This window comes from Aethalodelphis obliquidens, unplaced genomic scaffold (assembly GCF_003676395.1).
Source record: "Aethalodelphis obliquidens isolate GAN/ISIS:26980383/991018 unplaced genomic scaffold, ASM367639v1 scaffold37, whole genome shotgun sequence".
Lineage (NCBI taxonomy): Eukaryota > Metazoa > Chordata > Mammalia > Artiodactyla > Delphinidae > Aethalodelphis > Aethalodelphis obliquidens.
In genome coordinates, this window is record NW_020837981.1 from 13,969,631 (window position 1) to 14,041,201 (window position 71,571).

Below are 71,571 nucleotides of genomic sequence, written 5' to 3' on the forward strand. Positions count from 1 at the left end.
CCTGAGGTTTGCTCACCGGCCTTTCTTCACACACAGCGTGTTTTCGGTCCCTAGAGCACTTGACCGGCTCTAGCTCCTTGGGCCTCACAACAGCCTCGCAACAGTAGGCAGGGCTAGTCTGGGCACGGATGGAGAGGCGGACACTCAGGACACTTTCCCATCGCCTCCAGTTCATGCATAAACAAGTGCACCAACCTGGAAGCCAGGCCTCCCCACTCCTCGGTCAGTGCCACGTTCGTCATGTTGGATCACACTCCCAGGAAGCTCTGGGGTCGGATGGTCTGTGTCAGTCCCAGCTCTGCTTCCCGCTGGCTGAGGGACCGCTCAGCCTCACTTTCCTCATCTGCAAAATGAGAAGCAGGACAAGAAAATGTGGGGGAAGAGGGCGAGAGATTGTTCAGGCAAGGATTGCTCTCCTCCTTGGCACTTTACCCCCACTACCGACGTGCAGGACTGGCTGCTGGCAACATTGCAAAGAAGCCATCTGGTGGTTAAGTGCAGGAGTTCTGGACTGAGCCCACCTGGGTTCAAACCCCAGTTCTGCTGCCTACTACGTGACCTTGCGTAAGGATTAAATGAGATAATGCACATTAAGTGCTTAACACAGTGTCTGCCCCAATAGGTGCTCAAAACAATACTTTTAAATTTGAACTTTAATCCTCCAATATCCACAGCATGCACCCTCCCCTCACTGCCAGCTCCTTTGCTTGCATGATTCTATACCCTCCACATGCCTAGTTCCTACTCGGCTCCCTTCCCAAGTTGGATGTTTATCCCTTAGTTGATAGGGAGGCACGGAAGGTGGTTGGACAGGGAATGAACCTGTTCTACAGCAGAGGATCTGAGCACATGAGGGTCTGTGCAACAGGCCATGAGTGAAATGAGGAGGCCTGACCCTACCGGCTGCAGGTCTAGGAAAGGGTACGCAAACCCAAGAGGCTGGATGAATAGACACAGCTGTTGATGGATTGAGGGAAGGGGCTGGAGGGACGAGGAGCAAATAAAGATGATCCCACTGGTTCTTGTCTTGGTAACTGGGAGCAGGTGGGAATCACCCCCTGAAATGGGGAAGAGAAGTTCAGAAGGGAAAGGGAAGAGTTTCTTGGAACAAAGGTTTGAGGTTTCTGGAACTCAGCCCATGGAACCCACCCCAGATCCCTGGGCTGGGGAGAAATCCGAGTATCATCAGCCTCTGGGGTGGCAATGGAAGCCACAGGAGAGGATAAGTTGACTCCAAGGCCAGTGCATGCAGACAGAATAGAAGCTTGATGGTGGAAATAAAACACTCCTGGTAACTAGAGGTCTTGCCCCTTCAGAATGACCTTCATAAGGTTCTTATGTGTGGCATAAGATAGAGGTATATCAGTGAAATAAAACTGAGGACCCAGAAATAAATGCATGCCTTTTTGGCCACGCTCTGTGGCATGCAGGATCTTAGTTCCCTGATCTGGGATTGAACCCACACCCTCGTCAATGAAAGCCCGGAGTCCTAACCACAGGACTGCCAGGGAATTCCCTAAACACATGCTTTTATAGCCAATTGATTTTCAACAAGTGTGCCAAGACCATTCAGTGGGGAAAAATTAGTCTTTTCAACAAATGGTCTGGGAATACATACTTGCTATACATACAGGGAAAAATAATGAAGGTGGACCTTCACTTCACATCATATATAAAATTAACTCAAAATGGATCAAAGGATGGGAACTAAACTTACTGTGGTAATCATTTCACAACATAGGTAAGTCAAATCATGCAGTACCTACACCTTAAACTTACAAGATATGTCAATTATTTCTCAATAAAGTTGAAAGGAAAAAATAATAGCAAGCAGGAGTTCTATTTATTCCACCATTACAACTTCACTCAGACTGTACTCTGTATGCTTTAGGAGTAGATTTTCCATATCCATACTGATGTCTTCTCATGATAATGTTTATCATTGATAGCAGTTGTGTTTTTCTTTCTAATATTGGAGATTTTCTTAGGATATTTTTAAAAAATTAATTTATCACCTGAAAAAAAAAGTGGATCAAAGACCTAAAGCTAAAATCTAATATTACAAAACTCATAGAAGAAAATTTAGGTATAAATCCTCATGGATTAGGCAATCCTGCCTTGTGTTAGACTATTGTTTCTTAGATTTGACACCAAAAACATAAGCAACAAAAGAAAAAAATAAATAAACTGAAATTTATCAAAATTAAAAACTTTTGTGCTTCAAAGAACAATATCAAGAAAGTGAAAAAGGGCTTCCCTGGTGGCGCAGTGGTTGAGAGTCCGCCTGCCAATGCAGGCAACACAGGTTCGTGCCCCGGTCCGGGAAGATCCCACATGCCGCAGAGCGGCTGGGCCCGTGAGCCATGGCCGCTGGGCCTGTGCGTCCGGAGCCTGTGCTCTGCAACGGGAGAGGCCACAACAGTGAGGGCCCACATGCCACAAAAAAAAAAAAAAAAAAAAAAGAAAGTGAAAAAGACAACCCACAGAGCAGGGGTAAATTTTTGCAAATCATATATCTGAAAAGGGTCTAATATCCAGAATATATAAAAGAAATTTACAACTCAACAGTAAGACAAATAACTCAATTTTTAAATGGGCAAAGTATCTGAATAGACATTACTCCACAGAAGATATACAAAATGACCAATAAACACATGAAAAGATGTTCAACATCATTAGTCCTTACGGAAATGCAAATCAGAACCACAACGAGATGCCACTTCCCACGTGCAGATGGCAATTTCTCAAAAAGTTAAACCTAGAGTCACCACGTGACCCAGCAATTCCACTCCTAGGTATATACCTCAAAGAAATGAAAATGTATGTCCGCGCAAAAACTTGTGTATGAATACTCATAGCCCCGTTGTGCGTGATAGTCAGAAAGTGGAAACAAGCCATCACCTGATAATTGGTAAACAAAATGTGGTATAACTATACAATGGAATATTATTCAGAGATGAAAAGAATAGAGTACTGATAAATGCTACAACATGGATAAATTTTGAAAGCCTTATGCTAAGTGAAGGCATCCAGACACACAAGGTCACATATATATATCATATGATTCCATGTATATGAAATTTCCAGAATAGGCAAACCCACAGAGAGAGAAAGTGGATTAGTTGCTGGATATGGGCTTCTTTTGGGGGTAAGGAAAATGTTCTAGAACTGATAGCGGTAATGGTTGCACTACACTATGCATGTACTTAATGCCACTAAATTTTATACTTTAAAAGGGTGACTTTTATGGTACACAAATCTTAATTTTAAAAAGGAAAAGCATTTATTTTTAGGTATGGGCTTATTCTGATTTTTTATTTCTTTCCATGTTAGTTTCGGTAAACTATGGTTTTAAGAAAATATTGATTTTACCTAAATTGTCAAAATTATTGGCATGAAATTGTCCATAATATCTTATTATCTTTTTAATGTTTGTAGGCTCTGTACTGATATCACCTTTTTCATTCCTGATCTTTTTTTTTTCCCTGGTCTTTTTAATTTGTGCCTTCTCTCTCTTTTTCTATATGTCTTGCTAAAGGTTAATAAATTTTATTTGTCATTTAAAAAAAACAACTATGGCTATTGATTTTTCTTTATGGTATATCTGGTTTCTGTTTCATTAATTTCTTCTCTTTATTATTTCCTTCCTACACTGTTCGGATTTAATCTGTTGCCCTTTTTTGCATCTTGAGATACTTTAATTATTGATAGTAAATCTTTCTCCTTTTCTAATATATGCATTTATGACTATAAATTTCCCTCGAAGCTTGACTTTTGTCACATCCCACATATTTTAGCATTTTATATTTTTATTATCATCCAGTTCAAAGTATTTTCTAATTTACTCTTTGTCTTAGGGTCATATTGAAAGATATTGGCTGATTTCCAAACATCTTGGGATTTTCTTTTGTTCTTGTTATTGATTTCTAGCTAAATCCATTAGATAACAGAGCATTCTCTGTAAACTTTCAATCCATTGAAATTGATTCCACTTTTGAGGCTTATCTTATGGCCCAATAGATAAACAATTTAGAGAAATGTTCAATGTGTCCTTAAAAGAAGATGCTCTCTTACATACAGGCTGGATCTTCTCTTCCATACCTATCATTTTCTCTCATATGTTTTCTCCCCCCATTCTCCAGTTTATTTTTATTTCTTTTTCCTTCTTTTCATCTTCTATTTCCCTTATGATATTATTTGTGTTATTTATTCACTCTGGTATTCACTCTAGTTTTCATTTCTGAGATGGTTTTTCTTTTTAGAAAAGAAAAATAGTTTCTCCTTACTAAATTCTATGTGAACTCTTTTCAATTCTTCCTTTTGTCCAATTATCTCATTTATGAATTTTTTTTTTTTTTTTTTTTTTTTTTTGGTTCGCGGGCCTCTCACTTTTTTGGCCTCTCCCATTGCGGAGCACAGGCTCCGGACGCGCAGGCTCAGTGGCCATGGCTCACGGGCCCAGCCGCTCCGCGGCATGTGGGATCTTCCCAGATCGGGGCACGAACCCGTGTCCCCTGCATCAGCAGGCGGACTCTCAACCACTGCGCCACCAGGGAAGCCCCTCATTTATGAATTTTTATGATCCTGTGTTATGCTTTAATTTCATACCTTCAGTCATTTTTCAAAAAAATTCTTTTAGCTCATTTTGAAATATTAAAGTAAAAATGTCATTTGTTTTGTAGGCATGCCTTTCCAGAGAACCTCATTGTCTGAGGACCTGTTTATGTTCATTAGTCCCTTTTCTTATTAGAACACTGAGTGGGGCTGGCTTCCTTCCCTCAACTCTTTTCTGTTGCCCGTGTTTAAGTGAGGTAGGTTTCCCTGTACTCCTGAATAGGAAGAATGGGCAGATTTCTTGGCCAAGATTCATGGCTCTAGGGCTCCCCCTGCTGTTGTACTGGAAAATGGCTTTAAGATGTGGCTTCGGAGGAGCTTGAGAACTGCTTCCTGTTACACTCCCCTACTTTCATCTGGATCTTCTCTTTACTTGGTTCCTCACTGTCCTGTTTGGTTTGGATTCCACTCCCAGCCATTTCTCCTCAGTGTAGGGCTTTGTCCTAAAACGGATATTTGGCTGGCAACTTTCAACGTTTCATGGGGAGATTTCATGTGCTACTGGGAGGATTAATTTACATCATAATTTTAAAGCACTTCTCAAGGTGCCTGGCAGATAGTGTTAAATATGGGATATTTATAATAATTATAATCATTAATACCTACCCATTTTTCCTACATACTAGTCCTACTCATAAACACAAGCTATTTCCTTGATGTGGGTCTCTCTCTTTCCTGCCTCCATGCCATTGCTCCTGCTATCCCGCCCCCTGAAAACCATGTCTGCCACCTACCAATGCGCCATGTCTGCCACCTACCAATCCGTTAAGAGCGTCTGAGTCCTGTGACATCAGTAGGTTAACTGAACCTAAAACCACTACTCTGGACCACTGAACCTCCTGATTTCTAAGCCACATATCCCAAACCCCCTTTAAAATTTTATGCCAATGACCTACCTTTTATTTAGATCTTTTACTCTGTGCTAAGCCCTGTACATACATTACCTTTTAATCTCCACAGCAATACTCTGAGTTATAGGCATAGTGGGATAGGTACAATTATTGGCCTTATTTTACATATGAGGACACTGAGGCTTAAAGAGGTTAGATACTTATCCAAGGTTGATTGTTAGTTGGGCTACAGCAGTGATTTTGACCAGGCAGTCTGGCTCCCAAGACTATAAACTCAGCCACGGTGCTAAAACTTCTCCGGACTGTAGTCCCCATTAAAGATAGAATCCTATCTTGTGTGGCTCTGTAATCATCAGCACCTAGCATATAGTAGGTGGTCAGTAAAGACTTCATGGGTGAGTTACAATAGATGAATGTGCACAGTACTTTGTGCTGGTCAAATGCATAAGGCTTCAGGGTTTTAAGACAAAACTTTTCTAGCTGAAAGGCACATGGAAAAGTCTCCTACACTGCTCTATTTCTTCCAAAGAGCCATTAGTCAGACTCTTACTCAGAGCTTCTTTTTTTTTTTTTTCCATTCAGCTTTAAGCTCAGTGAGACGTTTAAATTTTCACAAGCCCTTGGCCACTAGTAACCCATTACAAAACTCCCAGACATGGCCAAGCATGGCCCTCAAGACATTCACAAAACCCACATCAATTTTCTAAACTCTATAATCTGAGGCCACCACTCTCACAGAGAAATCCCAGACCTACTGTTCTTTAATAGAAATATCAGAAAATTGGGAGCTCACTGGTCAGTTAGAAATCCAATTTTTCCAGACGTTGGAATTTCACTTGGATGTGGACTTACTAGGCAGCTGTATGTGAACTGGGCTTCTGAGAAAGACCCAGCCTTGAGCCATAAAACCTGGGTTTGGTCCCTGCTCTGTCAGTTGTTGGCTGTGTAATGCTGGGCAAGTACTTCTTGCTGGGTCTCAGTCTTTCATTAAATAAAATAATTAGGAATAACAACATTCTGCTTATGTCACAACATTGTTAGGGGTACATTCAATAACGTATGTGACAGTCTTTGTAAACTGTAAAGTCCATGCTATACAAAATCAAAAGAGTGAGCCATGGGAGCCAACTGGGAAGGCTGGGCTGCCATGTTTAAACAGCCATGAAGGGACCACTGAAGCACATGAGTGACCCAAGAAGGCACCTAGTGAAAAGTGAAGAACGGAGCAGAGAAAGAAGAGGAGATGAAAGACTGCAAAGTCTGAAAGAGAAATACAGAAAGGACAGGAGAGAGGGAGGAGCCTGATGTCTTTGTAGTTCCAGCACTCTGAAAGATTCCCACAGTAATATATCCTTACAGCAACCCTCATTATCTCTATTGATAAAAAAAAAAGCAGGAGATTCTACTTCTACTACTCATTTCTATGATACACACATTAGCATTCTAGATTCCTGTTTTATTAATAGAGACTTCTCAGTAGATATTAATGTGGTGGGGTGCACCTCAAAGCAAGGGTGTTACGAATACCCTCTCAGTGCTGTCCAAGTTGGGTTGATTTCACATGAAAATGTCAGCATCCACCATGCTTAGATCTCTTTGTTAAAACAGGAAAAACTTTCCATTAATTTAATGGTGTATGAATTCGCTGGTGGTTGCTATACTTATCAGAGGCTTTTGAATCTTTTGGGAAAAAATAGAATAAAATAGTCTAGCACATAGTAGGTGCTATTTTATTTGAATAATAGGAATATTTGAATAAATATGAATAAAACATTTATTGAATGAATAATATTTGTGAGATCAAATACTATAGAATAATTATCCTTAAAATCTCCCCTGCTGCAAAACACCTAGAAAGGTCAAATTAAATATAGTGACACGTATCAGAAAACATAGATGAGATTTAAAATAAGTAAGAGAAATCCCAAGGAGCCAAAACCAAAGAAGTAATAACTAGGGAGGAAAGCAGGCAGAGCAGCCATGGATGCCCTGAGGGCATGTGTCTATCCAGGAAAACCAGAGCCCAAGTTATAATGACCAGAGGAGTAAAAGGCAATCATGTCTTAAGGACGGGGGTGGGGTAGCGGAAGTGAAGCTGAGATCATCCCACATAAACCTAAATAAATGCTCAAAGGGTTAATAATGTCAATGAAAGGGGAGACTAGAAAAAGAAAGTATTTACTGGGAAAGGGAGTCAAGAAAGATATTTGTTTGTCTCACTCTCAAATCTGAGTGGAAGGACAAAATCTCTCCTAAAACATCATAACCACAGACCTACCCCCCCCCTTCATTTGAGGTTCAAATTTACACCACATGTATGGGTTAGAATATGCCAAGCCAAAAAATTAATACAAATAGATGGGTTGGTAACACTGGGAGGTGCCTCATAAAACCAAAGCAAACCTACTTTGGAGGAATTTCTCAACCCAGGCTTTGTGGGATTCCCACAAATAAAGGCAATCAAGCATGAGCTCACAATCTAAACTTACAAGCAAAACACTCAAGGATACAAGCCACTAAGAGGGGGGAGTCAGCTGATATAACAACATAAAGGATTTGATACACCAAGGGTTACAGGTATTGGCATGACTAGACATAAAATTTTAAATGAGTATGTTTGAATGTTTCTAAACTTTTTTAAAGGAATAGAAAACATAATCACAAAAGTTGGAACAGAATGAAACAGAGAGTTTATAAGTAAATAATAAATCATTGAAAGTAAAAATGAACTAGACAAAAATCTGGAAGTTTGACCACATACTCCGTAGATAAGGCTAAGGAAAACAGGTCCACTCATGCATTGCTGTAGGAGTGAAAACTGATGCCAGCCCTATGGAGGGTATATATATGTATATATGTACATATGTATGTATACATATATTCTATATGTATATGTGTAACATATGTATATATATATATATATGTATATGTGTATGCATGTGTGCATGTATACATGTAGTTTATAACAAAATTGAACATATATAAGGTTCTGACCCAGCAATTCAACCTCTGGAAATTTATACACAGATACACCTGCACATATCCAAAATAAGATATGTACAAGGTTATTCACTGCAGCATTGTTTGTAAGAGGAAAAGACTGTAAACAACTCAAGTGTCCATCAATAGGAGGCTGGTCAAATAAGTTATTGTTCATCCATATAATAAAATACTATGCAAGTGTTTAAAAATAAAAGAATGAGGAAACTATGTGCTGATATGTAAATATCTCCAAACTATACTATTTAATAACAAAATCAAAGTACAAAGCAAGACATATAACACGCTTCCTTTTGTGTGAGAAAGGGAGAAAATAAGAAAACATTGCTACTAGAATTTGCTTGTATCAGTGTGAAAAAATTCTGAGAAGACACCAAAGAAACTAAAAATAAGAAAAAAGAAAAGGAAAAAAGTGGCACCTGTGGAGGTAAGTTAGAGCGGGGGCAGGTGGGTAAAGAAGCAGGAAGGAGTTTAATCACTATATATCTTTTTATATTGTTTTGATTTTTGAATCTTGGTAAATGTATTACCTAATTTAAAAACTCAATGGATGGATTAAATAGCACATTAGACAAAGCTAAAGCAAGAATCAGTGAACTGAAACAAAGAACTAGAGAAAAATAATGAGAACACAGTACAGAGAGACAAAAAGTAGACAAGAAAGAGTATAACAGACCAGGAAGAGAGAGTGAGAAGGCCTATTATATTGCTAATTGCAAAAGTCAAAAATAGAGAGAATGGGGGCTTCCCTGGTGGCACAGTGGTTGAGAGTCCGCCTGCCGATGCAAGGGACACGGGTTTGTGCCCCGGTCTGGGAAGATCCCACATGCCGCGAAGCGGCTGGGCCCGTGAGCCATGGCCGCTGAGCCTGCGCGTCCGGAGCCTTTGCTCCGCAACGGGAGAGGCCACAACAGTGAGAGACCCACGTACCGCAAAAAAAAAAAAAAGAGAGAGAGAGAGAGAGAATGAGGGAGATGGAATATATGAAGGGATAATGGCCAAGATGTTTTCATCATTTTCCAGAATGATGAAAGATGTGAATCCTCAGGTACAGGAAGAACAAATCCCAAACAAGATAAAAGCAATTCATATCTGGATACATACTTTGTTGTACAATTTCAGAAAATCAAAAATGAAAAGATCTTAAAAACAGTGCTTCCCCAACCCCAAACCACAAATTCTCTATAAAAGTAATGACAATTAAACAACAGCAACAATGGAAGCCAGAAACAGTGAAGTAACTTCAAAGTGTTGAGAGATGTCAACCAGCAATAACTTCAAAGTGTCAGTCAGCTGAAATTATGATTCAAAAACAAGGGCGCAACAAAGACGTTTCAGGCAAACAGAAACTGAGAGTGTGTGCCACCAGAGACACCCACTGACGCCCTTCTAATGTGTGCACTTTAAGAAAAAGGAGAATTATCCCCAAAGGAAGCCCAGAGAATAATGAGAAAAGAAATTGATAAATGTGTAGGTAAATATAAACAAACATTGACTGTATCAAGTAATAGTACCAATGACTAATTTAGTAGAGGAAAAGTAAGCTAGAACTAAAATACCAGAAAAAATAACCCTCAGAAAGAGAAAGGGTGATTTTAGATAACAACATACTAAGTATCCCTGGAAAGGAGAATAACAGTAAAGAATGTTAGATCTTGAGAAGAATGCATGTTAGCATTTTTATGGGTAACCACTAAAGAATCAGAAAGATTCTAAGAGCTAAGCCATGAGAGGGAAAAGAATGTACTTTTTAAAAAGTTTAGTCAATCTATCATAAAAGAAGGCAGGAAAGGAGTGCAGAAAGGGAAGCAAAGAAGAAGCAGGACAATGAAAAAACATAACACATGATGGCAGAAATAAACTCTAACAGAACAATAATCACAATAAATGTAAATGGACTTAATGCGGTTATGTAGTTACTCAGATTGGATGACAAAACAAAATCTAATTATGTTTAACAGAGACCCACTTAAAACATAAGAACACAAGGAGTTTGAAAGTAAGATAGATCCCCACAGTGAGTACTAATCAAAAGAAAGTCGGGGGCTTCCCTGGTGGCGCAGCGGTTGAGAGTCCACCTGCTGAAGCAGGGGACACGGGTTTGTGCCCCGGTCTGGGAAGATCCCACATGCCGCGGAGCGGCTGGGCCCTTGAGCCATGGCCACTAAGCCTGCGCCAAAAAAAAAAAAAAGAAAGAAAGTCGGTACAGTTAAAAATGATTAAGATAGTAAATTTTATGTGTAATCTACCACAGTCTAAAATAGCAATAGTAAAAAAAAGTTGGGATAGCTCTATTAATATGAGACAAAATTGATACTGTGGCTAAAAACATTACTTGGAATTAAAAGGGTCACTACACAAACAGTTCAATTCACCAAGAAGGCAAAATGATACTACACTTGTTTCATAAAACAGCCTCAAAACCCAAAGCAAAAGTTGACAGAACTCTAGCTGCAGGGAGAAATCTACCGATGTTGAATGTCTTCACAGTGGGAGATTTTAATGATTCTCTCAGTAATTAATATATCGACAAACCATAGATTTGAACATAGAACCCTGCAACCAAAAATTAGCAAACAGATATTCTTCTCAAATACATAGGAACGTTCACAAAAACTTAACATTTAGTAGACCACAGAGAAAATTTCAACAACCATCAAAGAATGGCTGTCATATAGGCAACATGTTCTGACTACAATGCAACTATGTTAGAAATCAATAACCGAAAGATAGTATTTAAAACTCCATTTTCGGACTTCCCTGGTGGTGCAGTGGTTAAGAATCCGCGTGCCAATGCAGGGGACACAGGTTCGAGCCCTGGTCTGGGATGATCCCACATGCCGCAGAGCAAATAAGCCCGTGCGCTACAACTACTGAAGCCTGTGTGCCAGGAGCCCATGCTCTGCAACAAGAGAAGCCACCACGATGAGAAGCCCGCGCACTGCAACGAAGAGTAGCCCCTGCTCACTGCAACTAGAAAGCCCGCGTGCAGCAACAAAGACCCAACACAGCCAAAAATTAAATAAATAAATAAAACTCCATTTTCTTCAAAATGTAAAAAGCACACTTAAAAAAATAACTCAAGGGCTTCCCTGGTGGCGCAGTGGTTGAGAGTCCGCCTGCCGATGCAGGGGATGTGGGTTCATGCCCCGGTCCGGGAAGATCCCACGTGCCGCGGAGCGGCTGGGCCCGTGAGCCATGGCCGCTGAGCCTGCGCGTCCGGAGCCTGTGCTCCGCAACGGGAGAGGCCACAACAGTGAGAGGCCCGCGTACCGCAAAAAATAAAAATAAAAAAAAAAATAACTCACAGGTCAAAGAAAAATCATAAGGAAATTTAGAAAATATGAAGAAACTAGGCAATAATGAAAATACTTCATACCAAAACTTTAGAGATGCAGTTAGAAAGATTGTTAGAGAAATGGAGAAGCTTAAATGCTTACATTAAAAAAGAAGAAAGTCTAATCCAGTAATTCCACTTCTGTGTATTTGTCCAAAGAAAACAAAAACACTAACTTAAAAAGGTATCTGCACCCCCATGTTCATTGCAGCATTATTTACAAGAGCCAAGATGCAGAAACAACCTAAGTGTCCATTGATGGATGAATGGATAAAGAAAATTAAGAAAATTATAGATAGATGATAGATATACAAACATATATATATATTTATAATTATTATTCAGCCATAAAGAAGAAGGAAATCTTGCCATTTGCAACAGCATGGATGGACCTTAAGGATGTTATGGTAAGTGAAATAAGTCAGACAGAGAAAGACAAATACCATATGATCTTATTTATATATGGACTCTTCTCATTAAAAGCCAAACTCATAAATACAGAGAACAAATTGGCAGGGGTTGGGGGTCAGTGAGATGGGTGAAGGAGGCCAAAAGGTACAGACTTCCAGCCACAAATAAGTCATGGGGATGTAATCTACAGCATGGTAACTACAGTTAATCATACTGTATTGCATATTTGAAAGCTGTTAAGAGAAGAGATCTTTGAAGTTCTCACAAGTAAAAGAAAAGATTTTGTAACTAAGTAAGGCGATGGATGTTAACTAGACTTTTTGTAGTAATAATTTCACAATATATACAAACATCAAATTGTTATGTTGTACACCAGAAACTAATAATAATGTTATACGTCAGTTATACATCAGTTCAAAAAAGAAGAGTGAAAGTTAATGAACTAAGGATTCATCTCAAGACATTAGAAAAAGAACAATAGAAGAAACCCAAAGAATACAGGAAAAAGGAAGGAAATAAAAATATAAGAATGAAATGAACAAAATGGAAAATAATGATACAATGTAGAGGATGAATAAAGCCAAGAGCAGATTCTTTGAGAAAAGTAACAAAACTACATAAAAATCGTTAACAAGAATGATCTGGAAAAAAGAGAAAAACCATAATAAAAATTATAATCTAAAAAAGGGGTATCACTACTGATTAAGAAAAAAAAACTTTTAAGAGAAAGAGAGAGACTGTTGTAAATAACTTCATGACCACAAGTGTGAAATTTTACAGACAAGAAGGTTTCCTAGAAAAATGTAACTTGCCAAAACCGATACCAGAAAAACAGCTGGAGAACCTGAACAGAGCTATTGAAGGCATGGGCCCTGCAGTTACAAATCTACCCAATTACAAAAACTGAGCCTTCTACAAACTCTGCCACAGCATGGAGAAAGTGGAAAAACTCTTCAACTTATTTCATGTGACTGAAGGTGATAACTTGAGAATAACTATGGATAACTCATTTGAGGGGCGAGGAAGAATCCCAAAGTTTCACAAATCTGTAAAGAAAAGGGAACAAAGAATGATCACAGGACGAAGGGAACAACGCCTGGGACTGCATTTTGGATCTCTAAAATATGCACAGTAAGTACAATCTAAACACAGGATTTGTTAAAGGACCTCCTTCCTTTCATTACAGTTCGTGTTTGCAGGAGGTATAGTTTATATAAGTAGATGTCCTCAGGATCAGTGTCTTTCTCATGCATTCTGTGTAGAGTATCCATGGAGCTTTTCTGTCAAGAGTAAACATTTTGTAACCTCAAAAAAATATATATCAAAACTATATCCACGTGCATAAGAATGAAGGTGGACCCCTTTCCATACACAATATAAACGCCAAGTAGATCACAGGCCTAAATGTAAGAGCTACCTATAAGACTCTTAGAAGAAAATACAGGGTTTTTCATGACCTTGGGTTAAGCAAAGACTTTTAGATAGGACACTAAAAGTATAACCAACAAAAGAAAAAAAATAGATAAATTGGGCTTCATCAAAATTAACATCATTCATGCTTTGAAGGACACCATCAAGTGAGTGAAAAAACAACTCAGAGAATAGGAGAAAACATTTGCAAATCATATACCTGATAAGGGTCTAGAATCTGAAATAAAGAACTATTATAAATCAATAAGAAGAAGACAAATAACCCAATTCAAAAATGGGCAAGGGATTCAAATAGACATTGCTCCAAAAAAGATATACAAGTGACCAATAAGCAAATGAAAAGATGCTCAACATCATTAGCCACTGGGGAATCACATCAAAACCACAATGAGACAACACTTCACACACATAAGAATGGCTATAATCAAAAAGTCAGATAATAACAAGGATGCGGAGAACTTGGAACTCTCATACACTGCTGGTGGCAATGTAAAACGATGCAGCCACGTAGGAAAACAGTTCCTAAAGAGTTACTGTAGACCCGCCAATTCCACTCCTACATATAGATCCAAGAGAAATGAAAACATATGTACACACAAAGAATCTGTACACAAATGTTCATAGCAGCATTATTCACAATAGCCAGAAAGTGAAAACAACCAAAATGTCCATCAACTGATAAATGGATAAACAAATGTGGTATGTCCATACAATGGAATATTATTCAGCCATAGAAGGAATACGGCATTGATACATACTACAGCTTGGATGAACCTTGACAAGATTATGTTACGTGGAATAAGCCAGATACAAAAAGTCACATCTTGTATGATTCAATTAACAGGAAAATCCATAGAGACAGAAAGTAGATTGGCGTCGGGGGAAGGAGCAGTGACTGCTAACGGGTACACGGTTTCTTTGCGGGAGTGATGAAAACGTTCTGAAATTGATTGTGGCGACGGTTGCACAACTCTGCGAATATACTAAAACCCACTGAACTGTACACTTTAAATGGGTGAATTGTATGGTATGTGAATTATATTTCAACAAAGTTGTTAATAATAAACCCTACAGATGGTGTCTGAAAATTGCATCTTACGTCTCTGTGGAAAAACTGTGATTAAAACACATTTCAAGTGCTAAGTTTCAGTCGGAGAGGACAGCTGTCATCAGCTACACAGGCCAAAATCAGTAGTTGTAAACTTCAACGTCATCACTGCTCTTTCATGGACCACCCCCCACCAGCATCTCTTGGGCATTCGCCACTTCATACGCCGAGTGAAAACTACTAAATGCACATTTCAGCATTAGGATCCTTAGAAATCCCAAAGTCCTCCCTTTGGTTTTAGAGATGAGGAAACGAACCTAGAAAGGGGTTAAAACTCTACTGCCAAGAGTCACAAAGCAAGTTTGCATCGAAGCTGGGATTACAACCTGTCTCCCCTACCTCACCTTTCTCTTCCTACAGATTTTCTGCAGGGTTCCACGCCTCTCAAACTGGTCTTCTGAGCACGGTCAAAACCAAACTCCTCACAGCCTGGATATCTGACTTAGGCCGCGGGCGGGAACTAGAAGGGGGTCAGGAGGCCGCAAATTCTAGGACGGGGGGGGGGACATTGTGGGGAGGAGATGGGGCTGGGTTTCGAGAAGACAGTTTAAACCCCAGTTCCCGTAAGAGCAGGGGACACAGTGGGGGACATAAACTCAAGGGATGAGCCATCCCATGGTGTCACATGTGGTCTGAGGCCTGTGGCTACTTTTTCCGGTCGCTAACGCAGTTAGAGGGTGAACTCACAAGAACGGTTCCCCACTTACCCAGCTATCTCCACCTCAGACCAGTATGACTTTGCCCCCCCAGAAGTTGTCCTGTGAGTCACTCAACCCATGGAAACCTCATGTAAGACAAAGGTTGGAGAAGGCCCCAGGCCTCTGGCCTCACCCAAGTCTCTCTTCCTCGCAGTGTCGCACAGCTGCCCGCCCACCTGCACTATGGGGTCAATCACAGACCAGGGCTAGGGAGGAGGCTGGAGACCAGCACGGCCACTGGTTCCCCTCACAAAGTGAGGAACAGGAGACCCTGTCCTGAGGTCTGCGTTTGGGGCCCAGAACCTGGCCTGGGCTGGGGTGCAGGTGTGGGCAGGAAGTGGGCAAGCAGATGTGAACAACATTTATTTTCTCCCCACTGCCCCGGGAGGAGGGAATGGTCACGTGCTTTAACACTCACAGAGGGCCAGGCACTGTTCTGAGCACTTCACACGTAGAAACTCCCCAGTTCTTCACAACCCATGGGGTTGAGATGAGGAAACTGAGGCACAGAGCGGCTAAAGAAGCTGATCAGGCCACACGGTTAGCGCGCACCCGAGCTGGCCCAAGTCCAGGCGGACTGGCTCCCGAGCTCCTACTCTGTGCTGCCTCTGACGGCCCACACATGCGATGCTGCGGGGAGAAGCAGGGAAGCTGTCCCTGCTGGCCCGTCAGCAGCACCAGAGCTGAATCTCGAAGCTCTCAGCCCGCTGTGTTCTCGCTCCACCCACTACACCTCACCTGTTGGCCCCGGGGTTCCCATGCCCCAGGCGGCTCTGCTTGACAGAGGAGCCTCTGGCCCTCTCGGCTTGCTTCCTGAGGGCTGTCAGCAGGCCGGATGAGAAGGTGAGGGCAGGGTGGGTGCTGGTGGGCGGGGCAGAGCAAAGGGGACCCATGACTAGAGCTGGGGGGCGGGGCAGGAAGCAGAAGTGATGTGAACTGTGGCCTGCGTGATGAGCTGTGATGAGCTGTGAACTGTGGCCTGGGGGGCTGCACCACCATTTCAGGAGCCTCCCGTGGGGAGAGAGGGTGTCTCTCTCGTAGGAGCATCTCAACACAGGACTCCAGGTAGGGAGGAAGCAGGGCGTCAGGGAGGCTGGGAGCCGCTGAGTGGGGACAGAGGGGCACAAGAGTAGGGCTGCTCTGTCTGGGGAAGAGGCTGATGGAGGAGGAAATGCTGTAGCCCATGAGGCAAAAGACTTGGGTCCAGACTGTGCCGTGTCACTAACTTGCTGGGCAGCCTCATGCCCACCCTGGGCTTCAGTTTTCTCTTATACAAAATGAAGAGGTTGGAGTACACAGTCTTTAAGGCCCCTTCAAAGGCTGACAGTTAAAACTAAGAAAGCTGGAAACGGGCTCCCCGGGAAACAACATGATGAGGGTCAGGATGGAGACTGAGTTCTTTAGACTAAGGTTATGAACTATGCTGGCTGCCTAAGCAAGATGATCGGAGGGCCTTCAGCAGACTCCCCTTCTCCTAGTTACCTCCCTGGGGCCTGCCATTTTGCCTAGAATTCCACCGTTCAAGCCACTCCTTTAGGTAAGGCACGGAAGGTTCCAGCTGGGATACAGGGGAAGTTCCTGCTCTCCGTAATCCCCCGGGCCTCAGACAAGCCGCTGTCCGTCCCTGGCAGGTGCCAGAGTGGAGAGGCCTCTGAGGAGCTCAGTCTGGACGGGGTAGAGAGAGGAGATTCCAGATCATAAGCAGGCCCAGCGAAGCTTCAGAGCCGCCTCAAAGTGAGGAAGAACCTTTCAGCTAAGCACTGTCCGAGAGTCGGCAGCAGGCAGCTTGCAGACGCGGCCAGAATCCCGAGGAGCGTGGCAGGGAATGCCAAAGAGGAGACGAGCGAACTGAACGGCCCCTCCCCACACAGGATCTAGGGGCACAGGCGCATAGGCCGCTTTTATTCTAGAATTCAGGCTGATGTTCCTCCGTGAGCTCAGAGAGAGGGCCCCAAAGGGGAAATGGGGAGAATGAGGGTGATGCACGACCTCATTTCTTTTCCAATTCTGTTAAGGGCTTAATGGGGGTGGGGGGAGATAATGAGAGAGGTGAGGTGGGAAAAGAAAGCATGGCTTGTTCTTGGGTCCACAATGATGCCTCTCCAGAATCCAGGCTTCCCTAGCGTTCCCAGATCCCCCAGATCCCTCCCCAAATCTTCTATGGCTACTCTCCGTCCCCTCCTCTGCACGCAGAGCCCCCTCTCCACCAGCAGGAGCTGTGGTCCTGGGGACAAAACCATCCATCTGGATTCCCATTTGGCCTAAATAGTGAAATCCTAGCAAGGGTCTCCTCCTGGCTGTGTGACCTTGGGCAAGTCCACTCCCCTCTTTGGGTCCATCTGTACAATGTAGGGGGTGGACCAGGTTTGTAAAGGCCATGCCAGCTCTGACATCCAATGACTTAGGAGATATCTCATTCCCTCCCCATCCCATAAGGCCTGATAAGCTCCAGTTGGAGGGGTCGGCCCTCCTCCATGCCCCTGCCCACAGCTTCTGCCCTCTGTCTCCACAGCTCCATGGCCTCCCGAGCGCTCCTCCCCAGCGTCCTCCTCCTGCTTCTGCCCGCACCCACCCCTGCCCCCTGCTACACGGCCGCACGCTCTGAGTGCCGGCGCAACCTCAAGTTCGTGCCCGGCTCCTGGCTGGCAGGGGAGGGCGTGGATGTGACCAGCCTCCGGCGCTCAGGCTCCTTCCCGGTGGACACACAGCGCTTCCTGCGGTCCGACGGCACCTGCACCCTCTGCCGCAACGCCCTGCAGCAGGGCGCCGTCCAGCGACTGCCCCTGGCGCTCACCGACTGGCGCGCCCAGGGCTCGGGCTGCAACCGCAAAGTGGTCAAGGGTGAGGGTCGCTCCACCGAGGAGGTGGCTGGGGCGGCGGCCAACACCATCCGTAACGACTGGCGGGTGGGGCTGGACGTGACTCCCAAGCCCAGCATCAACACGCGCGTGACCATGGCGGGCTCGCACTCCCAGGAAGCCAACTTCGCGGCCCAGAAGACTCACCAGGACCAGTACCGCTTCAGCCTGGACTCAGTAGAGTGTCGCTTCTACAGGTGAGCGCCGGGGTTGGGGGAGTGGAGGGTGGACGGGACTTGGAAAAGGCGTGGGAAACTCGGGGTGGTCTGGGAGCCCTGGAATGGCAGCGTGGGGAGCTGGAGGCCGCTTCCGCCAGGAGGAGATGGCAGTCTTGGTTCCCACGTACCCCCTTCCCTGAGGCCCTGATCTGGAAGAACCCAGGGAGAGAACAGGTGGAGGGCAAGCCAGCAAGGCTATGCTCAGAGCCCCAGGTGGTGCCGGTCTGGTCTACTGAGCACCCAAGCGCCACTTCCCCGGGCAGTGCTAGCTTCCTGCGGGCAGGAGGCCTGGCTGGGGCCCTCCTATCCCTGGGCCTCTTTCATCCGTTCAAGCGCTCTTCACTTCTGCCTTGCCAAGCTCCGTGCTAAGAACTCGGGCTACAGGTTGAACAAGAGCAGCCATGCCCTGAGCCCTCAGGGACCTACTCACCCGAAGAAACGCATGGGACCCAGAGTCACCCACCCTGACTTCTCTCACGGGAGGCCGTGTTTCCCACACAGTGAGACAGGGCGCTCCTGCCTGCGCGGCCAGAGTTGTCAGGAGCCCAGGTATACAAGGCCCAACCCAGGGGACAGACAGACAAAGGCCACAGGACTAGGTTCCAAAGCCAGAGAGAAACCATCGGTGTCTCACCATCGCTTGTAAAATTAGAAAAGAAAAAGAAAAAGAAGAGAAAAAACTTTTTTTGAAAAAGAGAGACAAAAATACCTACACGAAGTCCCTAGGTCACCAAGGGGCAACAGGCGGGGGGGCGGGGGGGGGTTTCCCTGCTGGCTTGGCGGTTCAGAGCTTGAGCTTTGGAGCCAGGCCGCCTGGGTCCAAGTCCTAGTTCCGCCATTTAATGGGAGCTTGGGCAATCTCACAGGAGTTATCCAGGGGAAAACACTACCCACCACTGGGTCCACCTGATGTTTTTCTCTCCCCTCAGTTTCCACCTGGTGCACGCTCCCCCACTGCACCCTGAGTTCAAGAGGGCCCTCAAGACCCTGCCCCCCCACTTCAACATCTCCACCGAGCCTGACTACTGGAGGCTCATCTCCAGCTATGGTACCCACTTCATCCGGTCCATGGAGCTGGGCGGCCGCATCTCGGCCCTCACCGCCCTGCGCACCTGCGAGCTGGCCCTGGAAGGGCTCACGGCCCAGGAGGTTGAGGACTGCCTGGCCGTCGAGGCCGAGGTCAGCATAAAAAGCCACACCAGTGCCTCGTTGGCATTCAAGAAGTGTGAGGAGAAGAAGAAACAGCACAAGATGGGGACCTCCTTCCACCAGACCTACCGGGAACGCTGCTCTGAGGTCGTTGGCGGCCACCACACGTCCATGCATGACCTGCTGTTCGGGAACCAGGCCGGGCCCGAGCAGTTCTCAGCCTGGGTGGCCTCGTTGCAGGACAGCCCCGGCCTGGTGGACTACACGCTAGAGCCGCTCCACATGCTCCTGGACAGCCAGGACCCGCAGCGGGAGGCGCTCAGGCAGGCTGTGAGCAAGTACGTGACGGACAGGGCACGCTGGAGGGACTGCAGCCGCCCGTGCCCCCCGGGGCAGCGCAAGAACCCTAAGGACCCGTGCCAGTGCCTGTGCCATGGCTCGGCGGCCATCAACCAGGACTGCTGTCCCAGGAAGAGGGGCCTAGCCCACCTGGAGGTCATGAACTTCGTGGCGACAGGTCTGTGGGGAGACTTGACCACTGCCACGGACGCCTACCTGAAGGTCTTCTTCGGCGGCCAGGAGCTGAGGACCGACACGGTGCAGAACAATAACCACCCCAGGTGGATGACACGGCTGGACTTCGGGGATGTGGTTCTGACCACAGGGGGCCCCCTGAGGGTGCAGGTCTGGGATGCAGACTATGGCTGGGACGACGACCTTCTCGGTACCTGTGACCAGACTCCAAAGTCTGGCTCACACGAGGTGAAGTGCTGTCTGAAGCATGGTCACCTGAGATTCTCCTACCACGCTAAGTGCTTGCCCCACCTGGCAGGGGGGACATGCCTGGAGTATGCGCCCCAAGGGCTTCTGGGGGAGCCTCCAGGAAACCGGAGTGGGCCAGTGTGGTGAGAGCAGTGGGCCCTGAGAGGACCAGTGTGCCCAACTGGAGGGGTCTCACGAAGGGACCCAGAGGACCTATCTCCATATCCCCATTAGATAGTTGGAAAACTGAGGCTTTTTTTTTTTTCAGTGCGGTGGCTGAATTTACAGGCCAGCCCTGAGTCGCCCTGTCCAAACTACCTTAGCTCTTCGATATTCTCAAGCCCCAGAAATGAGCTGGAGTTGGGCCACTGCTACACAGGTCCCAGCTCAGGTCAGGAGCCGGGCAGAAGGCCAGGAGGCTGTTCCCACCAGGCTGCCTGGTGTCATTTGTACCATTCCCTTACAGCCCCTCTTCTAGCGTGGTGAATTCTTCATCATATTAGATCTAACCCCTTTGGCCCCCGCTGCTCTGTTTGCTCTGTTTCCTTTGCCCACCAAGCTTTGCCTCTCAGACAAATCCAGAGCTCTTTTGACCTGTCTCATTGTGTACACAGCCTGACAGAGGACCAATAAATGTGATGTGACGGTGAGCGTGATGGTGTTGCTTGTGGCAGAGGAGAGGATGGAGACCAAACACAGCCTTGGAGATAAACTTCTACATTAGCAACCCTACCCAACAGAACGGGTGGTTGACCCCAGGGGTAGGCAAATAATGTAAATAAACTATTTTTCCACTTTGGCTGGAAATGGGGGGACCCAAAATATTTTACTTTCCTCATAACTCTCTGATTTGAGTAACAGCAGCATAAACAGTGATCAATGCCAATGGGCATTCAGCTCTGAGCCGAGAAACAAGAGGGAATGGTGAGGATTCTGGTGAACCAAAGGGCACGTCTTATCCAGGGAGGGGGTGGGGGGATGGACAGCTCTGCACCAGCCAAACATTCCCAGGCAGGAATGTGAGCCCAGTGCTGCCAGGTTTTCTAATTTCTTAAAGTAACCAGAAATCCCAGCGTGACTTACAAGTGTTAGCAATTCCTTTCACTTTGTAAAAATAAACCTATATGGGCAAGCACAGTACAAACCAAAGAGGACATGTATGCAGGCCATGACTGATCCGGAGCAACCAGTTTGGAAACTCTAATTTCAGCAGAACCCATCTGGCAGACTAACAGCTCTCCCCGTCCCACGGTTCGAGGAGAGAAGGCAGTGGTTTCAACCAGGTAGCGTCTGAGGGCCTCCTGGGCTTGGCATGCAGGAATCCCCAGAGCCTCAGGCTGTGATATAAAATGAACTGGTCCTTGTTTCATGTGCCTGGGACACAGGCCTCAGAACACAGGCCCATGGGGTGGGTGGCAAGATTCAGGGTAGCCTCCTAGACCTGGTAGGATTCGGCTGTGAAGGGCCGTTGTCAGTGGGGTTCAGAGTTGCTGACACAGCCCTCCTGACTCTCTTTGAAGCTCCCTACAAATTAAGCCCTTTGAGGTCCGCGTGGACCCATAGGCTCAAAAGCCCAGCGGTGACATTGCACTGACCCTGAATCCCCAAGTTGGGCGGGGGGATTGCCAAGCTCTGGAAGCCTGGTTGAAACCACCATTCTTACACCTCTCCCTTCACAGCCACATGCACAAACAAGAGCACAAGAGAAACCACGCAGCTTCATGCTGCCTGCTGCACTCATTGAAAATAAACACGGGTACGGGCCGTACCCTCAAGGAAAGCAGGGCCAGGGCAGGCCTGGCTCCGGAAACAACTCTGACAAGAGATGGCAGCTTGTTCTAGTCCCCACGTGGTCAGTGACCTCCAGCAAGTCTCCCTGAGCCTTGGTTTCCCCAAAAGGACAATCCGTGTTTTACTCCCTTCCCAGGACTGTTTGGAAGGGGGCCATGAGCCTTTCTAGAAGGTCAGTGCTACAGAAGCAGTCCTGGAAGTTCATCTGGTAACCCTCCTGGTTTTGCATTTAAGGAAACTGAGGCTCAGAAGAAGGGATTTGACCGTGGTTGCCGAGGTTAGTGGCCGAGCCAGGTCTCCGTGAGTCGTGGGCACTCCACTCTGAGCACAGCTCTGGAGAGACCAGTGGGACCCCGACAGGAGGGCCCTTGGGGGAAATGGGTGGTATTACCGAGGAAAAGGAATGGCTGATGTTGAGGGGCAGCTATGGAGCTCTCAGCCCTAATGAGGTATTTTCATTGACATTTCGCTGACATTTCGCCACACTTGGGGCCCCTTGTTCGTTCGGGATGTTCCCTGCTGTGCCTGGTGTCTTCCATCTGCCCTCAGGTCTCATCCGTACCCTGCCCCACCCAGCTCTGGCCCGGAGGCTGGCCGATCTGAGCCCGCCTGTCAGTGAGCAGGATATGGGAGGAAGGGAGAAGGGGAGAGCACAGTGACAGGCCAGGGACTCCCCTCAGTGCCTCTCAGTGAGGTGGCCTTGGGTTGACTGTGTCCCTGTATCACTGCTCCTCTCTGGGAAGTCTCTGCATGTCTCCCTCTTTCTGGGTTCCAGCCATTGCTCCCTCCTCTCATCCCTTCAGACCTAGGGATGGTAACCGCTTCACCACTGCTAATCCCGAGCTATTGTGCTCCCCCTTCTGCTTCCCTACAGCCCCCACACCTTTGTAAACAGGCTCTTTATAAAAATAAATAAATAAAAACCCTCCTCAAATTACCATAATTTGAATATGCCGTTTAGGCTGTGGTCTAAGTGTTCGTGTCTCCCCACAATTCATGTATTGAAGTAGTAATCCTCAGGGTGATTGTGTTAGGAGGTGATTAGGTCATGAGGGGGGTGCCCTCATCATGTAGGTTACTGCCCTTAGAAAAGAGGCCCCAGAGAGATCCCTGGTCCCTTCCCCTATGTGAGGACACAGTGAGAAAATGCCTTCTATGAACCAGAAAGCAGGCCCACTGAATCTGCCAGCACCTTGGTCTTGGACTTCCAGCCTCTAGAACTATAAGAAATAAATTTCTGTTGTTTAAAAACCATGCAGTTTGGGGCTTCCCTGGTGGCGCAGCGGTTGAGAGTCCGCCTGCCGATGCAGGGGACACGGGTTCGTGCCCCGGTCCGGGAAGATCCCACATGCCGCGGAGCGGCTGGGCGTGTGAGCCATGGCCACTGAGCCTGCGCGTCCAGAGCCTGTGCTCCGCGATGGGAGAGGCCACAGCAGTGAGAGGCCCGCGTACCGCAAAAAAAAAACAAGACAAAAAAGAACCACCCAGTTTGGAGTATTTTGTTATAGCAGCCTGAACAGATTAGGACAGCTTCCTATAGGGGTGCTGATGACACGGCACCAGTGAGTCTGCTGAGAAGCAGAGCCACCTCCCCTCAGAAGCTGAAAATGCCCTATTCTTGCTTCTCCAACCTCCTCTGCAACTAGGAAATGACATGTGACTGGACCTGCCAGTCAGATGCAGCTGCCTAGGCATGGGGTCCCTTCAGAAGCTGAGGCTGAGACCAGATTAGAGTACTGGTAATTATGTTGGAAGCGACCCCAGGAAGCTCACTAGGGGAGAGGGGAAGTAGGCCAGGGGAGGGAGGGTGACCCATAAAAGGGGCTTTATCCAGCAAGTCACCATATGGGCAACCAGAGCCAATGAAGAGTTATCCCAGCTGGGATGGAGGGAGCTGGGCGTCCATACAGCACTTCCCATGCGTCACTGGTTAGGGCTGAATTATTTTTCTACTTATTTCATCCAGACTTGGCTTCTATTTCTGGCAACTAATAACGCTGGTGATGACACCATTCCATCTTTCCCCTTGCTGCTTCAACACCCCCATCCCCTTTCCCAACCATCCTCCCACCCCACCCTGGCGGGCCCTGTCCTTAGAGCCACCATTCAATTGCCCCCAGCACTTCCCTGGGGGCATTTGAGCACAGAATGGAGCATGGAGGGTATGGAGCACAGAAGGGCAGGGACCTTTCGTGGGTTCCATCATTCACCGATGGTTACTGATCACCTTCTGTCAACCAGGTCCTGGCGCCAGTGAACAAGCCATGCAGAGCATCTGTCTTCTTGTGGCCTGTGTCTGATGGGAAGATGATGTGGGCCCGGAGGAGATTCAGGGAGCAGGGCGGCACTCAGGCTGCGGGCTGGGCTGGATTGCTTGTTTTTTCCTCTCTCTCTCTCCCCGCCCAAGTGATCTCTTCCAAGACTTCGGGCTGGGGTTGACAACAGCCCGGTTTTTGTTTTTTAAGCAGTTGCCACAGCTCCTTCATCTCCCTTCAAACACACTTCGTGGTCTCCGAGGTGTGGCCCCCAGCTGCTGTGGTGGCGGCCTCAGTGTCTCTGACATGTGTGAGCGTTGGAGGATCTGCTGGAGGACAGCAGTCTGGGGGGGTAGAGAGCCTGGGGGGAGGTGCAGGGGGCCCCTTGCAGCTTTGATAGGCTGTGAGTCCTCTCTGCAGTGATCTTCATTCCCCCACATCTGTCACCAAGGCCAGCCAGTTCAGCCTCTTCTGCTCATAACCACAGCCTCTCTGGCCCAGGCCATCAACATCTCTTGGTTGGACGAGTCTTCCTGTGGCCTCCTCACTGATCACTAGGCTCCTGTCTCCCCCTCACTGTCCCTCCAACTCACAGCCACAGTGGTGCTGGCACCCTCCCCATACCCCCTCAGCCCCGCTCCATGCTGGCCCTCCATCTCTGCCTGAGGGTCCCACGGGGAGGCCAGAAGTACTGGGGAACAGTGTCCATGCCCGACCCAGCCCAGAAGAGCCCTCAACCGGTGGCTAATGGGAAGTGGTGTATAAGTAGCCCAGCTCCCTCTGCCTGGGCGCTGGGGGGTCACTCTGAGGGGCATATTCTGCAATGGCTCCCAGAGTTTCCCAACAGGGTTAAGCCCCAGTACCCACAATGGTGACCTGCTTGACCCCAAGTGCTCTCTTGGCTGTCTCCCTTCCCTGTCTCAATTCCCCACTTCCCTACTGGTATTATCTGGAATCACCTCCCACACAAACTACCTGTTTGCAAATGCCAGTCTTAAGGTCTGTCTCTGGGGAAACCAGCTACGATGCACATCTGACCACATCACTGCCTCGCTTGAAACTCTTCACTGGTTCCTTGTGGCTCTTGGGATACAGTCCAAAGCCCCTAGTGTGATTCACACGCTGACCTCACTCTCAACTCTGCCTTTTCCGCCCCCTACCCCGTCCACCGCCCAAGCCCTGCCTCACTGAGCATGTTCATTCCTCTGTTGGCCACGCTCTCTCTAGCTCTTCACACGTGCTGTCTCCTCTTTCTGCAAGTTTTCTCCTCTACTCGGACTAAGTCCTCCTCAGCTTTCAGGCTTCAGCTTCAAAGGTGGCTTCCTCTGGGAAGTCTTCCCTGGCTTGCAGGTCTAGGTCATGGCCCCCCTGCTCCCATAGTCCTCATTATTTCCCCTGCTCCCCTGCTCCCATAGTCCTCATTATTTCCCCATCACAGTGCTGTGAGGCCAAGGGCCATTTCTATCTTATTCACAGTTGAATCAACTAGTCCAGCACCTAACATAAGTTTGATCCTTGAAAAATATTGGATGGGTGATTAGATGGATAAATGAATGAATGAATAAAACCTACCAAAGAATCTTCCAGCCTCTGCTTGAACTATCCCAGAGACAGAGAACTCATTACCTCCAAAGGTAGCTGTTCTACACAGAAGGAAGAAGGTTCTAACCATGAACCATCATGTGACACAGAAACCGACCTCTTTATAACGTCCAGCCCTGGTCGTGGATCGGGGATTCTGTGTCTAGATCTCTGGTCCCGTCTCTGACTTGGTTGGACTGAAGCACCACCAAGCTGATTCCAGCCCCGGCAACGGCTATCCCTCACTCCTCTTTGTGTGAAGGAGCCACAGAAGGGCCACACACTGCCTGGGTCAAGGTGGACATGGGACTGGGTCAGCCACCCTCCTCTCTGTTACCGACAGCAGAAGCAAGAATCTCTCATGGGACGGAGACCTTCAAGATGGTGGAGGAGTGAGACATGGAGATCGCCTTCCTCCCCACAAGTACATCAGAAATACATGTACATTTGGAACAACTACAGAACACCTACCGAACGCTGGCAGAAGACCTCAGACCTCCCAAAAGGCAAGAAACTCCCCACGTACCTGGGTAGGGCAAAAGAAAGAAGAGAACAAAGAATAGGGACAGGACATGCACCTCTGGAAGGGAGCCGTGAAGGAGGAAAGGTTTCTACACACCAGGAAGCCCCTTCGCGGGTGGAGACGGCGGGTGGCGGGTTAAGTTTCGGAGCCACAGAGGAGAGCGCAGCCACAGGGGTGCAGAGGGCAAAGCGGAGAGATTCCCTCACAGAGGATCGGTGCCGACCGGCACTCACCAGCCCGAGAGACTTGTCTGCTCACCCGCTGGGGCGGGCGGGGCTGAGAGCTGAGGCTCGGGCTTCGGAGGTCGGATCCCAGGGCGAGGACTGGGGTTGGCTGCGTGAACACAGCCTGAAGGGGGCTCGTGTGCCCCAGCTAGCCAGGAGGGAGTCCGGGAAAAAGTCTGCACCTGCGTAAGAGGAAAGAGACCATTGTTCCGGGTTGCGCGAGGAGAAGGGATTCAAAGCACCACCTAATGGAGCTTCAGAGACGGGCGCGAGCCGCGGCTATCAGCGCGGACCCCAGAGACGGGCAGGAGACGCTAAGGCTGCTGCTGCTGCCACCAAGAAGCCTGTGTGCAATTACAGGTCACGATCCACACCTCTCCTCCCAGGAGCCTGTGCACCCCGACACTGCCAGGGTCCAGTGATCCAGGGACAACTTCCACGGGAGAACACACGGCACACCTCAGGCTGGTGCAACGTCACGCTGGCCTCTGCCACCGCAGGCTCGGCCCGCACTCCGCACCCCTCCCTCCCCCCCCGCCTGAGTGAGCCAGAGCCCCCGAATCACCTGCTCCTTTAACCCCGCCCTGTCTGGGCGGGAACAGACGCCCTCAGGCGACTTACACGCAGAGGCAGGGTCACATCCAAAGCTGAACCCCAGGAGCTGTGAGAACAAAGAAGAGAAAGGGGAATTGCTCCCAGCAGCCTTGGGAGCAGCGGATTGAATCTCCACAATCAACTTTATGAACCCTGCATCTGTGGAATACCTGAATAGACAACAAATCTTCCCAAAATTGAGGAGGTGGACTTTGGGAGCAACGATATATAAATATTTTTTCCTTTTTCTCTTTTTTTATTTTTTTATTTTATTTTTTTTTTTTTGCGGTACGCGGAACTCTCACTGTTGTGGCCTCTCCGTTGTGCAGCACAGGCTCCGGACGCACAGGCTCAGCGGCCATGGCCCACGGGCCCAGCCGCTCCGCGGCATGTGGGATCCTCCCGGACAGGGGCACGAACCCGCGTCCCCTGCATCGGCAGGCGGACTCTCAACCACTGTGCCACCAGGGAAGCCCCTTTTTCTCTTTTTGTGAGTGTGTATGTGTATGCTTCTTTATGTGATTTTATCTGTATAGCCTTCCTTTGGCCATTTGTCCTAGGGTTCTGTCCGTCCATTTTCTTTTTGTTGATGTTTTGCTTTTTGGGGTTTTTTAGTATAGTTTTTAGTGCTTGTTATCATTGGTGGATTTGGTTTTTGGTTTGGATGCTCCATTCATTTTTCTTTTTTTTTTATTACTTTTTCATTTTTTTAATAATTGTTTTTTATTTTAATAAATTTATTTTATTTTATTTGTTTATTTATTGTATTTCTCCCTTTTCTTCTGAACCGTGTGGCTGACACAGTCTTGGTGCTCCGGCTGGGTGTCAGGCCTGTGCCTCTGAGGTGGGAGAGCCGAGTTCAGAACACTGGTCCATCAGAGACCTCCCGGCACCATGTAATATTAAACAGAGAGAGCTCTGTCAGAGATCTCCATCTCAACGCAAACACCCAGCTCCACTCAACAACCAGCATATTCCAGTGCTGGACATCCTATGCCAAACAACTAGCAAGACAGGAACACAACCTCACCCATTAGCAGAGAGGCTGCCTAAAATCATAATAAGGTCACAGACACCCCAAAACACACCACCAGACATGAACCTGCCACCAGAAAGACAAGATCCAGCCTCATCCACCACAACACAAGCACCAGTCCCCTCCACCAGGAAGCCTACACAACCCACTGAACCAACCTTAGCCACTGGGGACAGACACCAAAAACAATGGGAACTACGAACCTGCAGCCTGCGAAAAGGAGACCCCAAACACAGTAAGTTAAGCAAAATCAGAAGACAGAGAAACACACAGCAGATGAAGCAGCAAGGCAAAAACCCAACAGACCAAACAAATGAAGAGGAAATAGGCAGTCTACTCGAAAAAGAATTTAGAGTAATGATAGAAAAGATGATCCAAATCTTGGAAATAGAATGGAGAAAATACAAGAAGCATTAAACAAGGACCTAGAAGAACTAAAGAGCAAATAAACAATGACAAAAAACACAATAAATGAAATTAAAAATTCTCTAGAAAGAATCAATAGCAGAATAACTGAGGCAGAAGAACGGATAAGTGACCTGGAAGATAAAATAGTGGAAATAACTACTGCAGAGCAGAATAAAGAAAAAAGAATGAAAAGAATTGAGGACAGTCTCAGAGACCTCGGGGACAACATTAAACACACCAACATTCAATTATAGGGGCTCCAGAAGAAGAAGAGAAAAAGAAAGGGACTGAGAAAATATTTGAAGAGATTATAGCTGAAAACTTCCCTAATATGGAAAAGGAAATAGTTAATCAAGTCCAGGAAGCACAGAGAGTCCCATACGGATAAATCCAAGGAGAAACACGCCAAGACACATAGTAATCAAACTAACAAAAATTAAATACAAAGAAAAAGTATTAAAAGCAGCAAGGGAAAACAAACAAATAACATAGAAGGGAAACCCCATAAGGTTAACAGCTGATCTTTCAGCAGATACTCTGCAAGCCAGAAGGGAGAGGCAGGACATATTTAAAGTGATGAAAGGGAAAAACCTACAAACAAGATTATGCTACTCAGCAAGGATCTCATTCAGATTCGATGGAGAAATTAAAACCTTTACAGACAAGCAAAAGCTAAGAGAATTCAGCACCACCAAACCAGCTTTACAATAAATGCTAAAGGAACTTCTCTAGGCAGGAAACACAAGAGAAGGAAGAGACCCACAAAAACAAACCCAAAACAATTAAGAAAATGGTAATAGGAGCATACATATCAATAATTACCTTAAATGTAAATGGATTAAATACTCCAACCAAATGACACAGACTGGCCGAATGGATACAAAAACAAGATCCATATATATGCTGTCTACAAGAGACCCACTTCAGACCTAGGGACACACACAGATTAAAAGTGAGGTGATGGAAAAAGATATTCCATGCAAATGGAAATCAAAAGAAAGCTGGAGTAGCAATTCTCATATCAGACAAATTAGACTTTAAAATGAAGACTATTACAAGAGGCAAAGAAGGAAACTACATACGGATCAAGGGATGAATCCAAGAATATATAACAATTGTAAATATTTACGCACCCAACATAGGAGCACCTCAATACATAAGGCAAACGGTAACAGCCACAAAAGGGGAAATCGACAGTAACACAAGCATAGTAGGGGACTTTAACACCCCACTTTCACCAATGCACAGATCATCAAGATGAAAATAAATAAGGAAACACAAGCGTTAACTGACACATTAAACAAGATGGACTTAATTGATAATTATAGGACATTCCATCCGAAAACAACAGAATACACTTTCTTCTCAAGTGCTCATGGAACATTCTCCAGGATAGATCACATGTTGGGTCACAAATCAAGCCTTGGTAAATTTAAGAAAATGAAATCGTATCAAGTATCTTTTCCGACCACAATGCTATGAGACTAAATATCAATTACAGGAAAAAAATCTGTAAAAAATACAAATACATGGAGGTTAAACAATACAATACTTAATAACCAAGAGATCACTGAAGAAATCAAAGAGGAAATCAAAAAATACCTAGAAACAAATGACAACGAAAACATGACGAACCAAAACCTATGGGATGCAGCAAAAGCAGTTCTAAGAAGGAAGTTTATAGCAATACAATCCTACCTCAAGAAACAAGAAAAATCTCAAATAAACAACCTAACCTTACACCTAAACCAATTAGAGAAAGAAGAACAAAAAAGCTCCAAAGTTAGCAGAAGGAAAGAAATCATAAAGATCAGATCAGAAATAAATGAAAAAGAAATGAAGGAAACAGTAGCAAAGATCAATAAAACTAAAAGCTGGTTCTATGAGAAGATATAAAAATTGATAAGCCATTAGCGAGACTCAGCAAGAAAAAAATGGAGAAGACTCAAATCAACAGAGTTAGAAATACAAAAGAGAAGTAACAACTCACACTGCAGAAATACAAACGATCATGAGAGATTACTACAAGCAACTATATGCCAATAAAATGGACAACCTGGAAGAAATGGACACATTCTCAGAGAAGCACAACCTTCTGAGGCTGAAGCAGGAAGAAACAGAAAATATAAACAGACCAGTTACAAGCACTGAAATTGAGACTGTGATTAAAAATATCCCAACAGACAAAACCCCAGGACCAGATGGCTTCAAAAGCAAATTCTATCAAACATTTAGAGAAGACCTAACACCTATCATTCTCAAACTCTTCCAAAATATAGCAGAGGGAGGACCACTCCCAAACTCATTCTACAAGGCCACCATCACCCTGATACCAAAACCAGACAAAGATGTCACAAAAAAAGAAAACTACAGGCCAATATCACTGATGAAAATACATGCAAAAATCCTCAACAAAATACTAGCAAACAGAATCCAACAGCACATTAAAAGGATCATACACCATGATCAAGTAGGATTTATCCCAGGAATGCAAAGATTCTTCAATAAATACAAGTCAGGCAATGTGATACACCGTATTAATAAATTGAAGGGTAAAAACCATATGATCATCTCAATAGATGCAGAAAAAGCTTTTGACAAGATTCAACACCCACTTTTGACAAAAACCCTCCAGAAAGTAGGCATAGAGGGAACTTCCCTCAACATAATAAAGGGTATATATGACAATCCCACAGCCAACATTGTTCTCAGTGGTGAAAAACTGAAACCACTTCCACTAAGATCAGGCACAAGACAAGGTTACCCACTCTCACCACTCTTATTCAACATAGTTTTGGAAGTTTTAGCCACAGCAATCAGAGAAGAAAAAGAAATAAAAGGAATCCAAATCGGAAAAGAAGAAGCAAAGCTGTCACTGTTTGCAGATGACATGATACTATACATAGAGAATCCTAAAGATGCTACCAGAAAACTACTAGAGCTAATCAATGAATCTGGTAAAGTAGCAGGATACAAAATTAATGCACAGAAATCTCTTGCATTCCTATACACTAATGATGAAAAATCTGAAAGAGAAATTAAGGAACCACTCCCATATACCACTGCAAGAAAAAGAATAAAATACCTAGGAATAAACCTACCTAAGGAGACAAAAGGCCTATATGCAGAAAAGTATAAGACACTGATGAAAGAAATTAAAGATGATACAAACAGATGGAGAGATATACCACGTTCTTGGATTGGAAGAATCAATATTGTGAAAAGGACTATACTACCCAAAGCAATCTACAGATTCATGAAGTCCCTATCAAAGTACCAATGGCATTTTTCACAGAACTAGAACAAAAAATTTCACAATTTGTATGGAAACAGAAAAGACCCCGAATAGCCAAAGCAATCTTGAGAAAGAAAGATGGAGCTGGAGAAATCAGGCTCCCGGACTTCAGACTATACTAAAAATCTACAGTAATTAAGACAGTATGGTACTGGCACAAAAACAGAAATATAGATCAATGGAGCAGGATAGATGGCCCAGAGATAAACCCATGCACATATGGTCACCTTATCTTTGATAAAGGAGGCAAGAATATACAATGGAGAAAAGACAGCCTCTTCAATAAGTGGTACTGGGAAAACTGGACAGCTACATGTAAAAGAATGAAATTAGAACACTCCCTAACACCATACACAAAAATAAACTCAAAATGGATTAAAGACCTAAATGTAAGGCCAGACATTATAAAACCCTTAGAGGAAAACATAGGAAGAACACTCTATGACATAAATCACAGCAAGATTCTTTTGACCCACCTCTTAGAGAAATGGAAATAAAAACAAAAATAAACAAGTGGGACCTAATGAAACTTAAAAGCTTTTGCACAGCAAAGGAAACCATAAACGAGATGAAAAGACAACCCTCATAATGGGAGAAAGTATTTTCAAATGGAGCAACTGACAAAGGATTAATCTCCAAAATATACAAGTAGCTCATGCAGCTCAATATCAAAAAAACAAACAACCCAATCCAAAAATGGGCAGAAGACCTAAATAGACATTTCTCCAAAGAAGATATACAGATTGCCAACAAACACATGAAAGGATGCTCAACATCACTGATCTTTAGAGAAATTCAAACCAAAACTACAATGAGGTATCTCCTCACACCGGTCAGAATGGCCATCATCAAAAAATCTACAAACAATAAATGCTGGAGAGGGTGTGGAGAAAAGGGAACCCTCTTGCACTGTTGGTGGGAATGTAAATTGATACAGCCACTATGGAGAACAGTATGGAGGTTCCTTAAAAAACTAAAAATAGAACTACCATACGACCCAGCAATCCCACTACTGGGCATATACCCTAAGAAAACCATAATTCAAAAAGAGTCATGTACCCCAATGTTCACTGCAGCTCTATTTACAATAGCCAGGACATGGAAGCAACCTAGGTGTCCACAGACAGATGAATGGATAAAGAAGATGTGGCACATATATACAATGGAATATTACTCAGCCATAAAGAGAAACGAAATTGAGTTATTTGTAGTGAGGTGGATAGACCTAGAGTGTGTCATACAGAGTGAAGTAAATCAGAAAGAGAAAAACAAATACCGCATGCTAACACCTATATATGGAATCTAAAAAAAATTTTTAAATGGTTATGAAGAACCTAGGGGCAGGACAGGAATAAAGACGCAGATGTAGAGAATGGACTTGAGGACACGGGGAGGGGGAAGGGTAAGCTGGGACGAAGTGTGAGAGTGCCATGGACATACATACACTACCAAATGTAAAATAGATAGTGGGAAGCAGCCGCATAGCACAGGGAGATCAGCTCGGTGCTTTGTGACCACCTAGAGGGGTGGGATAGGGAGGGTGGGAGGGAGACGCAGGAGGGAGGAGATGTGGGGATGTATGTATACGTATAGCTGATTCACTTTGTTATACAGCAGAAACTAACACACCATTGTAAAGCAATTATACTCTAATAAAGATGTTTTTAAAAAAAATACTGGGCTTCCCTGGTGGCGCAGTGGTTGAGAGTCCGCCTGCCGATGCAGGGGACGCAGGTTCGTGCCCTGGTCTGGGAGGATCCCACATGCCGCGGAGCAGCTGGGCCCATGGGCCATGGCTGCTGGGCCTTCACTTCCGGAGCCTGTGCTCCGCAACGGGAGAGGCCACAGCAGTGAGAGGCACGCGTACCGCAAAAAAAAAAAAAAAAATACAATGGGAAAGTAGAATGAACATATGATGTATCTAAAGCTGTATATTCAAACTCAGATAACAACAAACTACTGAGCTTTATATGGGGATTCAATTTGCAAAATACCAGTAGAACACTTTGAATTGAGGGTCAAACAGTTTCAGTATAATTGAAATCTTCTCAATATGCATTTATGCATAATAATGGATTTCTAAATCCCAAGTATTTCTTACTGTGAAGACTTTAAGTATGTAAATTATAGTCTAATATAATTTAGCAGTTCAATCAAATGAATAAATAATTGATAAATTAACATGTTCAGTTTTCAGGGTTCCAGTGGAATGTCTGTAACTCTTAGTTTTCAAACTGCCTGATTCTTTCTCCCTGACAGTTCCAAATTATTCTGCTGTTGTTCTTTAGTTTGAAGATCTATTTGACCAATTTAAGTAGTATAATTTCAGTTTAAGTGTATACATCTAAAATTATAAACCAGAAACCAAAGATAATTTCTTATAAGAGTTGTTGAAATGTGTTTGTAGCCTGTGCTATGACCACAGCAGAAACTCAATCAAAATCTGTTTGCTATGGGCTTCCCTGGTGGCGCAGTGGTTGAGAATCTGCCTGCCAATGCAGGGGACACGGGTTCAAGCCCTGGTCTGGGAAGATCCCACATGCCGCGGAGCAACCCGTGAGCCACAACTACTAAGCCTGCGCACCTGGAGTTTGTGCTCCGCAACAATAGAGGCCGTGACGGTAAGAGGCCCGCGCCACGATGAAGAGTGGCCCCCGCTCGCCACAACTAGAGAAAGCCCACACACAGAAACGAAGACCCAACACATTCAAAATTAAATAAATAAATAATTTTTTTAAAAAAATCTGTTTGCTAGGGCTTCCCTGGTGGCACAGTGGTTAAGAATCCGCCTGCCAATGCAGGGGACACGGGTTTGAGCCCTGGTCCGGGAAGATTCCCACATGCCGTGGAGCAACTAAGCCTGTGTGCCACAACTACTGAGCCCATTGCCACAACTACTGAAGCCTGAGAGCCTAGAGCCCATGCTCCGCAACAAGAGAAGCCACGTCAATGAGAAGCCCGTGCACCACAATGAAGAGTAGCCCCCACTCGCTGCAACTAGAGAAAGCCCGCGCACAGCAACGAAGACCCAACACAGCCATAAATTAATTAATTAATAAAAATCTGTTTGCTAAATAAATGAATAAATAAATGAGTAAATCTGAAAGCCCTCTTGTTTCACAATGGGCTCAGTCACCAACTGAATCAGTTCCAGCTGGGGCAGCTCTTTCTCTGGGCACAGCTGGTATCCACTTGACCTAGGCAAGTTGTGACCCCAAAAGGGCCAGGCCTACCACCCTAACCTGCTCATGGGGCTCCCCTCCCCCACCCACCACCTGCCAGACAAGGTCCTTTCCAGCCAAGACTTCCACAGCCCAGGCGGCCAAACACCAGGCAGGGGCAGACTGGGCATCTGCCTGGCTTTTATCTTTTAGGGAGGGGGTGATGGGGTGGCAGGTTGGTCTGGTACAGCTAAGACCAGGGTCACTGGTGAGATTCTCATGGGGTGGTTAGGGTTACTGCCACACGGAAAGAGACCAACCTCCGTCACAGACAGGACCCTCAAGAGCAGCTAAGGACTGACAGCCGACCCAGGCAGCAGATGAAATGACCATGGCCACACGCTCACCCCAGACTAGCCACAGAGACTTACCACATGAACCTTGACTTTGATCCAAGACTGAGCTCAAACCCCAACCAGTTCTCTTTCGTACATCCCAATCACATAAAACTCCCTGCAGACCCCGGGCTGTAAAAGGAGGAGCTAGAACAATGACGTCTGCATGCTCTTTCAGCTGAGAGGGACTGGGCCCTGATTCCTCAAGCCGGCTGGTCCCTGACACTCAGTGGATGGACACAGCCAAAGGCTTCGACAGCCCTGTCACCCCGAATCTGCTGGGTGGGCAAACCGCAGAAGCACCACCCTCCCAATGCTTGGAAGACGTCCTGCTCCATGAGCCCTTCTCTTCCCAAAAGCCAGATACGCAACGCCGGCTGGCCAGAACTAGAACAGCTGCTATTGCTTTACAGGCTATAACGGCAATTTGTTTACTCTGGGGCTCAACTGCACATCTGGGCTCACAGTTAGTCTCCACAACAGCTGGTTCCCTGCTTCTTCTGAAAAGGGCCATGACGTCAACCTGCTGGCAGGACACTGACTTTTCCCCTGGGAAACCCAAACACCCCATGAGATCAACCAGCATGAAAGGAAAACATCTTTGTCTCCATCTCCTTTTTTTTAAACATCTTTATTGGAGTATAATTGCTTTATAATGTGTTAGTTTCTTCTGTATAACAAAGTGAATCAGCTATATGTATATATATATCCCCTCCCTCTTGCGTCTCCCTCCCACCCTCCCTATCCCCCCCCCCTAGGTGGTCACAAAGCACCCAGCTGATCTCCCTGTGCTATGCGGCTGCTTCCACTAGCTAGCTATTTTACATCTGGTAGTGTATGTATGTCCATGCCACTCTCTCACTTCGTCCCAGCTTTCCCTTGCCCCTCCACATGTCCTCAAGTCCATTCTCTACATCTGCATCTTTATTGCTCTCCTGCCCCTAGGTTCTTCAGAACCATTATTATTTTGTTTTAGATTCCATATATATATGTGTTAGCGTACAGTATTTGTTTTTCTTTCTGACATACTTCACTCTGTATGACAGACTCTAGGTCCACCAACCTCACTACAAATAACTCAATTTCATTTCTTTTTATGGCTGAGTAATACTCCATTGCATACATGCATACCTTTTTTTTGAAGTTTTGAATTTTATTTTACTTATTTTTTTATACAGCAGGTTCTTATTAGTTATCCCTTTTATACATATTAGTGTGTATATGTCAATCCCAATCTCCCAGTTCATCATACCACCACCCGCCCCCCACCACTTTCCCCTCTTGGTGTCCATGGCATTGTTCTCTACATCTGTGTCTCAATTTCTACTCTGCAAACAGGTCCATCTGTACCATTTTTCTAGGTTCCACATATATGCGTTAATATACAATATTTGTTTTTCTCTTTCTGACTTACTTCACTCTGTATGACAGTCTCTAGATTCATCCATGTCTCTACAAATGACCCAATTTCGTTCCTTTTTATGGCTGAGTAATATTCCATTGGTATATATGTACCACATCTTCTTCATCCATTTGTCTGTCTATGGGCATTTAGGTTGCTTCCATGACCTGGCTATTGTAAATAGAGGCACAATGAACATTGTGGTACATGACTCTTTTTGAATTATGGTTTTCTCTGGGTATCTGCCCAGTACTGGGATTGCTGGGTCATATGGTAGTTCTATTTTTAGTTTTTTAAGGAACCTCCAAACTGTTCTCCATAGTGGCTGTATCAATTTACATTCCCACCAACAGTGCAAGAGGGTTCCCTTTTCTCCACACCCTCTCCAGCATTTATTGTTTGTAGATTTTTTGATGATGGCCATTCTGACCGGTGTGAGGTGATACCTCATTGTAGTTTTGGTTTGAATTTCTCTAAAGATCAGTGATGTTGAGCATCCTTTCACGTGTTTGTTGGCAATCTGTATATCTTCTTTGGAGAAATGTCTATTTAGGTCTTCTGCCCATTTTTGGAGTGGGTTGTTTGTTTTTTTCATAGTGAGCTGCATGAGCTACTAGTATATTTTATACGTGAAGCCTTTGTCAGTTGCTTCGTTTGCAAATATTTCCTCCCATTCTGAGGGCTGTGTTTTTGTCTCATTTACGGTTTCCTTTGCTGTGCAAAAGCTTTTAAGTTTCATTAAGTTCCCTTTGTTTACTTTTGTTTCTATTTCCATTTCTCTAGGAGGTGGGTCAAAAAAGCTCTTGCTGTGATTTATGTCATAGAGTGTTCTGCCTATGTTTTCCTCTAAGAGTTTTATAGTGTCTGGCCTTACATTTAGGTCTTTAATCCATTTTGAGCTTATTTTTGGGTATGGTGTTAGGGAGTGTTCTAACTTCATTCTTTTCCATGTAGCTGTCCAGTTTTCCCAGCACTACTTATGGAAGAGGCTGTCTTTTCTCCATTGTATATTCTTGCCTCCTTTATCAGGTGACCTCCTTTATAAGGTGACCATATGTGCATGGGCTTATCTCTGGGCTTTCTATCCTGTTCTGTTTCTATCCTGTTCCACTGATCTATATTTCTGTTTTTGTGCCAGTACCATATTGCCTTGATTACTGTAGCTTTTTAGCACAGTACAGATTACTTTAGTCTGAAGTCAGGGACCCTGATTCCTCCAGTTCTGTTTTTCTTTCTCTAGATTGCTTTGGCTATTCGGGGTCTTTTCTGTTTCCATACAGATTGTGAAATTTCTTGTTCTAGTTCTGTGAAAAATGCCATTGGTAGTTTGATAGGGATTGCATGAATCTGTAGACTGCTTTGGGTAGTATACTCCTTTTCACAATGTTGATTCTTCCAATCCAAAAACGTGGTATATCTCTCCATCTGTTTGTATCATCTTTAATTTCTTTCATCAGTGTCTTATACTTTTCTGCAAATAGGCCTTTTGTCTCCTTAGGTAGGTTTATTCCTAGGTATTTTATTCTTTTTCTTGCAGTGGTATATGGGAGTGGTTCCTTAATTTCTCTTTCAGATTTTTCATCATTAGTGTATAGGAATGCAAGAGATTTCTGTGCATTAATTTCGTATCCTGCTACTTTACCAGATTCATTGATTAGCTCTAGTAGTTTTCTGGTAGCCTCTTTAGGATTCTCTATGTATAGTATCATGACATCTGCAAACAGTGACAGCTTTACTTCTTCTTTTCCAATTTGGATTCCTTTTATTTCTTTTTCTTCTCTGATTGCTGTGGCTAAAACTTCCAAAACTATGTTGAATAACAGCGGTGAGAGTGGGTAACCTTGTCTTGTGCCTGATCTTAGTGGAAATGGTTTCAGTTTTTCACCATTGAGAACGATGTTGGTTGTGGGTTTGTCATATACGGCCTTTATTATGTTGAGGGAAGTTCCCTCTATGCCTACTTTCTGGAGGGTTTTTGTCAAAAGTGGGTGTTGAATCTTGTCAAAAGCTTTTTCTGCATCTATTGAGATGATCATATGGTTTTTACCCTTCAATTTATTAATACGGTGTATCACATTGACTGACTTGTATATATTGAAGAATCTTTGCATTCCTGGGATAATCCCCACTTGATCATGGTGTATGATCCTTTTAATGTGCTGTTGGATTCTGTTTGCTAGTATTTTGTTGAGGATTTTTGCATGTATTTTCATCAGTGATATTGGCCTGTAGTTTTCTTTTTTTGTGACATCTTTGTCTGGTTTTGGTATCAGGGTGATGGTGGCCTCGTAGAATGAGTTTGGGAGTGGTCCTCCCTCTGCTATATTTTGGAAGAGTTTGAGAATGATAGGTGTTAGGTCTTCTCTAAATGTTTGATAGAATTTGCCTGTGAAGCCATCTGGTCCTGGGCTTTTGTTTTTTGGAAGATTTTTAAAACAGTCTCAATTTCAATGCTTGTGATTGGTCTGCTTATATTTTCTATTTCTTCCTGCTTAAGTCTCGGAAGGTTACGCTTCTCTGAGAATGTGTCCATTTCTTCCAGGTTGTCCATTTTATTGGTACATATTTGCTTGTAGTAATCTCTCATGATCCTCTGTATTTCTGCAGTGTCAGTTGTTACATCTCCTTTTTCATTTCTAATTCTGTTGATTTGAGTCTTCTCCATTTTTTTCTTGATGAGTCTCGCTAAATGTTTATCAATTTTGTTTATCTTCTCAAAGAACCAGCTTTTAGTTTTATTGATCTTTGCTATTGTTTCCTTCATTTCTTTTTATTTATTTCTGATCTGATCTTTATGATTTCTTTCCTTCTGCTAACTTTGGGGCTTTTTTGTCCTTCTTTCTCTAATTGGTTTAGGTGTAAGGTTAGGTTGTTTATTTTTTTCTTGTTTCTTGAGGTAGGATTGTATTGCTATAAACTTCCTTCTTAGAACTGCTTTTGCTGCATCCCGTAGGTTTTGGTTTGTCGTATTTTCGTTGTCATTTGTTTCTAGGGATTTTTTGATTTCCTCTTTGATTTCTTCAGTGATCTCTTGGTTATTAAGTATTGTATTGTTTAACCTCCATGTATTTGTATTTTTTACAGATTTTTTCCTGTAATTGATATCTAGTCTCATAGCATTGTGGTTGGAAAAGATACTTGATACGATTTCATTTCCTTAAATTTACCAAGGCTTGATTTGTGACCCAACATGTGATCTATCCTGGAGAATGTTCCATCAGCACTTGAGAAGAAATTGTATTCTGTTGTTTTCAGATGGAATGTCCTATAAATATCAATTAAGTGCATCTTGTTTAATGTGTCATTTAATGCTTGTGTTTCCCTGTTTATTTTCATCTTGATGATCTGTGCATTGGTGAAAGAGGGGTGTTAAAGTCCCCTACTATGCTTGTGTTACTGTCGATTTCCCCTTTTGTGGCTGTTACCGTTTGCCTTATGTATTGAGGTGCTCCTATGTTGGGTGCGTAAATATTTACAATTGTTATATGTTCTTCTTGGATTGATCCCTTGATCCTTATGTAGTATCCTTCTTTGCCTCTTGTAATAGTCTTCATTTTAAAGTCTATTTTGTCTGATATGAGAATTGCTACTCCAGCTTTCTTTTGATTTCCATTTGCATGGAATATCTTTTTCCATCCCCTCACTTTTAGTCTGTGTGTGTCCCTAGGTCTGAAGTGGGTCTCTTGTAGACAGCATATATATGGATCTTGTTTTTGTATCCATTCGGCCAGTCTGTGTCATTTGGTTGGAGTATTTAATCCATTTACATTTAAGGTAATTATTGATATGTATGCTCCTATTACCATTTTCTTAATTGTTTTGGGTTTGTTTTTGTAGGTCTCTTCCTTCTCTTGTGTTTCCTGCCTAGAGAAGTTCCTTTAGCATTTATTGTAAAGCTGGTTTGGTGGTGCTGAATTCTCTTAGCTTTTGCTTGTCTGTAAAGGTTTTAATTTCTCCATCGAATCTGAATGAGATCCGTGCTGGATAGCATAATCTTCATTGTAGGTTTTTCCCTTTCATCACTTTAAATGACTCTCCCTTCTGGCTTGCAGAGTATCTGCTGAAAGATCAGCTGTTAACCTTATGGGGTTTCCCTTCTATGTTATTTGTTTGTTTTCCCTTGCTGCTTTTAATACTTTTTCTTTGTATTTAATTTTTGTTAGTTTGATTACTATGTGTCTTGGCGTGTTTCTCCTTGGATTTATCCTGTATGGGACTCTCTGTGCTTCCTGGACTTGATTAACTATTTCCTTTCCCATATTAGGGAAGTTTTCAGCTATAATCTCTTCAAATATTTTCTCAGTCCCTTTCTTTTTCTCTTCTTCTTCTGGAGCCCCTATAATTGAATGTTGGTGTGTTTAATGTTGTCCCCGAGGTCTCTGAGACTGTCCTCAATTCTTTTCATTCTTTTTTCTTTATTCTGCTCTGCAGTAGTTATTTCCACTATTTTATCTTCCAGGTCACTTATCCGTTCTTCTGCCTCAGTTATTCTGCTATTGATTCTTTCTAGAGAATTTTTAATTTCATTTATTGTGTTGTTTGTCATTGTTTATTTGCTCTTTAGTTCTTCTAGGTCCTTGTTTAATGCTGCTTGTATTTTCTCCATTCTATTTCCAAGATTTGGATCATCTTTTCTATCATTACTCTGAATTCTTTTTCAGGTAGACTGCCTATTTCCTCTTCATTTGTTTGCCTTGCTCCTTCATCTGCTGCGTATTTCTCTGTCTTCTCATTTGGCTTAATTTACTGTGTCTGGGGTCTCCTTTTTGCAGGCTGCAGGTTCATAATTCCCATAGTTTATGGTGTCTGTCACCAGTGGGTAACATTGGTTCAGTGGCTTGTGTAGGCTTCCTGGTGGAGGGGACTGGTGCTTGTGTTGTGGTGGATGAGGCTGGATCTTGTCTTTCTGGTAGGCAGGAATGCGTCCAGTGGTGTGTTTCGGGGTGTCTGTGAACTTAGTATGATTTTAGGCAGCCTGTCTGCTAATGGGTGGGGTTGTGTTCCTGTCTTGCTAGTTGTTTGGCACGGGGTGTCCAGCTCTGGAGCTTTCTGGCTGTTGAGTGGAGCTGGGCCTTAGCGTTGAGACAGAGATCTCTGGGACAGCTCTTGTTGATTGATATTACGTGGGGCCGGGAGGTCACTGGTGGACCAGTGTCCTGAACTGGGCTCTCCCACCTCTGAGGCTCAGGCCTGACACCTGGCTGGAGTACCAAGACCCTGTCAGCCACACAGTTCAGAAGAAAAGGAAGAAAAAATAAAATAAAATGAAATAAAGTTAGTAAAATAAAAATTTAAAATATATTATTAAAATAAAAAAATTTAAAAATAAAAAAAAGAGCAACCAAACCAATAAACAAATCCACCAGTGATAACAAGCACTAAAAACTATACTACGATAAACATAAAAATCAGAAACTAGGGTTTCCCTGGTGGTGCAGTGGTTGAGAGTCTGCCTGCCGATGCAGGGGATACGGGTTCATGCCCTGGTCCGGGAAGATCCCACATGCCGCGGAGCGGCTGGTCCCGTGAGCCATGGCCGCTGAGCCTGCGCGGCCAGAGCCTGTGCTCTGCAACGGGAGAGGCTGCAACAGTGAGAGGCCTGCATACCACACACACACACACAAAAATCAGAAACTAGTCCGTCGCAGACAGCGAACTCCAAGTCTACAGTTGCTTCCAAAGTCTACCACCTCAGTTTTGGGATGATTTGTTGTCTATTCAGGTATTCCACAGATGCAGGGTACATCAAGTTGATTGTGGAGATTTAATCCACTGCTCCTGAGGCTGCTGGAAGAAGTTTCCCTTTCTCTTCTTTGTTTGCACAGCTCCCAGGTCCCAGCTTTGGATTTGGCCCCGCTTCTGCATGCAGGTTGCCCTCCGGTGTCTGTTCTTCGCTCAGACAGGAGGGGTTGAAGGAGCAGCTGATTAGGGGGCTCTGGCTCACTCAGGCCAGGGGGCGGGAGGGGTTCGGAATGCGGGGCCAGCCTGTGGTGCGAGAGGCCAGTGTGACATTGCAACAGCCTGAGGCACGCCGTGTGTTCTCCCGGGGAAGTTGTCCCTGGATCACAGGACCCTGTCAGTGGCGGGCTGCACAGGCTCCCAGGAGGGAAGGTGTGGATAGTGACCTGTGCTTACACACAGGCTTCTTGGCTGAAGCAGCAGCCTTAGCGTTTCATGCCCATCTCTTGTGTCTGCACTGATAGCTGCGGCTCGCGCCTGTCTCTGAAGCTCTTTTAGGCGGTGCTCTGCCTTCTGTGGGCAGACAGGGAAGGAATCACCTCTCCTCGTGCACCCTAAAACCTCTCCTCGTGCACCTCTTAGGCAGGTGCAGACTTTTTCCCAGACTCCCTCCCGGCTAGCTGGGGCGCACTAGCCCCCTTCAGGCTGTGTTCACGTGGCCAACCCCAGGCCCCTCCCTCCTGGGATCTGACCTCCGAAGCCCGAGCCTCAGCTCCCAGCCCCGCCCCCCCCCCCCCCCCCCCCCCCGGCGGGTGAGCAGACAAGCCTCTCGGGCTGGTGAGTGCTGGTCGGCACCGATCCTCTGTGCAGGAAGCTCTCCACTCTGCCCTCTGCACCACTGTTGCTGTGCTCTCCTCCGCGGCTCCGAAGCTTCCCCTCTCACCACCCCGTCTCCGTCAGTGAAGGGCCTTCCTAGTGTGTGGAAACTTTTCCTCCTTCACAGCTCCCTCCCACTGGTGCAGGTCCCATCCCTATTCTTTTGTCTCTGTTTTTTCTTTTTTCTTTTGCCCTACCCAGGTACGTGGGGAGTTTCTTGCCTTTTGGGAGGTCTGAGGTCTTCTGCCAGCGTTCACTAGGTGTTCTGTAGTTGTTGTTCCACATGTAGACGTATTTCTGATATATCTGTGGGGAGGAAGGCGATCTCCATGCCTCACTCCTCCGCCATCTTGAAGGTCCCCCCATCTCCCTGTCCTTTTTATTCACAGGAGTCATCGCCTGGAGGGCTGGGACCTTCACCCAAGGTCCTGCCTCCACTGGGAGGCAGTCAGTGAGGACGTCATTCCCACCTCCACCAGATCCCTGTCTCTCGGGAACGTGGGGCTTCATGAGACTTCATTTCATAAGGCATTTTTCCAAGTTGCAGTAATTCAGAGACCTCACTGCCTCTCCTTTGTCTCTTCACTCCCCTTACTTTTCTCTCACTAACATCACAAGTGAAATACTAAGAAATAACATTTCTTGAGTGCTTACTGCAGTGTTTGGAAGGCTTTACATGCGTCGTCCCAGCAGCCCTATGTGGGGGATGTACTCATCCCTGCTTTAGAAATGAGGTCTCCCAAAAAGCCGAGGAGCTTGTTTCTCCAGCCGTCCCACGGGGTGACCCCTGAGGTGTCGAGAGTGTATTTTGCACCTTCTCCCCTAGTGTCTTGTCTGCATAGTCTCCCTAGCCATCTCAACACAAAGCCCTCAAGTGGCTGAAGAGGACCCGCTTTAGGGGGGTGTTCTCAGGAAGAGCAATCTCCTCATGTCATCTGCCACTCGCCTTTTTTTTAATTTGATAAAAACATACAGAGCATAATATTTATCATTTTAACCATTTGAAAGCATACAGCTCAGTAATATTAAATACATTCACAGTGTTGTGTAAGCATCACCCCTAACTACACCTGAATCTTTTTCATCTTCTCCAACAAAAACTCTGTACCCATTAACAATAAACACCCCCCACCCAGCCTCTGGTAACCTCTATTCTATTTTCTGTCTCTGAATTTGCCTACTCTAGGTAGGAGAGTGGAATCGTAACGGTATTTGTCCTATGTGTCTCGCTTCTTTCACTCCACGTAATGTTTTCACGGTCCATTCATGTTGTCGGATGTGTCAGGACTTTATTCATTCTATGGCTGAATAATATTCCACTGTATGGATATATCACTTTGTTTATCCATTCGTCCATAGATGGACACTTGCATTGTTTCTACCTTTTGACTATGGTAAATGCTGCTGCTATGAACATTGGGGCACACGTTTCTGCTTGAGTCCCTGCTTGCACTTCTTTTAGATAAACACCGAGGAGTGGAATTTCTGGGTCATACGGTAGTTCTATGTATAACCTCTTGAGAAACCACTAAATTGTTTCCTGCAGCCTGCCACTGGCTTCTAGGCTAGCCTCTGCCTTGAACTTCCTGTGCCTATCTTCCTACCTGTCAAATCAGGACTTAAACAAGATGCAGCCCAGCTCTCCAGAACTGGAGAGACCAACCTCACACTTATGACAGGGCCATGGCGACTCCAAGCCCTCTAGGCCCCAAGGAACTAGCCCTGCCCACCACTCCGCCCTCCCCCTAGAGCTCCCCGCTACAGCAGTGGCCCTGGGGTGGGGTGGGGGGCAGTGAAGAAAGCCAAATAGGTGGGCACCGTCACTAGGCCTCAGGATTCTCTTGCCTGGAACTGTCCCATTCTGTCTTGATCATCACGGCCTCCATGCCCCTAGCAAGACCTGGCACGTAGCAGGTGCTCCAGAAACACTGTTGAATGAATGAATGTTGGCATGCATTTCTCCCTGCCTCACAGGACGATGAGCTTGTTGGGTGAGGGGGAGACAAGGAGACTGGGGACGGTGGGAGAGCAAGCACTGGAGCTGGGAAGAAGAGCCGAGGCTAGGCTGCAGGGAAGGCCTCAGCTCCTGCCTCTCCACTGCCCCCCACGGCCCTGCCCCCACCCAGAAAGGCCAACTCTTCCCCCTTTCACCTTGAAACAGTTTGAGACCCAGTGTGGGGAGCCACTATTTGGGAGGAAGGGACTTCCAACCAGAGCCAACCAAGGTGGCCCTGCCCTCAGGCACAGGTGCACAAACTCATGATAGATGCCAAAAGGAGGATGAGATCTCAAGGTTTCTAGTTTGTTTTTACCTTTATCACCCATTTCTTAAGTGCCTACTGTGAGACATGCCCTGTGTAAATATGCATGATTTCATTTACTTTTCCTAAGAGCCCTACTTTGTAAGTGAGGGAACTGAGGCTAAGAAAGGTTTGATGACTAGTCCAAAGTCTCCCAGTTACTCAGTGCTGGGAAAGGTAAGATTCGAACCAGGGGTTCTGCTGCCAATGGCCCCGGGTATGTCCTGCTCCTGCCTCCAGTCCACACCCCACCCCACCTGTCTTCCCTGGGCATCCACCCCTCAGCTACTGCAGAACTGGGGCGGTGCCCAGGCGCCCTCAGTCACTCTTCCTGTCCTGGCCAGGCCACAGGGCTCTCACTAGGGCTCCCTCCCCTCTGGTTCCTCGCTCCTCCACTCTGGTCCACCTTGCACTGGAGGCTCCTAGCCCACCCTGGCTGTCCCGCTCTGTCCTCCTCAACATTGGGGAATGACTCCTGCAGGTTGTACATCGTTCTCCAGGGGCTAGAACGAGGGGTGCACTTGGGACACTCACTGAGCCCAGCTCCCATGCCCACCCTCTGGACCAGAAGAGGGTGGGGAAGGCTGGCTGGGAATTCCAGGGAGCCTGAAGGGAAAGTAGAGGGCACACATTTACTGGGCATCCCTGACACATTTACTGGTGTCAGGCAGCACGCTTCTCTGTCACTCTAACCCCCTCAGCTGCCAGGCAAGGACCCCACAGGCAGGACAGGAGGGGCACTGGCTCAAGGCCATGCAGACTGGCCCCGAAGGACCCACTCCTTAGCAGCCGCTCCCTTCCATCCCCAAGGGCCCTCTCCTCTCTCAGGAGGCCGGCTGCTAAGGGAACAGCCCGTTGCTGGAGGCAGCTCAGGGGAGGGGCCCGGGGACAGGACTCCAGCCTGGCCAGAACCCCTCCCTGCCCCTTAAAGAGCAAACTGGGAAGAGGAGAGACAGAAAGCCTGTGTTTAAGCTGGAGCCGGCAGCCTAAACATAAACATCTGTTTCTCATTTCAAAAACAAAACAGAAGTATGGTTTGCTGAACCAGTTCACAGGGCAAATGACATGGCAGGGGATTCTATAACTTTGTGAAGAACCCAAACTGCTTTCAAGTCCTTTGGAAACCATTAAGACCACACAAATGTGCTTATTAAGCAAACCGTGCAAATTAGCTTATAAACCATGAGCAATCCCTCATGCTTCTGATCTGGTATGTAAGCAGGTGCTGCAGGCGCCGCCACTGGGCCCAGAAGGTGCCTTACTCCTGGTTTTCATCTATAGTGTATCTGAAAATAATACTAGGGCTTTCCTTGAAAAGGTTCAGTGATGTAGACGTTCTGGTCAATTCTTCCATAATTATGTCCCCCAACCGTTTCCAAAAAGCAGTTGTTTGTTTATTGTTTTGTTGTATCAACAAACTGAGCAAAAGGGCCTTTATTGGTACCATCTGGTGTGAAGAGCGTTCCCACAGCCCTCCCAGACCAGATGTGTGCAGTGGGCTATGCCCTTGTTTGCTACGTGACCTAGAGCAAATGGGTTCCCCTCCGAGTCCTCTGTTCCTCACATCGCCTGGACACACTAACACCTCAGAGTTTAAGATCACACGTGGGCTCCTCTGTGGTAAAGGACCGGATGCGGAAGCACCTACAAACACGCCAGGTGTAACGGCATCGGGAAGGGGCCCCACTTAATGGGTTGATGCCTGTCCTGCCCCAGATCCCGTAGACAGCTGGGGAATCCTGCCTGCACTGCAGGATGGGGTCTGGGGCGGGAGAGCATTGTCAGCTCCTTTTAGAGATGTAGAAACTGGGCCTGGGAGAGTTGCAGCAATTTGTCAGGTACATGTTAGATGCTCAGAAGTACTTGTCACTCAAGAAACACTCGAGGAGATGTTACTGTGTGCAGAACCACAAAGACACGCCAGCCACAGCCTGCTGTGCTGGTCTGCTGCTCTCACCTCCCCACCCAGAGACCCACTCCCTGCTGGGGCCAACGCCCCTCCTCAGCAAACCTTCCCTGGCAAACCTCTTTACAGAGCTGCGATCCTCCTGTCCTCAGGCAAGGAGAGGGTGGGTCTAGCCAGAGAGGATGCCAGCCAGTGCCCTGACGGGGGAAGCCAAGGCAGGAAGGACAAGGGCCTGTCTCCTGCATTGGCAGGAGAGAGGGACGCAGGGATCCGGGCAACCCAAAGGGAGTGGGGTCATCTCACACGGCCACAGCTCCCCTCCACCCAGTGCCTTCATGGTCCCCACAGCCCTGCACCCCCAGGGCTCCCACAGACGCCCACCACGCAGTGCTTCCTTTCCATGGGAGTTGGGGACGGCAGGCTGCTTTGGCCACTCAGAGCCTGGATTCTTCAGATTCTCGCCCAAAACCCTCGTGAGGAAACTTAAGCCAATGGACAATGGTATAACCTCCCCATGTGACCAAAGTTCATGCCCAGTTACTGGCAGCCACCCTGGTGGAAATGGCACCCAGGGATCCAACAGAACCCACGCGCAGCCACCTCCACAGGGGGCACCTTTCAAGAGCGCTCTCCACAGAGAGTTCTCACACAGGACACAGCTCTAAGCAGAAGCTTCTCCGTGGAGAGCAAGGCTCCCAAGGGCTGGTCCACACTAACATTTTCAGTCGAGAGCAAAGTGAGCAAAATAAGGACCGTGTAGCATGTTAAAGCTATTTCACCTAACTGGAAAGCCTGTCACTTTTATCCCCCAGAGAATTTGTCCTTCTTGTTTGGAGGGGTTAAAAATATCCTTTTATGATACGATAGCATTGTAAGGGGGGTTCATTTCTTTTTAATGGGCCAACTTCGCAAAAATCTGCATCCTAATATTCTTTTAAAAATTCTGCTTGTGGGCTTCCCTGGTGGTGCAGTGGTTGAGAGTCCACCTGCCGATGCAGGGGACACGGATTCGTGCCCCGGTCCGGGAGGATCCCACATGCCGCGGAGCGGCTGGGCCCGTGAGCCACGGCCGCTGAGCCTACGCGTCCGGAGCCTGTGCTCCGCAGTGGGAGAGGCCACAGCAGTGAGAGGCCCGCGTACCACCAAAAAAAAAAAAAAAAAAAAAAAGAAAGAAATTCTGTCTGTCTGCACAATCAAGAATTTGGGGAACCACTGGAGAGAACACGTAAAGGAGCCCTCACCCGCTTTGGGGGGCGGGTCACAGATTTTCTATTTGTTTTGAGAGCCTGATGCAAACACTGGATGCTCTCCTGAGCAGAGTATATAAACACAATTTCACACACAACTTCAAGCGTCTGAAGCCCATGGCACCCTCAGTGAAGAAGAAGGAAGACGGGCACCACGAGCTAGTGCCTGGGCAGGCACCCACCCACACAGCCTTAGGAAACGCGGTTTGTGTGGGTCTCCAGGCTCTGGGTTAGTGACCGGTACCAATCCGGATGCTCGGATGGATCTGAAGAGGAAGGGAAAAGAAAGAGCGCTGGGCAGGAAGTCAGCACACGGAGTCTGCCCTTGGCTCCCTGCACGACCTTGGATGTCACTGCCCTTCCAGCCTCAGATCCCTCCTTTGCTTAGTGCAGAGGTGTACGAGCTCCCTTCGGGTATCATATGCCCGTAGTGAATGAATTTCCAGCAGTGAATGCCATATTCCAGTAGTATGGAAATACTCACTAAAGGCTCATTCATTCATTCTTGCCAAAAATATTTACTGTACCTGCTAGTTGCGAGATCCTGGGACATTCAGAAATGCATAAAGCACAGTCCCCAGCACCCAGTAGCCTCCAGTCTACAGAGAAGGCACTGGGTCACCAGCATGGGTTTGAGGGCAGCTTGACGATCTGAATCCCAGATCCCTTAGGGATACAATGTGAGCCTTGAGTAAATTGTGAAACTTCTCTTGGTCTTGTAAAAGAGAGATCATAATCCCAGCCTCATCTGACTTGCAAGGCTTTGGTGAAATAATGAACGCAACGCCCCACACAATGTACGAAAACCACCCACAGGCACTCAAGAAATCAAACTCTCCTTCCCCTCTCCTGGGAAACACCAAATGCCTTGTGAATTATCAAGTCATCAAACATTTACTGACTGCATTCTGTGTGCCAGGCCACCACAGACCCTGAGATGCAAAGACTGATCACTGGTAGCCCTTCCTTTAAGGAATTACAAGTTAGTGGAGGTCTAGAGAAGTCGATGGACAACAGTGTGAAAGTGTTTTTGAGAAGTGGACCCCGGAGTATGGGGCTGTTCTTCATACAATACTTCCAACCTTCCTGTAGTTTTGAAATTTTCATAATGAAATGCTGGAGGACATGTGGGCACAGCATCTTGAGAAGTCAGAACCCTTTCTCTAAGTATCTTCAGGACACTTAGATCGCAGTGGTGAGGAGACCTGAATCAAGCTGAACTTGAAGCACAGGAGCAGTGGGCTAGGAAGGGAGGGAAGGCACGCCAGGCAGAGGGAGGAACAGAGGGAAATTCTGGAGGTGTCACTGGATCAAGGTACCTGGGCTTCCTCCTTTGTAAAATAAGAACAGGCCTACCTCGTCGGGCTGTCGTGGAACTACTGGAGGTGATGGCATCCGTGCAGCGCCTGGGAGAAGGCTGTGCTGGTTATCCCGTCTGTCCCTCTCTCCGTTCCCCATCTCCAGAGGCGGACCCACCCCGTGGACCATGTTGCTGGCACCTCCTGCAATCAAAGGGAGGCACTGACGGGAGATCAGAGGACAAGACGAGGGAGGAGTCAAGGCATTTGCTCCTCCTCCCTCAGCCCCAGGCTCAGTGATGCTGCTCTGGCCACAGTTACCCCCTTCTCAACTCAGTTTCTGCTGGATGGTCCCCAGAGTCCCCTGAAGATACCTGTGGCAGGCTCAGGTAACACTGTGCTGTCCCCTTGCCCCCTCAAATCTAGGGGAGGTTACTGCTTCCCCCTGTAACTAGTTCCTGAGTGCCTCTCACCATTCCAAGCTGGTTCCCTTAACCCTGCCCACACCTCTGCAAATGGTCCTTTCATTAGATTGTCTTTGAACTTGGAGCTAAGGCTGCCATCCATTCTTTGCCAGGATCCTAACTGCTACAGGGCCTAGTGCATAGTATGAGCTATTTTCATATACAAATTATGATTAAGCATATGCTCTAGTTTCCCCTTCCCAACCCACAGCCCTCAAAATGTCATTAAAAGTATTTATTTTTTAAATTCTATGCCAGAGCTAGAAAAACAAGAGGTCAGAAATTGTGAGGAATCCCTGAAAGACAGAGACTGATGGAACTGGATGGACAGGGGAAATGACAGCCCACAAGCCACGCAGCTGAAAGCCTCTGAGAGAGGAGGGACCAGCTTTAAGGAAGCTTTCAGCTCACAGATGCCAAGCCAGGAGGCAGGAGGAAGCCTGGACCCCTATCAGGACAAGGCTGGAGAATTCCAGCAGAAGCAGCTGGAGAATTTGGCTCTCCCCGTGCCCCCCTCAGCAGCACAGGTCAAGTCTGGGTAGCAGTGGAGTCTGCCAGGTAGTAGCAGCGAGTGGGGCACTCGGGGCAGCATCCTAGGGCTGCTATCCACCTAGCGGCGAGGGGGCACCCTCATCCAGAAGGGCAGCCACCGGCACACGCTGTCGCCAGCAGGTCCCATCCCTTCCCAGGAGTCACCAGTCCAGGCTATGTGCAATAGTCACAAGCCTTACCAACAGGATAACCTGAAATCTCAAGACAAAGTTGAGCGCACAACCAAATTCACCAACCACTGAGGAGAACCAACAACATGAAAAACAAACACCAAATTCAGTAAAGAGAAGAACTAAACTAACATCCACGGAAACAGAACTAACTGAATAAGCCCTCAAATAATTAATATCTTCAAAGAGATGAGCCTTCTAACACTTTTAGGCTTGCCCTGAAAAATATTGAATTGGAAATCTTATCAATTAAAAATGTGACCTGGGAGGGTTGGTGGTAGGAAATACATCCACTACACACCAATTAGAATGGCTAAAGTCAAAAAAGATCGACAATTCCAAGGCTGGTAAGAATGTGGAGGGACTAGAACTCCCGTAAGCTGCTGGTGGGGATGAAACCATCTGGAAAATAGTTGGGCAGTTTCTTAAAATTTTAAACACACACATACCACACCGTGCAGCCATTCTCCTCCTAGGTATTTATCCGAAAGAAATGAAAACATATGTCCATACGAAGACTTGTACATGTTCATAACAGTTTTGTTTGGAATAGCCAAAACTTGGAAACAACCCAAATATCCAGTAACAATTTGGATTAACCAACGGAGGGTACAGCCGTACGATGGAATACCACTCAGCAATACAAAGGAATGACCAACTGCTGTACGTTAAACATGGATGACCTGGAAATAAATATGCTGAGTGAAAGAAGCCAGAAAATAAAGAGTACACACTGATGGTTCCATTTATATAAAACCCTAGAAAATGCAAACGAATCTAGGATGACAAAAAGCAGATCAAAGTGTCCCTGCGGAGAGGGATGGGGGAGGGAAGGTCAGGAAGGAGCAATTATAAAGCGATATAAGCAAACTTTCAGAGATGATGGATATGGTCATTATCTTGATTACGATAATTTCACAGGTGTATACCTATGTCAAAACTTAACAAATTATACACTTCAAATATGTACAGTTTATTGTATATCAATTATACCTCAATAAAGTTGTTTTTAAAAAACTTTTTGGAACTGTAAAAAAAAAGAAAAGTTTGTATTGGAAAAGGAGAGTTAAAATGAACAATATTTTCCTCATCTATTTTTGTGCATGTTAGTTTTTACAGGGTACCTCTGAGTGAAAGAGTAAGAGATATAATTAGTAGTCACTTGACAAATCTTAACAAACATTTGGGGGCATATTTTCCAGAAAGTGAGAGAGTTAATGACTCCAATATCCAGGTAATACATCCTTTTGCAATTCCAGTGTTTTCCAATTCTCAAAGCTTATAACAAAATTACACGAGTACCCATTTGACTGACAGCTAATAGAAAAAAAATTTTTTAATGCTTTGATGAGAGATCATGATGTGATTTTTGGCATATTACTCAGAAGAGGTTCATAGAATCAAACAGCAGTACTATAGCAAAAAGTCACCTCTACTAGTTTATGTGATCACAGATTCTCAATGTTTACATTTATAAGAACAAAAAAAGGTTATCTGAAGATAACAAACAGAAAAACTTGCAAATGTGACCAAGGAAAACATGTAAGATATTCATTAAGATTGAGAAAGAAGACAGGCACAGATGCACAGGAACCTTCTACATACTTAAGAGAATATTACAAGGTTTTCCCTGGAGTCCCAGTGGTTAGGACTCCGCCTTTCCAATGCAGTGGGTGTGTGGGTTTGATCCCTGGTCGGGGAACTAAGATCCTGCATGCCGCTGGGTGCGGCCAAAAGAAAAGAGAGAATATTACATATGATTTTACATTAATAAATTTGAAAATCTTGACAGATGCCCATGTGTTATCCTGGGAAAATGTTGGTATTTTACCAAAATTGACCCAAGGAAAACTAAAAGTCCAGAAAAGAGTAATAAAGATTTAAAAAATTAAAAATCCACTCGAGAGTTTTTAAACTTAGGATGGAAAGTCAGAGATGGTTGTTGGAAGATGAATGGATGCTAGAGGCAATGGCAATCACATGTCTACTGTACGGACCCATGTACACACAGGGGCCTAACATATGACAAGGGTTGCAGTTCAAGAAGTAGAGAAACTTGGCTACTCGATAAATAACACAGGCCAACTGGATCCGCATTTGGAAAAAAATAAATTATATTCTCTACCACATGTCATTCACAAACATTTATTCCAGGTGAATTAAAGAAAGAAACATAAAGGACAATACTGTACAAGCAATCAAAAAAAACCAGGAAGTAGATAAGTAACCTTGGGTAGAGAAGGTCTGCTGACACAAGACACAAAATATAAAAGGCAAAAATCTGACAAAATAAACTCCAAAACAATTACGGATAAACTGGAAGAAAGAACTGGCTGTATATCTATCTACCTACAAATGAAACAGACTGTATTAAAATTTTTACACCTATTAGTTTAAAAGAGACAACCCAGTAGAAAAATAAGCAAACATATAAGAGAGCAAATCCAAATGGCCAATAAACCTATAAAAAGATGTTTCATCTCATTAGTAATTGGGAAAATCATATTAAAATAAAAACAAAAGACTCTTTCCTAATCAGATGGGCAAAAATTAAAAGACTGGTGACTTCAAATGTTGGAGTGGGAATGGGGAAATGTGTGTTTTCATAAACTATTGATGTTTTAATTCAGGGTGAGGTGGGCAGATGGTAGGAAAAGAAAGAATATACTAAGGGGAGGCGCAAAATGAAACTCAAAAGCCCCCATCATAGATAATCTACCAGAGTGATGCATAGGAAACACGTACTTCTTGTGGGTGTTGAGGGGAACCTCTTGAAAGAACACAGGGGTTTGAAAAGCATTGAGTGTAAGAACCACAAGACCTTGTAGGAGGGTTTTCAAAGTAATCATGCTTTCCCCTCACCCCGCTCCCAACCCACCCCAGCAAAGGCACACTTCCAGAAGGACTGACATCTCTCTCCCCATCACTGAAAATGTCAGAGGATTCCAGTACCCAGAGCTGGCACCGACATCCACCTTTGAAATGAGCACGGGCTTGGAGTCAGACACTCTCCTGGCACATAGATCAATGGAACAGAATAGAGAGCCCAGAAATAAACCCATGCACTTATGGTCAATTAATCTTTGACAACGGAGGCAAGAATATACAACGGAGAAAAGACAGTCTCTTCAGTAACAGTATGGAGGGTCCTCAAAAAACTAGAAAGAGAACTGTCATATGATCCAGCAATTCCACTCCGGTATATCCAGAAAAAACAAAAACACTAATTCAAAAAATGCACCCCAATGTTCACAGCAGCACTATTTACAATAGCCAAGACATGGAAGCAACCCATTGCCCATCAGCAGACACACAGATAAAGAAGATGTGGTATTATATGTGTGTGTGTGTGTGTGTGTGTGTGTGTATACACACACACACACACAAACATTACTCAGCCTTAAAAAAAGAATGAAATTCTGCCACTTGCAGAAACAAGAATGGACCTAGAGAATATCATGCTTTGTGAAATAAGTCAGAGAAAGACAAATACTACAGGATATCACTTATATGTGGACTCTAAAAACTACAACAAACCAGTGAATACAACCAAAAAGAAGCGGACTCACAGATACAGAGAACAAGTTATTGGTTACCAGTGGGGAGAGGGAAGGGGGGATGGGTAATACAGGGGTAGGGAAGTGAAAGGTACAAACTATTAGGTATAAAATAAGCTACGAGGATATACTGTACAACATGGAGAATACAGCCAATATTTTATAAGAACTATAAATGGAGTATTACCTTTAAAAATTATGAATCACTATATTACATACCTGTTACATACACTGTACAGCAACTATACTTCAATAAAAAATAAGTAAATAAATAAAATATAAAATTAAACACATATGAGATTCTATTGTGAGCCACAAAACTAGCGAGAAGTTTTTAAAAAGTGGAATAGGCGGCGCTGGCCAGGCATGATAAACAGTGAGCTCATTAATTGCTATTTGAGACTATCCAATAGGACATTTCTGGAGGACAAATTGAAAACCTTTATAATGGTTTACTTAGGAAATATTCCCTTTATTTAGGAAATAATCAGAGGTTGGCACTGCCATTCGCAGATTTAAGGGTATCCACCCAGATAACTCTAAGCGCCTCAGTCCTGCCTTCCCCACCCCACCCCATCCACAGAGAAGGTGAGCAACGATTTCCTTCCACACGGGCCCCAGTCCACAGGCCCCGCAGCCCCACACTCAAGATGGAAGGGCAGGGCGGTGCGAGAGAGAGAAAGACAACTGAGTCTGGCTGGAACTGTAACATATGAAGCTGGAAACCGGGCTGATGGTGTCCCTACGCAGTGCCAGAGAAGGCTGCCTTAACCAGCAAGAGGGACAAGGAAGCTGCCCAGAGAGGCCAAGGAGAGGGTGAGGGTGTGTCATTCAGGTCCTCAGAGTGGCAGACACCACGATGGGATCAGATGTGCAAGAGATTTATTTGTGGAAACCCGTGAAGGATAAAGGAGGAGGTGGCAGAAGGCAGGAAGACCACGATGCGGGTCTGACGCCCGTGAAAGGAGAGAGGGAGCGAGAGCCCCACGCTGCAGGGTGGGTCTGGGGAACCCCCAGCCAGACCAATGGGGAGGCCCCGGGCAAGGCTGCCACAGGTAGAAACAGCGTGGCTAGTGGCTCGAGAGCCCTGCCGGCCTCGGTCATCGTCTGGGAGAGCCCGAGCGGGGAAAGGGCTGGAGACAGAGCGCGGCCTTGGTGCGTGTTGGATCGAAGCTGCAGTGGCTGGAGTTGTGCCATCTGCTCTTGCAGCGGGTTCTCCTGAGGGGGGATTGGAGCGGCGCACCCCCGGTGATGCTGCAGAGGACATCCAGGGCTCGCTGGACAGTATTCCAGTTTCCAGGCTGGTCGTCCCAAGACCCTGCCGCACCTCCATCAGGGTCCCAGGAGATCCTTCTACTGATCATAGTTTTACAATCCCCTCATCCCTGGCAGAGAAGTGCTGAACCACCGCACATACGGACACACGTACACACTGGTGTATACACCACTGCACTCACATTCAGAAGCCACACAGAGCATGCCTGGACTCTGCTGTGCTGGGAAATAACCCCAGGAGGCCTCCCCTCCAAGGCTGGGGAGGTCACCAACCCTATGCGGTCGGAGCTCTGGATTCCATTCTCACCACCCCCAGCTGACCTTGGAACTACAACCCAGAGGGTCTGATTCCCCTAATCCTGGAAGAGCTTAGAGAGAAGGCTCAGGTCAGCACTCTCTCTGCCTCACTCTCCCTACTGCCTCTTTACACGCCAATTTCTCAACACAAGTGTGTTCAAGCCTTCAGGGGCCTAAAGGGACCAAGGGGAGCCTGCAGGGATAAGAAAAGGAAATAGAGGTTGAGGACCACCCTCCTTCATAGCCCTTGAAATTCCATTTTGTTCCATTTCCCTGGATATAACAGTCCTTCACACTTTAGCGTGAATTAGTCTGTTATGTTGCCTTCTTCAAGAAGGGGCTCAGCATGTCAGCCGTGGGCATCCAGAGTGAAATGGTCAAACATGGTTGGGGATGTGAAGGAAGGAGAGAGACATCCAGGAAAATCCACCTTCTCTGAGAATCAGGTGCTCTTCGCTCTCCCTGCCCTCCCACCCTTACTCTGAAGTAGCAGGGACCCCAGCTTGCATCAGTTCTGTAACACCTGACCCACACTGAAGACATAGGCAGCCAAGCGCACTTCACATTTAGCCACTTTTAATGCTCAAAAGCTCTGTACAAAAAAAAAAAAAAAATCACGAATGAATCCTCACAACACCCCTGTGAGGTAGGTAGGCAAGTATTATTCTCCCATTTTACAGATAGGGAAACTGAGGCAGAGAGGTGATGTGACCAGCCAGTAGTCCCAGCACAGCTGAAAGTCAGGGCCAACCGTGAGAATGCAAAGGATCCCTCCCAGTTCAGCCCTGATCTCTGACCCCTCATCTAGACCTTGTCTGCAACAAAATGAACACTTTTTACTACATGCAAAAATAAAACCAAAAACAACAACAAATCTGAAAAGGTAGTGAACAGACATACAGTAGATTTGCAAAAGAATTCAGCCAAAATGGTCATAAATTTTCCAACACTAGGTAGATGTGAACAACTCTGGCCTCCTCCCCCTTTTCAAAACACCATGACCGGTGACACATCACCTGTTTCTCTGCACAAGTGCCGGTGTCCAACCAAGAGAGACCTCCCTGGCCCCAACGAGCCAGGCCAGGAGGACAGCGTCCACACCACTCAGCCCCTGTGCTTCGGGGGACACCAGCCCCAAGAGGGAGAGCCGCAGACTCAGCTCAACACCGCCTGCCTCTCCGAGCAACCCTCCCACTGTCTGCACAGAGCTGGTCCCGGCAGCTGCTAACTCAGCAGCACTTGGCCCCTTCTGCCCCCACTGGAAGGCAGCTCAAGGATGCTCAGCAATGACGGCCTGGAATCCAAGTGCCCCCTCACGCCATCCTTGGCCCACTCTCACACGCCCCACTGCTCACTCAGGGTCACCCGGCAGTCTCCGGGGCTCCTGCCACAGCAGGTCGGGGCACAGGCCACTCTGGATGGCGGGGCAGGGAGGCAGTGCTTCCCTAGACCTCCCACCCATGGTTCCAGAGAAATGGAGCTGGCCTCTTCCACAGGGCTGCATGCACCTTCTGGAAGCTCCTTCTTCCCCCGAGAGGGACTCCATTTCATTTTCAGCTCCCTGGAAACCTCTAAAGTCCTGCCAGCCCAGAGGAGGGGAGAGGGCAAAGGAAGGAGAGGCAGAGGCCCCTGCGGGACACACCGGGCATGTGGTTGTCCTTCAAGTCTCCAGGTTGAGACAAGGCATGAGAGGCAAGAAAACTGGGTAAAGCTGCCTTTAAGCTAACAAATCAGCCCGCACACAGTCCACTCCCCAGGGAGCCCGGGGCCCCCAGGGCGGTGCTCGGGCAGCGAAACGGGAGAAGCTGCGTGGGAGAGCCACGAGAGAGGGCAAGAGGGAAGCCAACACTGGCCAGGGCCGCTCCGCCAGGGCCCGTCAGAGCCGCTCGGGGGAGAGGGGAGGGCGAAGCGGCGAGGGGCTTCGCTTGGCAACTTGGGGAGTGAGCTCCTTGCAGACGTGATGCCGCACCGGCCTTCCTGCAGACCCTCCCCGCGCCTGCCATTCACAAAGTATCACTGTGCACCAACTGTCCTATAAAAACTCTTTCAGAAAAGGGGTTCCCACCCATGCCAGTCTCTGCTAAGCTGAGGCATCATTTCTCAGGGCCGCTGTCAGTGAGCAGCACTGGCACCCCCAGCCTGCGAGGGTAGGAGGTGGCCCCGTGGGAGGCGACGGTAGCAGGGGCAGGGGGAGCGCGTCCTACAGGAAGTCCCATTCCTACAGGACGTCCCCTGCAGAGGAGGGCTCGGGGCTGTGGCTCTGCTCCTGCCACCGGCAGCGCAGCCTCGAGAAGGGCTGGTCCTCCACGCTCTCAAGCTCGGGGAAGCCCAGCTGGTTGAGGATCTCGTAGATGCCGGCCTTTGCTGCCACCTGGGGAGGACAGCAGAGATGGGGGCAGAGTTCCAGGGAAGGGGGGTAATCATTCAGGTCCCCCATCCCGCTGTCACACCGTCCTCCCCTCGCTGGGCTCCGCAGATACAGGTGAGTCTGGGGCCCAGCGCTGCCTCCCCCCAGCTCAGTGACCTGCACAAGTTTGCGTCTCGATTACTATTAACTGCTCTGTGCTTCCACTTCCTTATAATGGGACTGCACAGTGTGGAGGACGACACTGCACAGAAAGCGCCCGGCAGGTAGGGAACACGCAGAGAGCAGCACAGGAGGCCAAGCACGCCCCACGCCTGCGTAGCCCCGACGCTCCCATGGGGACCTCGGGAGCAGAGGCCAGCTGCTCCCGGTATTACAGCTGGGCCCTCAGGGCGCGCTGGGGAAGGCAGTGTGGGTGCAGCAGCCAGTAGGGGCCCTTTGGCCGTGAGTTCCAGCTGTGGAGCAGGCAGGCCCACCAAGGGCCTCAGCTCAGGCGGGTTAACTGGGGCCTCCCTGGACACTCTCCACACAGCCCTATGACCCAGACCCCGGCACTAGACTCAAACCACTCAACGACCAGCCTCCTTCTCTCCGCACCGCCCCGGGGGATGGAAAGGATGCAGGCTCCACTCCAAACAGAGGCCCCTGCCCTCTGTTCATCCCGAGGCTGGAACCCACGCTAGGGGCTGGACCAGCAGTTCTCGCCCTCCTTGACGTCCCCAAACACCCACTACCCAGGTTCAGCCAGCGAGCTCCCCAGCCCCTGGTCCCCCTGATTTCAGCTCTCTGAGCAGAACCCAAGCAGAAGTGTCCTAGGTCCCCCACCACCTTCACCTCCACCTCCAAGAGGAAGCTGAGCCCAAGGCCTGCTCAAGAGGGTAGCCCCAAGGTGGCCTTGGTGTGACCCATGCCCTATCAGGACCACCCAGAAGGCTCACCTTCAGCAGAAACGCCCGGCAGCCACCGCTCCCGCCACCAGGCCCTGTGCTGGCCTCCCTGCCTCTGTTCCCTCACAGCTCTGACCCCACGTGCACACAGACCTAAGCCCCCCTACCCTTCCTATACCCATCACAGCCTCCCATCCTCCTGCACACCTGCCCCACGGGAGCTAATTCCAGCCCTGAGTCCAGATTAGAACTGCCAGGACAGTCTGGTGAGGTCAGTAGGGGCCAGCGTCCCGGCGGAGGGGTAATTACAGGCCCCTCTGCCAAGGAGGGAAGGAGGCCTTTCTCCTGCCCTAGAGGTGCCGAGGCAGCGGCTCTTCCTCTAAAAGCAGCCGAGCTGGGGGAAGAAACAGGAAGAGGCAAGCAGAGAGGGAGGGTGGAGGCGGCGAGAGAGGGCAGCGTCTTAGGCCAGACATGGTGGGCTTTGGCGCCAAACAACCTGCTCTAACGCTGACCGTGAACACGGCACCTAACCTCTCTGCGCTCAGTCTCCACCTCTGTAGAATGGGAGCATACAGTCGCCACGTAAGGCAGACCCGCTCACACGAGCTCTGGCAGATGGCACTGTATGCATCTCATGGAATCCCCACCACAGCCTCCTGAGGTGGTGCTGACGTTGTAACGCCGAGGACAGCAGCTCAGAGGGGCTAACTAACTTGTCCGAGGTCACGGTTGCAAGGCAGCAGGGGCCGAGCCACAGCGGGAAGCCAGAAGGGCACAACAGTGGGCAGGCGTGTAGCACCCAGGTGACGCTGGCCTGGGGGACGCAGGCAGGGAGCAGGGGCCCAGCCCAGCACCCGCCCTGCTGTGTCCCCAGGTGCCTCGTCTCCTCCCTCCCCCGCCTCACCCATCCACTCACTGCCTGCTGAGCGCAGAGGCCGTGCTGGGGACCCAGAGCTGAACGAGACACGATCTCAGCCACAGGGAAGCGTCCTGTACAGTGAGATTAGAACTCTGCCCGCTCAACTCCGCCCGCCTGTCCCTGGGCCCGGGGAAGACGCACAGGGCGGTCCCGGCCCCCGCCCCCACCCTCACCTCCCGCATCCAGGTGCTGAAGGGCCTCTGCCAGGAGCCGGCCTTCTCCAGGTGGAGGTACGCGTTGAAGAGCACCAGGCAGACGTAGCGTTCCAGGTACTGCAGGCTCCGCAGCTGCAGCCTCCGGGCCTCCCGCTCTGACTTGGCCGCTTTCGCCTAGAGGACGGACGGCACGGGGCGGGAGTCAGAGTTGGTGCTCACCCCCAGCCGGGGACACTCCACACACGCTCTACACACATACACCCGACTCACACACTCACAGACTCTCACAATCGTACACACCACACACACACACATATACACACACACACCTCACACACCACATGCCCTCGGTCACACACACCCCACACACAACACAGTCACATACACACACTCCACACTCACACACAAACCATACACACACACCCCGACATACTCACACACACAGAGACACACTCCCACACAACACACACACTCTCCAAGGCTGGGGACAGACACAGAAAGACCACAGAAGCAGGGTCAGCAACAGGGGCGGGAGCTCAGGGAGGGACAGGCTGGGATGGAGGGTGGGGCATCCGTCTTTTGAACGGCAATCCTGAGCACCTTCTAGGAGAACAGGCCATGCTAGGGAGGGAAGGAACAGCCAAGTGACTAAAGGTAGCTTCCCAGAGAGCACAGGATGCAGCTGGGCCTTGAGGGCCTGCGTGGACTCGGATAAAGACAGCGAACACCACACGGGGCGGCCAGAGGTGAGGATGGTGCCCAGCAGGTAGGGGGACCGGGAAGGGGCTGGCCTGGCTGGAACAAGGGTGTGAAGGGACAAGACGGGAACTGGGTTGGCCTCCAACTGTGGAAGCCACCCTGGCGCCAAGAAGTCTACCCTCTAAGCCAGCTTCCCAACCCTGGCGTGCAGATGCCTGGGCCCCACCCCGGACCAATCAGACGGGAACTTCCGGGGGGTGGGCCTGGGCACAGGGACAGTGAAAAGTCCCCGGGGCCATTCTAGGGAGCCAGGGCTGAGCTCTGTGGCTTTCGCACCGGGGAGCCACTGAAGCTTTGAGAATAGGAGGGACCTGTTAACGGAAGACTCGCGGGAGACTAACGCTCAGAAGGAAGAGGCCTTACACGGGGTCCCCTCCAGGTCCTCCTCCGTGTCGGGCCCAGTGGGAAGGCGGGGGGACGAGGCCCAGGACACACAGAGCCAGCTCTCCCCCTGCCGGGTGGCTGCCACCATATCTGAGCGTGCTCCTCCAACCCACCGCAGAGGGACCGTCACCCTAGGGGGGAGCCCGGGGGACTGAACGCCACACCTCACCTTGCACTTGCACCCTCCCCCTGCTCACCCACACCACCCCCACCCTGGCCTCCAGCCAGAGCCCACGGCAGCTCTCTCTGCTCCAAGAAGAGGATGTGGCATAGCGGCCATAACTTCAGGCAGCAGGAACACCCAGGGGAGGGCACAGCCAGTCCCCGGGCCTCTGGGAACCAGGAAGGGCAGTCTCCCAACAACTGGGTCACAGCTGGAAGCCCTCCCACGTAGGCACACGTCAGCCTACACGAGTCTCCTCCAGGCCGCTTCAGGAAGGCTCCTGGGTAGGCCCCCGCCCCAGACACGACACGACCCACAGCCCTAAGAACCGCGAGCTGGAGTGGGCTTGCCTGTGGGACCTGGAGTCCTGCACCTCCCACTTCTGCCTCGGGTGACTCAGCCTCTGAGGCCTCTGCCGTCTTTGCCCCCAGGGTCGTGGGAGTGGGCGGTTGGCCCACCACACCGTCCAGAAGGAGCTCTGGAACCTTGGGGACAGCGAACAGGGCCCAGCTGGGGCAAGGGGACCACAGCCAGCGCCCTGACTCCCTGGGAGACAAGACTGGGCTCTGGTCCCAGCTCTGCCATTTAAACTCTCAGCCCCACGTTGCTGGAGGTCACATCGCTCAGTAAAGTATGGCATGAGGAAGCACCTATAAACCCCGGGGGGCCACACGGGTCCAGCCAGTCACAGAACGGGGGCCACAGCCATGGCACAAAGGTGGGTCACACACAGGCCCTGCCCGCAGACACTCGTGGTCTGGGGGAGACAGGGGACAACTGCCAAGCACCCAGTGCAGCCGGACCACGGGATCGAGGCAAGGCAGGTCGTGGACGAGGGAGGGCCTCCAAGACGAGGAGGATTTGAGGTGCCCTGAGAGGGGGAGGAAAGGGTCAAAGAGTGAGGTGGGTCCCAGGGAGCCAGAGGGGGAGGGGCTTGTAGCAGCAGGGGGCCCAGAGCCAGGCAAGCCCTGACCCTACAGACAAAGGGGCCAGCGAGGGCTTCTGGATGTGAGGGTAGGAATGGCCCCAAGGCCACTGGTGCGGGAAGTTGACTGGGGCCGGTAGGGGCAGGACGCCTACTGTTTTAAGGATGGCTCAACCAACCAACTGCTCAAAGAAAAGCAGTTTTGCTTAGAAATTAGGCAGTGGACCAAAAAAAAAAAGAAGATTTTACCTAAATACAAACTGCGGCCAATACAGCATGACTCTGCCTGTCTCTAAGGGTGACTATTTCATGCCGCGCGGCGCTGGGCATTCACCACCCGATCCCTTACGCTGCTCCCCAATCTCCATCCAAAGGCTGGGAGCCTAGTTAAACACATTTTCTTAGAAAGAAGGAAAGGAATTCACCCACAGTGCCACCAGGCAGAGTCATTTTAAACTACTTTCAAGAGCTCAGAAGTAACTTCCTGTTGGGTGTGAAGAGGTCTCAGCTCGGGACTTGGCCCCGGGCGCAGAGCCACGGCAGCGCTATCCTCTTGGTGCCCCTGCTCCAGAGGGGACAGAAGCCTGCTGCCCCCAGAGATTCCAGCAAGGATTCTGAGGAACACCTTGGGTGGAGAGGTCAAGTGATTCCTTCCGAGACCCTGCTGGCAAGGTAGGGTGGAATTATCTCTAAATTCAGACCACTGGGTCAAGGTGACGCCGGACACCCACCGGAAGGTTCCGTGGGCGCTTCCTGCCCGACCACAGTCTGTGATTTGAGACAATGACCCATCTTCCTAGCAAAGCCCTGGTTTCCTTAAAGTCACCCCAGGTTGGCACTGTCTGGGCAAGAGGACAGGCCAGCCACCTCCAGCAGATAAAAATAGTGGAGCTGTTTTTAGATGGCCTGGCAGGCCAGGCTGTCATTAGCTGTGGTGGAGCGGACAGGGCTTCCTCGTCCATTGGGGGCTAAGCGCTAAAACAGACGGGGCCCAGGGAAAGTGGCCAGGGCCCTGGGTTCGTCAGGCCTCTCAAGCCTCCAGTCTGCCCAGCATCAACGCGGGCCCCGAGGTGCGCTGCTCCTTGCTGGGCCACTTGGGAGAGGCCCATGGAGGCAGGGCTGGAAAGCCTCCCCGGGTGTGCCCAGGCCCCCTGCATGCAGGTGCCAGGCTGAGCACAACGCACGCAGATCTGATGAGGAGATTCTAATATGCCCTCCAGCAAACCCATGAAGCAAGAGGGACATTTCATGGTGCAGATGGGGCTCAGCAAGGTCACAGAGCTCCAAGCTGGGACATGAACTCCAAAACCCCAACTCTCCTAACACCCTAGGCCTTTCCACCACTGTCAAGTTCAAGTGCTCCCTGCCTCACTCTTTCTTCTGTACCTTTACCCTCTCTCTTCCTCCTGCCTGGAATGCCCTCCCCTCCGCCGGGGCTGGTCGCGTTCAGCTTTCCCTCCAGGCCCTGGACAAGCCACAGCTCCCCTGAGGCTCTGAAGCATCCAGCCCCACCTCGCGCTTCCTAGCCTCCTCTGCTCTGCACCAGGTCACTAACTACCGCATTACATTCCATTGCGAGGGCTTCTAATTGCTTCTCCAAGGCATGACTGGTCTCCTCAAGACAGCGATACGCCGGGGCGGCAGGCACCAGATTACAGCCAGCTTTCCATCTCCGCCTCCCTCCCGCCGCCCTGAGCGTCTGACTAGGACCCAGCGTGCAGAGGGTGCTCAGCTGGTCAACGGGCACTCACTCCCTGGGTCATGTCGCCCTTTCAGTGTCATACTCTCAGTGTCATCTAGGACCGAGCTTCCAGATTCCCTGGGGACCCCCATGTGTGCACCTGTGCCGGGGGCGCTGGACTCAGACGTGCAACCACTGCTCAAGAGCTCCGCGTGGACAAGGTTCGGGCTCCTCAAATTCCACAGCACACTCCACACGGGCCTCGGGACCGCTCCCCAAACCTGCCCTGCCCACAAGCTCGCCATCTCACAGGCGACTCCCGCTGCTAAGGCCCAAACCGACATCCCTCCTCCACTTCTCCCTTTCTCAGCCCCACATCCAGCCAATCAGGGAATCCTGTCAACTCTATGTCAACACACCCCCAGAAGCTGCCCCCTCTCACGCCCCAGTCAAGCCACCTCATCTCAGTGACGGCATCTGACTGGCCTCCCTGCCACCGCCCTCAACCCTGCCCCTGCTGTCTATTCCCCGTGCGGCACCAGAGTGACCCTGTGGAACCTGCGGTCATTACTGGAACCTCCCTGCTGCCCTCTCCCCACCCGCTCCCCAGGAACAAGCATGGCCTGGCGACCACCGCCCTCCAGCTGAGGCGGGGTCCAGACTGGGCGGGCGGCCCACAGCCCTCAAAGATGGTCAGTTTCTAAGGGGCAGGGTCCCAGAGCTCAGACGCCACCCTTCTTCTCAAAATTGAACGCCACCCCTCTCCTTGGGGGCTTTGCATGAGTCCCTGCAGACTCCATCCTCAGGCCTGCATGGGCTTGAAGGGCCTCACGTCCAAGGATGCTTTCCACGCCTAGTCCCCAGAAGGGAGAAAGAGGCCCTTGCCCCAGAGGCGGGTAACTGATTTTTCAAAGATGTCATATTTTGATCAGCACTTTCAAAGCATGAAGGGGCTAAACCTGGCACCATGTGCTTCTCTGATGTTCGTCCAACAAACACCGGTCACCCTTAGACCAGGCTCTGGGATTCAGTGCTGACCAGACACGGTCCTGGCCTCAGGATCCCACTGTCTCTACACATAACCAAGGTAGTCAGCCTGGTGTCCCGGCCACCGTACACCCCACTGCCACCTCACCGGTACCCAGGCAGGTGCTCACCGCCACCCCTCACGGCAGGTGGGGCAGCAGTAGTGACCCCGGGTGACAGATGGAAAAGCAGAGGCCCAGGCAGGTCAAAGTGATTTGCCCAAGGTTGTGCCAGAAGTTACTAGCAGAGCCTGGGCTAGAACCAGGGTTTCCGACCCCCTGCCAGGGCTCTTCCGGTTGCTGGAGAAGAGCGCCCTCTCCTGGAGACCAACGATGTGGACAAAGAACCAAAAGATACAGAGGTGGTAGAGGGGGCGGCTTTCCTATTTAATCACACAATGACTTATGCAACTGTCCGCTTTCCATCCGCTCGCTCACAGGCAGACATCTGTGAAGCCCTACTTGTGCCAGGCAGGGTCTGAGTCAGGGTTTCAGGAATGAGCCCTTGTACGTGGAACAGAGATGAGCAGCAGAAAGAGGCGCCTTTAGTGACAACCACGAACTTGACAATGACAGCAATGAGCACAGAGGCAGGGTCTCAGGAGACGGAGAGGGTGCGGGGGGGAGGCGGGAGGCAGGGAGACGGTGGGCTTGAGATCTGAACCCCTCCCAAACCACTGAAAATCCCAAGCCTGATGGCGCACATTCAGAAACCACGCCTGGCACCCTGTCAGTGTTCCCCTGACGGATGCCGTTGCACAAACCAGCACAGTCCCCCTGGAGGGTGGAAGTGGCTCCAGCTCAGCCGTATGATGGGAACGAAGGGAAAGCAAGGGAGGTCTCAACTACTGAGAACATGAGCCTACTCACACACTCTCATACTCACACTTACACACACAGACCCACACCCACACACTCCATCTGAATGAAAGCTGCTCACCAATCCACTGGCTCTATTTTGGCCTGGTGTGAAAGAGCCTTGGGAAGCAACCCTTTCCTTCCATCATATTTTACGTGACAGCTCACAGCATTCCAGGGTTGCTCTAATTGCAGGGCCTGAGACACTTTACCTACCAGGATGAGGTCTCCAGGGAACAACTTTGGCCATGCCGGAGTCTTGGAGAGACAGAGAGAGACCCCACTTGGGGCTCAGGGCCAGAGCTCTCTCTCTCTACATTTCTCTTAAGAAATAATCTTCGGGACTTCCCTGGTGGTGCAGTGGTTAAGAATCTACCTCCCAATGCAGGGGACACGTGTTCAATCCCTGGACCGGGAAGATCCCACATGCCACAGAGCAACTAAACCCGTGCGCCACAACTACTGAGCCTGTGCTCTAGAGCCCGCGAGCCACAACTACTGAGACTGTGTGCCACAACTACTGAAGCCCACGCACCTAGAGCCCATGCTCCACAACAAGAGAAGCCACCACGGTGAGAAGCCCGCGCACTGCAATGAAGAGTAGCCCCCGCTCACCACAACTAGAGAAAGCCCGCACAGCAACAAAGACCCAATGCAGCCAAAAATAAATAAATAAATAAATTTATTTTAAAAAAAGAAATAATCTTCGCCCTTGCGGTGCTGAGCTGGATCTCTCTGACCTCTTAGCAACTCTGCACCAACCCAGGGCAGTGCAACCAGGAAGGGCTGGTGGCGTCCTTGCCAGCCCTTTTTTTTCCTGCCACAAGAGAACTGTCCCCTGGGTCATGGCCATCACAGTGAAGGAAAGGAATGCAGGCCAAGGAGTTGGGAGACTGGTGCTAACCCTGCCTCCAGCTGGTCACAAAACTTCATTAGGCCTCAGTGTCCTCCTCAGGAAAATGGGTCTAATAAAACACACCCTCACCTCCTCACCAGCTGCTCTGAGGATCAGAGGAAAGAGAGGGAAGTTCTTAGAAAACTCAAAAAGCACGGCTCAAAGTTAAAGCATCACAGTCTATAAAATAAATCTCGATTTGGGACCAAAGGACGTTTTACTTCTCTCCGTGTGGTACCTTCACCTCAGATTTTCCTCAAACTCCTTCTGAAGGGACAGACAGGAGACACATCAGACTGTCTCAAACACAGAACTAACAGAATTAATGTCACTAGCCAAGGCTAAGGAAAAATGCCCTTGGCATTAATGATTCTAACAGGACTTCCTTCAGGAGCCCTGACCTCGGTTTCTGTCACAAATATTTTCCCTTTCCAGGCCCAGCAAGAAACACACTCATTCACCCGATGGTGTCACCCCTGTGGGCTGGGGGCCCCCTGGATTCTCCTCAGTCGGGGGCCCAGTCTTCTCACCTCTATTCCAAACTCATGGAGTGGCTTAGTTCAAAGGATTTTCTCTTTCTTTTTTCCTATTGAGGCATTTTTAAAAATACCCTGAGCACTGTGGGCCCCTCACACACATGGGGTGATCAGGCCCTGAGCCAAACTCACTGCCTCTATAGGAATGGAGGAGGCATCACGGGCTGCAGCCCCCAGAGGCCAGGCAGCCTGAGACAGGCCTCGGCAAAGAGAGGCGTCCAGACTGCTACACCGGGGAAGGTCTGTCTCCACGGAAAATGTGTGTGCAGGTTTGGCCCCATGCCCTTCTACAGCCAAGACCCGAGTGTGGGATGTCTTCTTGTCCTCTGGGCTCCTCCCCTTACTTAGGCGGGGAATACAAGGACAAGGACCATGGCTTCCAGGCTTTACGCTTTCCCCCAGTGGGGCTGCAGATGGGCAAGGGAGGTGAAACTGCCCCCTCTTCCCTGGGCGGCAGTGTGGCACAGTGGAGAGGGTCTGATCTGGGAGTCGGGGGCTGGAGTCGTGCTCTCCTCCTGCCATCATCTACCAGCTGTGTGCCCTCGGACAAGCCCAGGGCCTCCCTTCCTCAAATGGAGGCAACGTTACAAGCTGACTCGGTCAGGCACAGGCACACAGGGAGGACTGAGCCAGACTGTGGATGTGAAAATGTATACAGTCAGCCTGGCGTGGACACCTCCCAGGCTGGTTCTGAGCCTGGCGTGGACACCACCCAGGCCCCACGTGTCCTTGGCCCCCTGGCCTCCAGCAACTCCCAGCCTCCCCTCATGAGCCCCTCCATCTGCCCTCTCCCGGCCCACCCCACCCAGTCACCCCCAGGCCCTCATCACAGACTCCAGTGCCATCCGAGTCTGGAGGAACGTTAGGGCTTACTGAGTACCTCCACTCGGCTATAGAGAAGTATCTCCCAAACCTCCCCTGGGGACGGGTAAATCCAAGGGCCTGCCTTCCTGCCCTCACTGCATCTCGGGGACGGCTCTTTCTGGAAGTACAGCAGTTAATTAATGCAGAGGGAATGAGAGAGCCGGTGTATCAGCATTTTGCAAACCCCCAAGGAAATAAGGAATCCAGGGGATGACCGCCAGCAGCTGCCAGGTCACAGCAGAGGCCACAGGACCTTCCGGGCCCCCGCGGCAGCACACGGCACCACCCGCGACTGTGCCGGCCAAACACCAAGCCAAGTCCGATCAAGCCTCTGCTCTACCCATTTACAGGAAGCACGGGAACTGCGACACAGGCTCAACTAAACCCACAGGTGCAATCGGCAAGCTCCAGCCTGTGGGACGCCCGGGAAGATAACCTGGTTACCTCGTCACGTTCACTTCAGGGGAGGAAAGGAGGAGAAATGTTCTAGATTCATTGAGACTTAAGGGCCTCATGAGCCAAATGCCACCCGTGGATCTTGTGTGGGCCCTGCTCCAACTGCAGAAATACATCGTGAGATCAGTAAGAAAATCTAACACTGACTAGGTATTGGAGGATGAGAAATCACTGTCGTTTTAGGTGTGATAATGGCGTTATGATGGTCTTTTTTTTTTTTTTTTTTTTTTTTTGGCCACGCCGCAGCTTGCGGGATCTTAGTTGCCCAACCAGGGATCGAACCCGTGACCCCTGCAGTGGAAGCACAGCGTCCTAACTCCTGGACCACCAGGGAAGTCCCTATGATGGTCTTTTTTAAAAGATCCCTTCTTTGATGGATATGCTGAAATATTTATAGAGGAAGTAATATGAGGTCTGGGACTTGTTTCAAAATAATCCAGTTGGGGTAGTGGGTGGCACTGGTAGGGCTTCAGATGAAATAAGACTGGCCCCGATTCCTGAAGCTGGGAGGTGGCCACACAAGGGTCTGTGAAAATTATTCTCCCTACTTTGAATTGTTCTGTTTGAAATTTTCCAAAATAATTAAAAAAAATAAGTTCCTATTTTTCAACTCAGTCAATAATCCTACTTCTAAGAATCAGCCTCAGAAACAAGCCACATGGATGGCAGAGCAGCATGTGCTGTGAGGCTCACGGTACCATCACCGGCCCAGAGAACAACAGGAAGTAATCTCACGGGCCACCTCCACAGGAAGAGCAGGCGATGCCGCAGTACATCCACTCAACCAGGTATCATGCCGACATTACACAGGACGATGTAGAGGCTCTTCAACAGACAGGCTGAAGTGTCCACGAGCTCAAGCCATGTATTAATGAGCCTCTCCTCATTCTACTAGGATCTAAGCTCAGTGAAGCTTCACTCACGGCTCCATCCCCAGACACAGGACAGGCGCTCAGCAAGCATGTGCTGACGGAGCACATGTTTAAGTGGAAGAACGTCATCCAGGTGAATGAGCAGGCCAGCTTGTGTACACAGCGCGATCACCCCGTGAGAGGAAGTGAGCGCACAAGCACAAAGACCAGAAAGAGCAGCATGTGCTGTGAGGCTCACGGTACCATCACCGGCCCAGAGAACAACAGGAAGAGAAGGCAAAACTGAAACCGTCCCTGGGAGGCTGGGTAATGGGCTACTATCATTTCCAAAACCACAAACAAGCTACAAAGAGTCCTCGTCGCTGTTGTGTGACTTCGCCGTGCAGACGGAGACTTACACACACTCTGAGCCCTCCTTTCTGCTCCACGACAGAGCAGCAACCCCCACGTTCTCCCGCTCTTCTCCACCAAGGGCCCTGAAATAGGTTTACAGCTGGCAGAAGTCACTCGCCAGGTTCCAGGAGCCGTTTTCTTAATTGCTTGTGATTAAGGTGTAAGCTGACTGCTGGACCTGGCGGGGCCAGGGAAGGGAAAGGCACTGTTTGGGGGATCTGGGGTGCAGGGCAGGAAGCTGAGGAGTGCGTGCTGCTGACAGTCTCAGAACCCCAAGGCTGTGGGATCCTGGGAGGAAAGCTTCTGATGGGCAGAATGTGGACAGGACCTGGAATGTTCCCAGGCAAATGGAGCCCATGTAGGCGATACACCCCCAACCTGAGCCTGGGCTGAGGTCCATTTCCATTCAGAGGTCCTGGGTGTCCAACCAGGCGAACGAGAGTCACTGCACATGCAGCACCTGGCCTGTTCTGAGCAGACAGCTGCAGGCTCCACCGGAGAGCAGCCAGGGGCTTCCGGCTTGAAACCAGAGGGCAGGGGTCTAAATAAACAGCCAGGTACCAGGGGTGAGACATGGCTGCCAATTTCCAGAGGAGTCAGTCCATCAGAGGGAAAGGGTAGAGGAAGCAGCTGCCTCTGGAGCCTCAGCAAGCCCACCACAGCCCACCAGGGCAACGTGGACTGAGACCTGGGGTCAAGGGCATCGTGGTC

General features: G+C 48.2%; 2 protein-coding genes across 10 annotated transcripts in view; one reads left to right on the forward strand and one right to left on the reverse strand.

The window, feature by feature from the left end:
- Window positions 1–16,377: 16,377 nt before the first annotated feature.
- On the forward strand, window positions 16,378–21,087 carry PRF1 (perforin 1). 2 transcript variants are annotated; one of them, XM_027129991.1, is made up of 3 exons: window positions 16,378–16,515; window positions 17,963–18,505; window positions 19,456–21,087. In XM_027129991.1, the coding sequence occupies exons 2-3, from the start codon at window positions 17,967–17,969 to the stop codon at window positions 20,582–20,584; spliced, it is 1,668 nt and encodes a 555-aa protein (XP_026985792.1). In that variant the 5' UTR covers window positions 16,378–16,515; window positions 17,963–17,966; the 3' UTR covers window positions 20,585–21,087. The 2 variants fall into 2 exon arrangements, with proteins under 2 accessions (XP_026985792.1, XP_026985793.1); XM_027129992.1 differs by lacking the exon at window positions 16,378–16,515 and adding an exon at window positions 17,098–17,184.
- Window positions 21,088–43,947: 22,860 nt separating this feature from the next.
- Window positions 43,948–71,571, reverse strand: part of PALD1 (phosphatase domain containing paladin 1) — a 97,497-nt gene continuing 69,873 nt past the window's right edge. For 6 of the 8 annotated variants that reach the window (XM_027129996.1, XM_027129995.1, XM_027129999.1 and 3 more), the window contains 2 exons: window positions 61,068–61,223; window positions 57,280–59,094 (listed from right to left, as the gene is read on the reverse strand). In XM_027129996.1, coding sequence (XP_026985797.1) covers window positions 58,942–59,094; window positions 61,068–61,223 — 309 coding nt within the window. In that variant the 3' untranslated portion in view covers window positions 57,280–58,941. Of the gene's footprint in view, window positions 45,586–48,938; window positions 49,377–50,466; window positions 50,613–57,279; window positions 59,095–61,067; window positions 61,224–71,571 lie in introns of those variants that run through there. The other 2 variants (XM_027129998.1, XM_027129997.1) reach the window with 2 other exon arrangements.

Bases quoted from the DNA above. Each gene is read 5' to 3' on its own strand.
- PRF1 (XM_027129991.1), top strand. From the start codon at position 17,967: ATGGCCTCCCGAGCGCTCCTCCCCAGCGTCCTCCTCCTGCTTCTGCCC. The intron at 18,506-19,455 runs GTGAGCGCCGGG...CTCTCCCCTCAG, and splicing joins GTAGAGTGTCGCTTCTACAG to TTTCCACCTGGTGCACGCTC.